The following is a 72,089-nucleotide window of genomic DNA, read 5'->3' on the forward strand; positions in this document are numbered from 1 at the left end:
AATGCAAAAACTGTTCAATTCTTTTTGTATGTACAGAAAGAATCACAACTACTGAGGTTTCAGCAATGTAAACATTGTAGGAATTCCTTTACTACTGGGAAAGCAGTAAAAAATAAATACCCTGCACAAATTTTCGCAAATAGGCATTTCAAGTTACTTAGTAGTCAGGATAATTGATTTATACATCCCTTCTTTCCTTAGTACATTGTTTCAGAGAAATGCTCCCAAATTGCTGCCTTTTCAAGCCTTTTCAAGATTGGTTCTTAGGTCACCTACCTCTACTTAAATGCATATCACTTTTGTAATGCATGTCGTAGCACAATTGGAAGTTTAATTCCTTTTCTACAATATGCTCTCATTCCGTAAGGATGCCCTAGTTTTTTCCTTGGTTTACCTATATGCAGTTTTTACCACTAATCTACGCAAAATTTTATGGCATACTATCTTTTGGTGCCAATTTGTGACCTTGCAAAACATGGACACATGCCAAAACACACAAATGTTCTATTCAACCCGTTGAAGACGAGTCCCAAGAATACTCGGGCAGGTGTCTATGGGAAATGCGTGTTATATAACAAAATCAGTCGTCCTCAACGGGTTAAACTGCCAGAAGAATCTATTCTCATTCTTTATTATTAATAGCTATGATTATGTGAAACTGTGAACATATATTTGCACCTGCTCTTGTACATAACAAGCTCAGAGTGCTGCATTTAATTACTCATTTGTAGTCTTAAGGTTCACACTTGGTGGAATTTCCATACTTCTTTCGACAATTCTGTCATACATGCTCGCCTAATTACCAAATGAAATTGCATTGCACAGGTCGCTGCTTTCAGCTGAGAATGAGTAAAATAAATAATGATACAACTATAAACTGCATGAGATGATGTGCAGTGAAATGAAAGTAGCTAAAAAAAAAGATTGCCAAGAGAATGCAAAAGCATAAGTAAATGTCACGATGGAACAAGCTGGGAGAAACATCCAGGAGAAGTGTAATATTTGAATCACAAAACAGTTCATTCTTGTACTTGAAGAGACTGTTGTCATCCTTTCCAAGCAGTACATTTCTGATCCCTAACTGCTTTGCTGTGGATAGACGTACACTGGTTTCAAGCTCTGGCAGAAAGAGGCAGACAAGAGCATCACACCTGCACATAGCAAGTTTTTTGCCTAAACAACTGCACTCATCATGTTTAAGCTCCCACATACACCTAATGCCGATATTTTATTTCTTTGAGGGGAAGAGCTAGTTTTGTACATGATTGCTTTATCCTATAACACTTACAATATAACTGAGTTTACATTACACACAAGGAGTACATCATTCTTGTTCAATAATATTATAGGACGTTAATATTCATACAATATTTATCTATTTACAAATTACTGACAGCATTCTTTTGCTTGCAAATGCAGTGCCTGCAGACAGATTCTTATCAATTTGAACACTCGGCTACACACTTCCCATGTGGAGGTGCATTTCCATTCTTCATTTTAGTTTTTTTTTAAATGAAGCAAATTCTTATTCATTTGCTTTAGCTTACAGGACGCAAATGCAGAGTGGTTGATTACAGTTTCTTCTCATACATGTAATCTTGTAAAGAGGTCTGGTAACTGCAAGTCTGTAACTGTCTGTTTACATGAGCAATTACAGTATCATGGATATTGTGATCAACATCACGCAAAGGCTGTGTTGCCTGTCTGCTTAGCTTATTCTGTATTAAAATGCAAACAAAAGAACACTTTCTTGCAACAGTTCAGTCCAAACTCTTGTTAGAGGAATATGTTAACCATGGTTCAAAATTATTGAGCTCTAGTAGTCTACTGGTTGACTCCGAACAGAGCACGGTAAAACAAGACATTGCTACAGGCATTAAATAAAAGTGGATGCACTGTACTTTGTGTCTTCTGCCAAATCATTGTAGACAACACTAACATGGAAGTAAGGCTGCAAAATGGTATATGTCCGGAACATGCATTTTCTGTTTAATATAGTCTAAAAGTGGAACACCAAAATTTTAAACCATGGTTAGGATTAACCTTTCTCAAGAAGTTGGGCCCCTGAGCAATTGGGATGTCACACTGGTCTCGTTAGGATGCAGAATTACTGTTCCACAGTGCATCACCATCCTGCTAGGAATGCAAAAGCTTTACAAAGTCTGGCCGGGAAATGGACTTTACACAGCTGCCACCACTCCAGTACGCACAACCGCTTTGTGTTTATACACTACTGACACTATCAATACAGCATAAAGAAGACATGCTTGCATCTGTTACATTTCTTATAATGTAATGAAGGCAAGTTCTTAAAGATCTGCAATAGGCACACTTTTTTCTTTGAGTCTCTATTTCACTTAAGTAAATGATACAAGTCTTAAATGCTTACCTCAAGACAAAAAAAGAAAGAAAAAAGCTTCAGAATGCATGAATCCGAGCTGAATTTTTACGAATGATGCTTATAGATGAAGTACACGTACAATGTTTAGTACTGGATAGTTCTTCACCATGGAGGGACTCTCAGTCATCAAATGATATAATGTGATGACATACAAGTCCACTGCAACTTTCAAGACTTTACTTCAGTCTTAACAAACTTTTCACAGTTTTACGCAGTTGAACATGTTAGCTACAACCACACTGAGTAATGCGCACACTACCAAAGGCTATAATTTCTCCTCCCCCCCCCCCCCCAAATCAACTAACAAATAGAGGTACACTGAAGACTCTGAATAGTTGGTGGAACCTTTGAGGAGTTCTTTGTAGCCAGCATCGATTATCTTGATGATTTGATGTTGGCCCAAATGGTGACTAGGGTAAACTATGACACTGTCTCCAAGGCATGGGACTAAGGAATGCATGCACAATGCTAGGACATGATCTGCACCAATGTCTGTGGGTTGGCCAATGCTGCTGTATACCTCTGAAGGTAGTAGGGCATCCCAAATGCTCAAGAGACTTGAACACACTGCTATCTACTTCTTGACGGCCTTCAGTCGGCTGTCTAGAGATTCACAGTTGGCTTGAATGGCGGCGAGATTGGCGGCAAAGGAGTCTTTCAGCTGCAGAAGACAAAGACAACAAAGACACTTTGAATATATAATATGGTTTGTTGTTCAAATGGGAAATAACAATCCAGCAGCTCGAAGGCTGATACCAATGCTTTAGATCACAGCATTCACAAATAGATATATGATAGTAACACTGAATACACATATATGACAATAAAATACAACACAAAATCAAAATAAATACACGTCAGACCTAAGCTTCAATAACACGATAGGTATAAACTGCAAAACAGGAAATGAGATTTACGGGGGTACAAGGCAATGTGGAGAAAGATGAGCATAGCAGTAAAAACAATATACTGTAAAACGAGAAATGTTCACATGCATTTTAATTTCGCGAATTTCGCGAGCGCCAAGATTCGCGAAATTAAAATGCACACAAAATTTCTTATCTACACTATATGCACTGAACGCAAGAGGCAATTCGCGAAAATTTCTTGCCACGAAAAAGGCCTTCGGCTCCAATTCGCAAAAATTTCGTGCCGCGAATATATCATGTTTTACAGTATATTCTTTTAAGGTTTCCTAGTGGCAGAACGTTCAGTGGTAGGTGGTTTCATGGTACACTACATATTTTTTCTTGGATGTAAATGTGGTCCTGAAAAGGACCTACGTTGTACATGGTACTTGATATTGACATTTCTCCCGAGGATGGTGTAACATGCTTTCGGGACCGAAATGTAAGAGTAAGAGTAAGTCCTTTTCAGGACCACATTCACATCCAGGAAAAAAATAGAATTAGAATGCAGATGATGGCAAATCCTCACCGTGCAAATCTAACATGATCACAACTGCTAGCAAGAAAAGAAGTTATGAGTTTTCACCATACTGCATGGTAATACTCACATATCACAGAATTCAACTATTAAACACAGGAGACTTTGCAATAAGGGGGGGGGGGGGATGCTCTCTAAAATCAAACTGAATGGCCCCAGATAGGGGGTGCTCTCTAAAATCAAACTGAATGGCCCCAGATATTTAAAATGAAACACTGGTAATTCGTAAGCTGCAAAAATTCAGTCAAACAAAGCTGACCTGACCCACAAATTCATACACAAACATAAATGCCTGGTACTCGCAGGTCACACAGTTCAGTCAAATAAAACTGACCCAACCCAGATATTCAAAATGCAAACATATATGCCAAATTATTTGTGGACCACAAAGTTCAGTCATTTTTCTTTTGTTTGTAGCCAGTCCCAGAATAGTAGATGACTTCACAACCAGTGCTAATAGAAAGATGGAGAGGGGCTTCCTTCGTGAGATTGACACGACCCAGATATCATAATTTCAAAACAAAGGAAGATGCAGGGTTTATCTCCTTCTCTCTAGTCCTGTTTTAACCGTAAGTAGGCCAGGGGGACATTCTGCGCGATGTATCGCCATCGCAAAAAGCTATTGCTGCGATGTTTCACGACTTTTTTCTTTCGAGTCTCCCGCAACTTTTGACACCAAATTTGCGATGCCCGGGCACGCCGTTCCAAAGTTATGCATGAATATGTACATGCATGTCAGACCAAAAATTGCTCAAAAACGTGAATTTTTGTACAATTTCAATGCAAACTGTGCTTATTGTGAAATTTTATAAAAGCATGATTATTTGGGGGTTTTATTGATTAAAACCAATCAACAGCATGTTTTCATGTTCGGAACAATGACGCGGACAAATTGCAGCGACAAAACAATGAAAAAAAAAGTCGAAAAAAAAATGAAATACATAACAAATTCAAAAAACAATGAAATACTTAAAAAAATTTTCTGATGGCACAATCTTTTTCATATACATTTGCTGAGGGCACTAAAAAGAATATTTGTACAGAAAATGTGTCTGTTTTGAGCTTCATTTAGTGATTTATAGCAAAAAGTCTGATATTAATGCATTACGCATAAATTAGCATAACTAAGCTATCATCTATCGAAATAGCCCGGCCTAGTTAGGATTAACAGACCTTTCCCCGAAAACATCGTGACAACATCCAGAGAACAAAATTCCTCGCCTTGGGCAATAAGACCGCAGGAGAGTGAGGGAGGGGTACCATTTTTCACACACACACTGAAAACCTATGGGTAGGTTTCCACGAAGGCGGTGTGTCCACTGGTTTTTCACGACAACGTCCAAACAACATTATGTGGGGGACCGTTTTTACAGGCTGAGCAAAAAAGGAAAACAAAATTACCCGGACACTACCCTGACACTGTCAAGCTTGAAGTAATACTCTAGTTTGAAAGGCTCTGTTAAAAAGGGGCTTCTGTCGTCACTAACCTCTTTGAGTAAGGTATCCTGTCCCTGCATGTTGGCTGTCAGCTGCTGCTGTGTTGTGTCCAGCTGACTCAGGGCTTGGCTGAATTGTAATGCTGTAAACACGCACCACAAAGACACACACAGAAACGGTGAAAGGGTTAAGATTCACATCTTACATCTGTAGTACACATGGGGAATATATAGGTGGGTAAAATGTCTTGCCAATTAATTTGCCTATACATGTTATTAAATGATGGAAAATGACCTGTGTGTGGCTTGGAAGAACTGCAACACAGTAACCTTGTGCAAACATGCCCATTTGCACACACCAACGTCCCCCTTCCCACACACAAACACACACACGTCTACACATGTTCACCCCAAAAGAAAGTTTTGTTCTGTGTGCCTCAGACTGTTCCAACATTTACCATTGGGTGGATACTTTTTACCAAATGCCCTACGTAACGTGACATGCATTAATTGTATGCTACTGTAAGAACTTTTGGAGGCATTTATGGATTTGTGCTATATTTCATTTGATTTTTTTTCTCACTTTTTCTTTCATTGCATCTACTTAGAAGTTGATTTCATCCAAAAATTGCAGGTTTCTCCAAAGATAGATATGTATATATACTGTAGACAAAATTTACTACCCCGGGTTATACAAATACATGTATAAATGAAATGGATAATTAGATGCAACATCCAAGTAACAGAATGTTTCTGTAATCACTACCTGTTAAACTTAAAGGTACATAAAAAAGACTTTAATTAAAAAAAAAAAATTAAACTAAAGTTAAACTAATGTTAAAGGGAATGGCTAGTAACTGATCAGTGGGAATCAGTGTGAATGCTGGGGGATGATTGTTCCAATTCTTGTGGGATTCATTTAAGAGTACATTATATATCTATTGTTCTGTGAAAATTATTTGCTCCAGAACGGTCTCATATTCAAGTAATGTGCAGTGTAATGCCCCATCACTGTACAGGCATGCTAACCTGGAAACATTCAACTGCACATTACTTGAATATGAGACCATTCTGAAGCAAATAATTTTCACACAACAATAGATATATAAATGCACTCTTAAATGAATCCCACAAGGATTGGAACAATCATCCCCCAGCATTCCAACTGATTCCCACTGATCAGTTACTAGCCATCCCCTTTAAACTAAAATCAGCTTACCTTGTTCATGGAGGTCCTTCAATGCTTGTAGTCTTTCTACAACTTTTGGTAAAGTGTCTGCTACACTATCCCACTTCTCCACCATGTCGTACAGGGCTGAAATCTGACAGTGTGAAAACAAACAAAAAAGCAATGACACACTTGCGTTAGTAGCAGCTGGCTCACTGCAGAAGAAAACCTGGCACTCTCTAGAAAACAAAATCTGAGAGTAGGGAGATTCACATAATTTGTCCGTGGTGAATCGTAAGTGATAGATCCACGAAAGTCTAGAGCTGCAAAATCAATTATGAATCCCTTTGGAGGATGGTGCTGATTGGCACCAAATTTACAGCTGTCTTGGTTTACTACGATGTTGCTGCTTCATACACCTCATGAATAGCTTTGTACGTAGTATAGGACTCATCCAATGTTTTCACTTATTCATTACTATATAACAGATTTATACAAGATATTGTTCCACTAACACATCCCTCAGGGCCACTGAATGACCATAACTATGAGTAAGATGCCTCTCCTAAGGCCTTCATAAGGCCTGATAGGTCTTCATTACAATAACTAGACAGAAGATAAAAACTGCATATTTCCATTTCTTTCTTCTTCTTTTTTAAATCTATACAGAAACACTGAGTCACTGACTAATCACTCACTTTGCTTTCCTTGCCTGCGTCCTCCACAGCCGACTTCTTCTCCGAGACCTGGTCTAGTCGCTGGATCAGGCCCTGGATCCTGGCCTCCATGTGGTCCAGCTGGCCAGGGTCCAGGAGGGACATTCTGGCCTGGAGCTGACTTACACATTCCTGCAGGGAAAATGATGTGGAACAGAAATGTGACACTATTTAGACACGGTTCCAGTTTTAAGCCACATGTATTTATGAGGTCGCAGTGACTTTTCTTGACAACACACCATAAACCTTTTAAGAAAAAAGAACGGCCTACCAGCATGAAAAGTGATAAAATTTGGAAGATCTTGCTGAGCAGAGAGCTGATCAGAGCAGAGCAGATCAGAGAGCGATCTTTCCAACTCTTTAGAAGCAAGGTTAAGCAAAGACTGTACACTGTGTATCAAAATATCAAGTTCTTTTAGCATAAACCAGAAATGCTGAAAGATTCCTATCAAACAAAACCTATCATTCATTGCAATGATATATCCTGTTTAATAAATAGTTGTATAACTGTTATGTTCATTTGATTCATACTTACTTGAGCACAAATGCCTGGATAAGAATTGGATTGAAATTCACTGCTGCTTTAGCTGACCAGTTATTGTATGAAAACAAGACAACTACAGGAAAAACAGACATACATACAGACAGACAGAAGACACAATGGATGGAAAATATAATGACACACCAAAGGAGGGAATGCATTTAACTTTTCACTCACCAGTAGACTTCTGGAACTAGTGTCCGCAGTAAGAGATGCCTGAACAGAATACAAAAATGGGAACAATTAATATCTATTTGCACTACACATGCTTTTATCCTGAAAGTCATTCACATTTCTACTTAAATTTGCAAAAAAAAAAAGTTACTGTAATGCCACAAAATGCATATTTTATGTGATCCCAACTCATCACCACCATTCATCATTTTCCTCCTCAATGACACAAGGACACAGGTGAAGGTCAAATTATGTGTACATCAAACCAGTATAAAAGTTTGTTAGTTGGGAGAAGTGTGACATAAAATTGATAGTTAGGATTGTGATACATGAGAAATATTCCTCAGTAAGAAGTGTTTTCAAAACGACAGCACAGCCACAAGAACTGACTTTAATGTGGCAGACGCGAAAATCCAATCAGGACATATTTGGCAAACTGCAAACTTTAGCACACGAGCAAATCTGTACAAACAAGTCAGGTTTGCAAACAAACCAAATCTGGAGCTATACATATTATATGACTCAATGACTGATACTTCTTTGTACTTTCAAACTTTCATTTGAAAGAGGTTTACTCACCAGCTTTTGAGGGTCTTGGCCCAGCACTGCTTCTATCCTGTTTAGCCTCTGCTCCAACTCTGCAGCCTGGCAAAGGATAAGAGCATGGCAGGATTCTTGAACAAAGACTAATTTGGTGAAATTTAGCAATCAGTATCTGTCTTATCACCGTCATAATAAGAACATTTCAAGTAATGTAAAGTTGATGCCTAGAAAGCAAAATGGGGGAAAATTAATCAATAACTATTGCACATCGTAAAACAAGAAATTTTAGCAAATTTTGCAGCAAAGATCCATGAAATTAAGATGCATGCAAAAGTTCTTGTCTACACTATGCTTTGAATGCCAGTGGCAATTTGCAAAAAAAAAATTCATGTACTGAAAAATACTGCTTCCTGATTGGCTGTTGCTAAATGAAGCTGCCATAATAGCAAGAATCACTGTCATACTGAAACATCTTTAATGACATGAGACCCCGGTCTTCACACTGAACTGAATTTCAAGCAAGAAAAATGTGACTGTCATTTCATGGTTAAAGGAAACAAGGTACAAGAGTCATAGCGATTGATCCTTGGGATACCTTTGAAACTTGAGTGAATTTGTTCTGCTCCGGTCTGTAGTAGAGTTCATAGGTCACATGGCCATCCTTGGCGTCTTTGGCTGGCTCCTTCTTGGAAGGCGTGTCCTTTTGGGAAGCCTGCTTCTTGTAAGCATCTAAGTGACTGAAGAGTTTCCTGTGTCAAAATGATAACAGTTAAAGGGACATACCAGACAATACAGATAATTTCACATCATGTAGTACATAAATCATAAATGCCATGTACAGATTTGCAAAATTCCTTGTGATCCTTGAGCAGATGTAGACAAACCAATTACTCTGAAAAAAACCCCGAAATCCTAATAAACTGAATGAACAAGGATAATGACATAGGAGGCTCACATATTCCAGAAATGTGGGAATGTAATTACATTACAATACCACTTGCTTACAAACAAGTTCATTTGTGTTGAATTCATGCATGCTTTCATCTTTTGTTCTGCTTCATTGAGCATCCAACCATTCTTATGTGAAGCTGTTATGTAATCATCCTTGTTCATTGTCATCAATTTTGAAAACATTCTTATTCCTCATCCCACTCACTATCAATTCTGAATCTCTGCACCCAGCATCACCAATTTATAGTTGTTTAAATGCAAATGTCTGAAGATCATCCAGATCACAGTCTCCTATAAGATGGTTGTGGTAGAATGTTTCAGAAAATCGAGGATAGCTGCATACATCACTTGGGGACAATCAGTAGTTCCTAATTATGGCATGAGTTTGAACAGAAAAGGTTTGAAAAGTTTCGAGTGTAACATGACACTAATGATAGTAAGCATATAGGGAACTGAATGGAAATATCTCCTTATAGTAAACAACACATGACTAGAGCTTACTTGGGGAGGGAGCCTTGTGGATCAGCAGCTTCGATGACAGCCTCTGTGCCCAGGATTTTCTCGAGGTGGAGCCCATAGAGCTGCTGCTGAAGGACACCGACGTCCTGCAACAAAGAGACTGGGGAGACCCCTGTGCTGGCATCCTCCTTGGCTGTTTTCTGTGATACACATTCAGTAATGAAAGCTACATAATGATGCAGTCTTGGAAGCTACATATTAGAAGGTGTGAGGTTCAATTCAATTCAATTCGTTTATTCATCTCAATCATTGATCATAAAAACAAATACATTGTGAGATCAACATAGCAAAAAAGAAATATTGATGAGGAGAACAGGGACTACAAAAAGCGATAGCTTGAAAAGGTCATAAATACAAGTTCAGATTGAAACAATGCATTCAGACATACTTTATCACTACATACATGCATATGAGAAAAAGTATTCCATGGACAAATGCCTAACTCGCTGGAATGGTGTGAAAGTGCTGCAACATTTTTCACCATTTGATATGTTGATAACCCATCCTCAGTATGATTATAGCCTTGATGAAAGCCACTGACGTACAGTGCCAATGTGGTACGAGTGAAATTACAGAAACCATGGTCCCTGTTATATAGAGAGAAATGTATCACTGTCATCACTGGCATAAGATGCATCTGCTGTTGATTTAAAATGATTCATGTGTTTCTAAGGAGCAATTCTGACCAATCAGACAATCTATGTACTGATAGCTCGGGTTTTAGGATGATACCATAATATGTACTTCATGTGATGACCACATCTACAAAATTAATCTACTACCATGGTGTAACCTTTTGGTGATAAATTGCATTGATCTTCCATGCACCAAATACAATGTATGAGATGCCCCAATCATCAAAACATAAAGAAATCAAATGAAACAATGAAATCCCTCATAAACGATCTCAAAAGACTACATGTACTGTAAAACTGGAAATTTTTGCATGTATTTCAATTTCATAAATTTCTCAAGAGCCAAGATTCATGAAATTGTATAATGTACGTGAAAGTTCTTGTCAGCACTTTATGCACTGAATGCCAGTGGCAATTCACAAAGAGATCTTGCTTTACAGGAAGTTGTTTGAAAGCTTGCATGGTGATGTAAATGAGGAAGAGAGCTTTGCAATAACACTATGTGTTACAACTGTCCCTGTCTCCTATCCTCCCATCTCCCTAAGTGCAACCTCAACTTCCAGCTCACCCCCGCCCTCCTACTGTTATTACGTATTTGCCTTCCTTACCCTCTCCCTATGTCGTTTCCCTCCTCCACTCTCCTCTTTCTAGGTTCTTCTTTTGCCAAAGAGCAATCCTCTCAATGACTACACACATGGTGTTACCGCAAAACCTCTCTTTCTCAATCTTGTAAACAGTAAAACATGAACTTCAATGATAGTATACAAATATACCAGGCCTGAGAGGCTCTGGTTGAAACTATGCGCATGAGGTGACTTCAGTAGCACTTTTTTCTGAGGGGTGCAGCCCCGAAGAAAATAGTGCTACTGAAGTCACCGAAGGCACATAGTTTCAACCGGTGCCTCGAAAAAATGGCCTGGTATATTTGTTTTATATCCCTCCCAATGAATTTAAGAGTATTCGACTGCAGGTATTCTGTAATTTACCCCGTTTTTTAGGGCATCTTGCTGGGGCATCTTGCTATTAACCCGTTGAAGATGGACTGATTTTGCTACAACACGCATTTCCCGTAGACCCCTGCCCGAGTATACTCGGGACTCGTCCTCAACGGGTTAAAGAAGATTGACAAGTCATTCACTCTCGGGAAAGCAGTTCAGCAGGAGGGCAGCGCGTACGCGTACTATGAAGAGACAACTGCACGCTCAGCCGCTAAACTGTACTCGGTGCATTGCTGTACAACGTACTAGTACTGGTAAACATGCGCAAACTGCAAACTCACTACGCACTTCATACATGCAATACGCCTACTAGTATCCGATCTGTCAACAAGTACGTTGGTGAGGTGATGTGCGTGCTCGAGCTGATCAACGATGTGACTGTGAGCTGCAGTTGATTGTGTTTTCTGTCGTCTTTCTAGCTGTCTGTACATGAATATGGACTATCATTTCCTGTTAAAAATGCAAGTATACATTGTAAATTTGGGTAGCATTCAGTAACAGCGAGTCTAAGGTTAGATTAGGCACTGGAAAATTCTAGGAGTCAAAGCATCGAGTGCCAATGTAAATTCGTGTGATTTGTGTTCTAACGTAAACAGTTAACATTAGACTCTAACTCGTTAGGATGAGATTACGGGAACTATAGGGTCTACTGTTAAACAGGTAGAACTAACGTTTATAAGCTTAACTAGGTCTAACTTGCGCTAACGTTAGAAATAATGGCATAAGCAGGCCTACTATCTACTGCAGTTTGTCAACATCTTTTGGGTGGGTCGCTCGAGTTAGTGAACTGCGAGACCAACTTTCAAACGGCGAAGCATGAACTCCCCAAAATTAGACAGTCCTACACTGGGATATAGGCATAGACACTACCTCAAATCTAGCATACCGTAGTTAGGGGATCATACTTTCTCATACATTGCACCAAATCCTTTGAACGATCTTCTATTGGCATATACTAGTATCTCTACGAGTCACGACATGCATCTTCAAAACCAGGGCCAAATGAGGCCTAACCAACGTTAGATATTAGAAGAGATCTAGGCCTACGGTACGTCGAAGAGCCCTAGCTTGCTTATTGTCGTTGTCTAATTATAGATCTACGATATCGCCTACTCTGTTGTAACGTAATACCATTCCATGATCACCTTTTTAGGTAGAATGAGGGCTTTATAAGAGTCTCTCTGAGTCTCTCTAACGATACACGTATTGAGTGTATGCGTGCCTTGAAGTGGTTCTCGCAAAGTGAAGGCGCCGCGATCAATACCCATTCATTTGTACATGAAATCTCTCGCGAAGCGAAGGTGCTGCGATACCCATTCATTTACACGTGAAATATTTCGCGTCGCGACGCGAAGCAAAAAAGGCGTGAAAATCACAAGCATGGTATAGTTTTTACCATTTTCCCTAGGGAGAATAGTCATACGCGTATTTGTATGGTAGATTTGTGAGGGATATAATTATTATTGTCACATGTCATCTCACTGATGAATGAAAAAAAAAAATGTGCAGGCTTGCAAGAAGGCTACTGCCCTTGGAACTTGTACTTGATTTTATGGAATACTGTATAACCAGAAACATCTGCACCAAGAAACTTCTGTAAATTGGAGCCGATGGCCTTTCTCCCAGCATGAAACTTTTCATGTATCACCACTGCCATTTAATGTATTGTGTACACAAAAAAACTTAACACGCAGTTTACTTTTGGAATCTTGGCTCCCCGCGGAATTCGTCAAAGTTTCATGCACGTGAAAATTTCTGGTTTTACGGTATACCTGGCCTTCTATAGTTCACTGACCTGCAGTTTCTCCACCTCCTCGCCCAGTTCCCTGATCTCATGCTGGAGGCGCTGGAACCGCTGCACTGGGGTCTCCTTATCACGGGAGTCATCCTCCAGCTGGGGAGAGGATAGGAGGGGAAAGATGATGAAAGGAGGAACTCAAGATGAATTCAACCTGAACCCTGACTAGCTGATGGTATACTAGCTCTTGCAGCACAACAGAATATACAGACATAGTTTCTGCACTTATCAAATGAATTATTATCATGATTATTACATTTATCATTACTATTACTGTCTAGCTTAGAATGCACTAATAAGTTTGTAAATTGAACAGGTGGGAGTGTTTCATCTTCCAGATGGTCCTAAATCATGTGAAAAGTGAATTGACATTCATGACCATCCATCAGGGCCTACAAAAATCAGCTTCCCCAAATGATGAAAAAGGGAGAGCAAGAGAGGGAGAGAGTGAAAGAAGGGGGACTCTTCCCCCCCCCCCACAAAAAAAAAAATACACACACATAGCATAAAAAATAAGGAAAATATAGGTGACTATGGACTCACCATTTCATACTCCCTCTTTGGTGCTACATATCCTGTTCTTCTGGCTTGACTGATCCTGTCAGAAAAATCTTGACACAAAGAAAGACAGGACAACGCAATGAAGTGCCATACGATTCTTCCATTCATCTACTGTACAAGTCAGGCATTTCGCAAATTTTGAAAGGAGTTGAATTCTCAGTCAAGAACCACTTGGATGCAATGGGGAATACAAATAATTCCATTCCAGAATAAAATGAAGTGATTCGCAAGCCTTGGAAATGATACAGTACATTTTTGTAATGCTTAGGGGGGCATTTCATGAAGCATGTTTGTCCGACAACTTGTCGGACAAATTTGCTCTCAGCCAATCAGATGCAATGATTTCAGTAGCTTTTAACATTTTGTCAGACGAAATATCTGACAAAACGCTTCATGAAATGCCCCCTAGATCTCTTTCTCAACTTGCCCAGAGAAATGGGTCTTTCCCCTTTCACACATGGCATACATAACTAAGTTACAAATTTCAACACTGAAGTCCCTACATTCTCTTTGTGACATTTATAACACACACAGGAATACGCAAACATGCACATATTACCTTACTGCCGTATAGGAACTGATTATATTCTCTTACCAACTTTCCCAGAAATGACCGTCTTGTCCTTGAATTTATTGAAGGCATCTGCAGTGTTGATTGCTAGCTGCTCCACTACCTCACTGTTCAGCTCTTCCTAATATATCAAACAAGAAACAACATTGTCATTTATATAATGAAATAAGATATAAATATAACAGGGTGGTCCACGAGGGGTTTTAGCATGTCGCTGCAACATGCTAAAATTCTTGTGCAACATCCTAAAAAGTCAGCAACATGCTATGCAACATCCTCAAGAATTTGCAACAAGCTCAAAGTAAAAGTATTCAAAAATGTGCAAAACATATGCATAACATAAGAAACATCAAACTACCAGGTACTTTAGATATTTGTGTGCAAAACATGAGAGAGAACATTGAATGTAAGCAGCACAAAGAGAGATAAGCAGCAAAATATTGCGTACTAAAATTGTATGTACTCATCGTGTGCGCTCCGCACATATTCAATTTCTGCAATATTTCTAAGATTCTGAGCTTGCAACATGCTAAAATTTCAAGTTGTGGACCACCCTGTATAATCTTTTTAATGTTGTTGTTGATTTAATGACAAAGCAATGATCCCAATGGCATTTTTTTTCTTTTTTCTTTTTGCAAATGGCAAGTACTAAAACTATACAGCTGTAAGTTTGTGCCTTGCTGTGCACTTGTAAAAATTCTGTGACATTGGCACACTGCTGACTGAGTAGGGCAGGTAATTGTGGAACACACAGAGTTGAAATCAAACAAACAAACAAACAAACAAACAAACACACAACTACAGTGTGGTTTAAAAAAATCTCTGCCAACTCACCACAACATGCTGCTGATCTTCTTCTGGCAAGTCACTCGTCTCGTAAAGATCTGGCTGGTTATCCTGCAAGATTGAAAAAAAAAATTCCAAAAGAGAAATAAACAATGTTGATTTTATAAACCTTTGGTACACCTGAGAAGGGCCCTGACCAGGAGGTATACAATATTACTGACATTGTGTAAACCAAAAAAACCTTTTCAAACATACAATAACAAGCAAACCTAGATCTTTTTAATTGTAACTTTCAGAACCTGAACAGCAAACTTTAAAATAGCGCAACCAGAACCTGAATTAGGTCTATCTATGACATGCAGGTACAAACACACTCTTGTTTTTGAATTTTGCTTGTAATCATCAGCATTTTTTTTCTTTTAGGTATAACTCACTTGGATTTGTGGAAAAAACAAACAAACACACTGACAGGTATTTTCTTTTGTTCTTTGAAAATAGAGATAACTAAAAGAGAAAAAAAAAAACTGCACAAATGCAAATGATAATGCAAGATAAGAATAATCTACTGAAAGCAGTAATGTGGTAAAAACTCTACCAGTCTAGATAGTCTTAAAACTCTTGCAATGCATCTTCATGATCATACTATTAAATCTACAAATTTGTGAAAAATCTGTGAAGGTTACTAGAATCTCATGGTCTATTTGCAAATATTCAGTGTTCAATTCAGAACAGAAAACAACATGTCCAGTGTGAAAATGGAACCAACACATGAACAACATTTGACAAAATGCCAACAACACTCTTGCCTTCCTCCGACGCAACCTGCGCATTACTCCCCAGAACCGAAAACAACAGCCTACAAGACTCTCGTCCGCCCTCTTGTGGAATATGGAGCTACAGTGTGGGACCCTTTCACAAGCAAGAGCAACCACCAACTACAATTGGTTCAACAAACGAGCAGCCAGATTCACACTGAACAGATACCACAACACGTCTAGTGTGCAATCCATGCTGGAAGAGCTTCAATGGCCTTCCCTTCAACACATACTATGTAGAGAAGAGTCCAGACTCACAATGATACATGTACAAACTCCACCACCACTGCATAAACTTCCCAACCCAGTCCTACATCACTCCAGTTGCCGCATCTACAAGAGCTCTCCATGCACAAGGCTATGTCATTCCCCGCTCCAGAACAGAACATCACAAAATATCCTTCTTCCCCAGAACACTAAGAACATGGGACATCCTCCCACTGAGCACTGTAACCGCACCATCCCTGGAAGCCTTCCACCATTGACTGACGGAAGACAGTGGATAAGTCCCTGGCCTGGACTGTTTTAACTTGCACTGTGTAAATATATAGGTTCTATATGGTTGGACCTACTACTCATCGACCACCTAATTTTGATTTGCTTGATAAGAATATTTAACACTGAAATTCATGTAAAAACTTGACCTACATGATTGAGAAAAAACCCAGCACTATCAAATGCTGTTGTTTCCTTTTCAATTCGAAGTTTCACAGTGCAGGAATATTGCTGTCGAACTTGTGTGGCCTCTTTTCAGCTCCCGCGTCGCCGCTCCTTTTTTACATTGACTGCTGTTTTTGCATTGACAATGTACACAAACCGAGTTGTACAAAGCTTTTCAGAAAATGCATTGACATTACATTACAATTCGGTTAAAATATTCATTCGAAATTTTGTCCTTGATTAAAACCATCAGTGAACAGTGAATTTTCGCATTTTCCCACACGTCCTCATCAACGGTAAAAGCCAAATACCCGGTACCGGTACATTTTTATGTGCTCTGCGCGCAGTGCAGTGGCAGTGCATACTTTACTAAAAGTAAAGGCAGTGTATACAACCACACGCGTGTGTCTTTACCATCCAGCCACACGAGTGTGGTTGTAGCCATGGCCTGAGTCACTGGATACAGCCACACTCATGTGTAATGTACATGTACATATAGGGATACACACACGGTAGGGAGATGATCGCTGTGCGTGCCTGTCAAAACATAAACGCTACACAATCAGCTTGCTCACAAAGTGATGAAAGTAACCTCATTTTCACACCTTTTAACATTGTTATTTTACAAATATATTTTTCGCTCCATTCTCATCGTGTTTACTTGATATGATGGGTTTAAATTAGAATTAATAGCAAAGTTACAACTGCCGCTAAATTGGGGGACTTTGGATTGACATCGCTAACATGCCTAAACTGCTGGTGGTGTGCTAGCGATCGCTCAGCGCAGCTGCAGCCTAGTCAGCGCAGTTGTGCCGCCCGCCCCAGCAGGGACCCGCGCGCCGGCTGCCTGTATACGCTGGATTGTGGAAGCGCAATTTGCGAGTACCCAAACGAACGAAGGCGAAGTCTCAATAATGACACGACGTATGATCAATCGTTGAAATCAAAAGTCCAAAATCAATTGTAACTTTAAATTCACCTCATCAAATCAAGAAAATGAGAATAAAGTTAAAAATGAAAAAAAAAGTAAATTTGTCTAACGTTAGATATGGTACCGGTACGATAATATTAAAGGGGCATAGTCCCGGTAGTGTAGAGGGCGCTGTTGATGATACTGCCGATCACCGCTAGCATTGTCAATACGAAGATTACCGAAGTTGAGCTGTCATCAAGAGTAAAGTGCGTAGGTGTTGCTAAGTAACGTTGCCTTCGTTGTCTTCTCTGCGCATCGCGCAGTCTGTAGTAATGCCAGGGTGCGTGCGTATGTGCTTGTTATTATGACATCACAAAAGAAGTTTGCTAAAGCTGTCATTCCCCTCAGCCGAATCATGAGCCAAACTGTGATCGGACCACTGACTACAGTGGATCGGACTTCTTCCGACTCGGGAAAGTGGGCCAAAGCGTAAGCACTAAAGAGAAGTCGATAGCGTAGGTCTCTATAGGAAACTTGCGCCGTGCACCCGCGTACGCATATTTTGACTAAAACACCGGGACCCTGCACCTTAAATGGGATTAATTTAGGAGGCAGGGTCATGTTCATCGCTTTGCGGTGGTGCATGATCGCGTGTTGATGTGGCCGGCCACGCACACATTGCCGTGTGTTCCCCGCTACGCAAAAAAAAGCTTCTTCTTGTGTATGGATATCACGAGTGTGGCTGTATCCAGCAACTAGGGCCATGTAGATGGCTACAACTACACTTGTGTGGCTGGATGGTAAAGACACATGCGTGTGGTATACACTGCCTTACTAAAAAGTGTTCTGTGCGCCAAAACTACGCGGTCGGTTTCAAAAAGAGTGGTCGATGTGTAATAGAGTAAAACTGCACCGCACCATGACCATGACCATGCACCTAGCACCTCAAGTCCTCAACCACTGCATTTCACACACACAGAGATGCCAATTGCCAAGTTCAAAAAACTTTTATGAGTGAGATCTTTATGACTCGGCGTCTCGGCGCTCGCACGCATGCGCACGCGAACGAGGAGGGTGTCCCCCTCCCATGGTAGGGAGCTTTTTTAAATTATTAGCTCTTAATGATGCGATCTGGTGCATACTTAAGTGACTATTTTATACTAATTTTGAAAGGCAAAAGGAAAATATACCTTCAATTGCAACTATCACTCTAATCCTTTGAGCTATGCTCCTTATTTTTGGCCCAAATTGCAGACTTCACCAGATGCGTGAGAAAAATTGGTGCCCTGCGTGAGATCGTGAGACAGACCCTAAATGCTTGAGTCTCACGCAGAATGCGTGAGACTTGGTAGCTCTGCACACACACTCACTGACTCACACTCAGTCACAGTCACACACACATCCAAAGTTTGCAAGAATCTTCAAGTTTGAAGGAGGCAGACAGACTCGACTGAGCTGAACCAGAAGAAGAAAAGAAATTCAGAATCAGATGCTATAATTTAGATAAAAGAGCACAGCGCTGAAAAAATGTTGATCATTGCACAATATATTTGGAACATATCATATGCACAGCATTTATAGTTGTCATACTGCATGGTTCACAAATCTACAAACATGCAATTCAAAGCGAAGTAGAGGGTCTACCCGGTATACAGTGAGAGATGCATTGACCGAAATTAACTTCCCGAACCGCCCTAATTCCCCCACACACTTCCTATCGCGGGTCCGAAAATCTGGACACTAAAACGTCTTAGATTGCATGTAGAATTAACACGTAAATAGCTGGAAATTATTGAATAAAGCAAAGCAAGTTTAGTTGTGTCAAAAACCTGGGGTGTAGATATCTAGTGTGAACGATAACCAAATGCTTACTTACAATGCCAGGGAGATCGGCGTACTTTGGGTCAGCCATTTTGCCTCGGACTCAGACTTGGTAGTGTACGTCACGTACACGTCATGATTGATGGAAATAAAGCAGACACTGCGCTCTGGCTCCCATGCATGATGCGGTGAAATAGATTTTAGGAAATCGATCTCACTTTTTCTTTCTATTTTCTTTTTCTCTGTAAGCCTCTAGGATCCATTTCAACACAAATCACTAATCAGTTATCCTCTACGAAAACCACTTGCTCTTTCCTCCGAGCTGGAAATCGGATGCTACATATTTCTTGCGAGACATTCATATAAAATATTGTGATTGTGATCAACAAATGTGCCAATAGCAGCCACGCCCACTTTGACATGACTTTCGCTTGGAATTTGCTTTATTCCACATAGCTAGGGCAAAACCTCTGTGAAAGACCACTGAAAAATCGTAAAAATTGACAGATCTTTCAATAATCTTTCAGTAAACTTCAGTGATCTCTGATGTCTTTCATGATTTCTATTCAAAGTGATTTTTCAGTGAATTTCGTGGTCTCCGTCAATGGTTCAAAATTGTCTCTCACAGTCTTCGATGATCAAAAACCATAATTACATGAACATATGAAAAAATATAAATATATATATACATATATATATATATATATATATAATATATATATATATATATATATATATGAAGGGTTTGTTCGCAAAAACCGATAAGTCCATATTTGCCAAATGGAGATATTTGCGATTAAAGGTCAAGAAAAATAAAGAGAATAATAAGAAAATTTTTGCTTCTTTTGACCATAACTTCAAAAATATATAATTTAAAAGGTATTATTTTGTACTTTATAACAGAGACCGTACTTCAAAATCTTCAAAAATGGACTTATCGGTTTTTGCAAACAAACTCTTCATACATATATATATATATATATATATATATATAATGAAAATATATTGTGTGTATGTGTGTGTGTGTGTAGGTTTTAATGCAAACATAATTATAATAATCTATGTATGGTAGGGGCACCACCTATCGGCAGGGTACCTTCCCATCGGCACCCTGTGTATCATGGCTGTTTGTGTATAGAACGAAAAGGTACGCGCTGGATTAAGTGTCATTAGCTATAAAGACAATAAAAACGAAGAAACGAAAATCAAACTAAAAAACAAACTAACAAACCAAGCTAAAAATTACACATCCGCTCAGTAACGACGCATGGCTGTGAAATTCACGTGTATTACCTATGCTGTGAAATTCACGTGTATTACCTATGCTGTGAAATTCACGTGTATACCTATGGAGGGGAGGGGGTGCCGATCGCAAGGTTCCCTTTTTAGCTGCGCGAAGAAAACGGAACGCACGCACTAAAATTGCGCTTTTTTAAAAAGGAGATTCATAATCAACGAGACGGTCACGACATTCAAAACTGCAGTATTCATGGCATATTTGAGGTAAGAATTAGGTGAATTTGTGTTATATTTTTCGAATAAACAAGCTACAGATCCTTAGGGTGACGATAGGTGGTACCCCCAACCCTACACATTCGTTGGACACCACTAACTTTGAGATGGAGGGCAACTACGAGGGACATCCTTAACTTTCTTTTTATAACCCATTTCAAAGAGATGGAAAGAGATCAAGATAGGCCTCTATGTGCAAATGAGTAGATCATGGGTTGGAAATAGTTACATAAAGTGAAAGTAACATACAAAAACAAATGTGACACAATGTATCTCTTGATATAATGAATTTTATTCAACATAATATTATGCCTCCCACATGGAGCATAATATGAAAAGAAGACAAGACAATCTCACAACTTGATCTTCACATCAGTACTCTATTACAGCAACAATACCACATTGTTCCACTTTCTAAATCATCTCAACAAACCAAACAGATAAAAACAAAGAGCTTTTGGAGTAAGTGATTACAAAATGCAAGACTGTATATGTGACACCGTCACAGAGGTGATTTGGAACAATACATAATTACCTTCAAATAAAACCCTCAAAAGGAACTTGTATTCTTTTGTCAAGACAGTAATACATATCTCATTTTGTTTTCTTCTTCTTGTTATTTATACTTGATGTATAACTTCCATCATTACTCTCAAATTAAAAAGAAGAATAGATATCAGAGAGAATGTACCAACCAATTGCGGTCAAAGTTTTATTTATTCATTTTTTGTTTTGTTCTTTGCTTGTTTAGTTTTGCTGTCTTCTTACTACATGCACTCAGTCATACCCAGCATAACCTGTCTGACATATCTATGAGCATGACAGCTTATCCCTCTACCCAGGGAAAGAGTAAAACAAAATAAATGATGAGTTAATACAAGAGTTTAATACTATATAATGATGAGTTAATACAGGAGTTTACTACTATAAAATGATGAGCATACTTAAAGCTACCTACGAAGAAAAAAAACTGATGTTGTATCACTACTGGTTATGCTGATCAATCTTTTCACCATAATTCCTAAACAGATTTTAAACTTTTTGGAACAGAAGTATTTACTTTAAAAAAAAAAAATCCCAAGAAAAAAAAAAACATGTAAATATAATCAATTCAGATGTGACAAGAGTTTTCATTGAGATTCTGTACACAACTTTAGCCCGTCAACACACAGAAAGTTAAAACATCCATTATAATTTTGAGGATTTCATTTCCTTATTACTGTTGGATTTCCTTTTTTACTTTTTGCTCTTTAGGGAAGAAAATCAATCATTCTGGAATGGCCACATGAGTGGGCTGGGGTCAACAAAAAACATAATCTGACTATTCATAGTTCACTTCTTTGAAATGTAATAAAAAACATAAAAGAACTCAGTAGTACTAAAAATTGTAACAATCTTCGCATTCTTTTTTAGTTTCTTTTTCTTAATTTTCTGACAAAGCTAGACTTGCTTCCTGCAGAAAGACCTAAACACAACACATAACAAACAACAATAAATTACAAGCAGTAAAAATAGATAAATTTTCTCTCTGAGCCAATATGTACATACATCAGTTGACTTGCATTGCATGGGCATTTTGTACTGTATTCCAACAAGCACAAAAGGCAGAAGTTTCCAGTTTTGTGGGGTTTTTGTCTTTTTTTGTTTTCATCGAGAGAAGATACACAGTTCACAAATATTATTCAAATCATCTTTGAAAACGATAATACCCATCTGAGAGGCAGAATGAAAAAAAAAATCAAGTAAAAATTAAAGAAATGTTTTAAAATATAACTCCCTTGAACTCATACAGAAAGTAGACTTTATGTCAGAAAGATAATTAAAGATCCTTGGTTGATAATTATCTTTTCAATCTTCATACAATTATGAATGAAAATCCTCTTAATCATCCAAAAAAGAAACAAAATAAAACAAACACACACACACATAAATTATTTTTATGAAAAATCAGTGAAAACAGCACTTGTGCATGGTCATGAATACAAGAAAGTAGTGACTCAACAAATACTTTATATCTGTCACTACTGCATGATTACATGCCTAAGATAACTTTAACTATTTTCATGACTGCACATCTTGAAATGATGGCAAGTTTGACATGTTTTGTCAAAATGCAAAGCAACAAAAAGCAAACCTGACTGACTTCTTCATAAAGATACAAAGGTAATTACAAACTTAAAGGCAGTATTCACATGACATGTGCAAAAATAACTTTCACAGTTACACAAACAACAAACACAAAAGTTGCTAAAAAGGACAAAAAAAACCCCTAACAAACAGAATTGTAATCTGTGAGTTGCAGAAACAAATAGAATAACTATAATGCATTGTGCACTGGATTTGTTTTAGCAATATTTCTAGCCAGTGAGTGTGACACAAAAAATATTCTCAGTTACTACAAACCCTATTTCTGTGTAATTTCACAGAGACAAAGATTCAAATCTAACATCACAAAACAGAAAAATACTGTGTTCAGTCACTCTAAAGCATATCTGAAGACTAAACCATCAAATAGTCTGAGACACGGAAAGAAACCAAAATGATTAGTTTTCCTAGCTGTCTGACATCATGAAAAATCAAACTTGGTCTACTTTGCCTTTTCTCTTCAGTAATACCAATGCATCACCATTACACACTGATGTTCTTGGGTTTTAAAGGAACAGTGCCAGTTTAAACAACTTGCCTTAGGGACATATTTGCTACACATGATTTGAAGCCAGTATCTTATTGTCAGTGGTCAAGGATCTTTTCCACCACAAAAGCAAAGAATTAAAATCCGACATTAATAAATTTGTAACTAAATTTAAAAAGGCAAATAGTTAATCAAAATGAAACAAAAATAAATATTTAAACAAACAAATCATGAAACGATGAGTTTGAGAAACTTTGCATAAGTCAATGAGTAAACATAATACATTCTCATCATAAACCGACACAAAGAGCTGCTTGCTGAAGTAAACATGACATAAAATTGATGATATTCCTTGTACATGTTTGTTCATAAATTTTCGTATACCATGGTGTAAATAACCACCTCAGCCCTATTACCAAAAACATACCTGGCAGTGATACACACATGTACTGTAAAAGTGGACATTTTCGCGGTGTTCAAATTTTCGCGCATTTCGCGCAACCAGAAACTAGCGCGAAAATAAAAGCACGCGAATATTTTTGCTTGCCATATGTGCCTGTGCGTGATGTCTTGATTCCGCGGAATTAAAAACACGCGAAACTTTTCCGACCCGGCCAAGCGCGAAAAATTAGTAACGCGAAAATATCCACTTTTACAGTACATGCTCTTATTCCATGTTCCCACATGCATATGATGTTCATATCCACACACACACACACACACACACACACACACGCACACACACGCACACACATACCCCCACACACAGATTCTTGTGTAATCACAGCAACAGGTGAAAGAAAATTTCTTTATGACAAATAATTGGTGGAAACAGTATGAGGAATACCTTTACACATCTCAATTCAGGCAGTTGAAAAAAAAACCCACCAATTTTCATGTAAAAAACACTCTTTTTTCTTACATAAATAATGGTTTCCATGAAAGGGTATATCTTTTTTGTAAATTGGCATGGGTAAAAGTATATGTGTTTTTTTCTCATCATGAGAGAACAAGTTCTTCCAATCTCTCTAGAAATCTAAATCCTTCTCATTTGAATGCACACACACAAAAAAAAAAAAACATCTTCTTTCCAACTCTCTGGCAAACCAGGTTGTCGTAAATATTTTGCAGATTACTAACAGTACAAAAATTTCTGTACACTTCCAGAGTATATCCCATATAAACTTAAACATACATTACCATGACATGTGTGTAACATAAAGACAAGGCTGGCACGTGGTTCAATCTTCTGCATCCGACAGCAGTGACTTGAACACAACAATTGACATCACAGCATTATAGAACTAATGCATATCAAATAATAAATGTGTAGATTTCAAGATAGCAGTTCTTAGATTTAGCAAAAAAAGTATCTCCACCTTAGGATATCACATCAAAATAAGAACTTACGATCTTGCTCAAGGTCTTGGCAGATTTTTACCACCCCTCCCAACCCCCCCCCCCCAAAAAAAAAGGATAAATGAAAATAACTCAGTTTACAATCAAAATCAAAATAATAGTGACATCAAATGCATAAGATGCTTTTATTTTACCTCCTGAAAGAGCACCACATTTGAATTCAGGTACTGTATATGCCAATATTTTCGCGTACAGATATTTTCGCAAATGACAGTATCAGTGGCATTTTCGCGTGTTGTTAAATTCGCGATTGATAGTAGTGGTAGGGTCTACTGCCAAGCCCGAGAAACACGTTCAAACACTTGCCAACGTACTCGTAATGTTTTTCCATTTGCATTGTGACTTCCCAAACGTGAAAATAGAAACGACATAGTAGAAGATTTATAAAATGAAACAATTACGGCATTCACAAGTACTCAGTACCTACCAAATGTTGCAACAAATAGACGACAAAGTTTCAGAGCTGTGCAAGCGCTAGCGAAAGTTTTACATGCATCCTGTGTGTATCGCTGTACACAAGTGTCGCGCTAGCTACACCTAGCTGCGCATGGCGTCTGCACGGACCTGGCCCTGCGCACACGGCGTCTGGTCGGGCTACATGCATTCCTAGGCCTCACCCATGTACCCAACCACGTCGAGCCGGTGTTCGTTTGCGTAGGATAACGAAGCAAAAAGATTGCACATTTTAATGCACGTTTAGCATACTGCCCTTCCACAATCGGTCGCACCGTAGCGTACGTACTAGTAATATAGTATGTGTACGTACTGGCCGATGTAACAGCCGCGTTCTGGTCCGGTCAGCGTTGGATACATTTTGTCATAAATTTGCACATAAGGTATGACAGGGTAATATTTTCATGTGTCTTTCATTTCGCGATCAGCCCGAAGCTTGCGAAATTCGCGAAAATAAAACCCTCGCGAAAATAACGGCGTAGACAGTACTTTATAGTTTTGGTTTCATAAAACGTAGTTATCTGTTCACGGGGAAATAGTCTCACCACAGGAACATATTACATTACACCTGGCAGGAGGGTATCAAAGAGTTAACATATACTTGTACGCATCTGGCGGGATTTCACAGTATGCCTGGCACCACAAGAAAATTTGCAAAGAAAATGGAACAAATATGCATCACTAAGTCTGGTGGGAGACTACTTCTCTTCCCATATTTTTTCTCTCTTTTTTCTAATATCCCAATCATGCTTTGTAGCAAATTTTACTCTAGATCTCCCTGGTTCACCGAGGAGATCTCTTTAGTATGGAAGGTCTCTCAGGCAAAAGCCCAGGTAAAAAGCTGGGTGACTTCTCAAAACTTTTACCCTCGAACCATCCATGGTAAACTCGCGGTCGTTCCCAGGAGCTTTCGGGTGACAATGTAGTGTGAAAGGCATCGCAGGTGAACTCCGAGGTGAAAAGCAAAGGGCAGTACACCAACAGCATCTTGCGGGCTGTTTTGCACTTGCGCCATAACATGTTCTTCCACTGCAGAAGAGCGAATGAAAGAACACTATTTGCTGGTCTGAAAGAAATTTTTTGTGGGTGTTCCAAATTTGATTCCCGATGAATCTCCCGGGTGACTGGAATGCCAGTGATTAAAAGGAGGCCTTTAAATTGTTTCATTACTTCCATTTAGATTCACTCTCTCAGTGACTTCCTGACAAAAAAGTGCACATTTCTATGCACGTTTAATAGTACAATGGCAGGCATGGTCCCATAAAGTCCAGCGCCCTCACTGGCTGAGACATCATGAGCAGCATCCAAATCTTCTCCGGGCAATTTCCATGTGGGTGACCACTGTCCACTCGTCTTTCTCCTCCTCGTAACGCTCCACTGAGCGCAGACCCTCCTCCCCATCGTAGCCGCCGACGGCGAAGAGCCGATTGTGGACGACGGCCGCGCCCACTCCGCTGCGTGGGTGCACGAGGGGCGTGACCTGGGTCCAGAGGTCAAGAGCTGGGTGGTACACCTCCACAGATGACAAGCTGATGGACAAAGATAAATGAAACAGGAGCACATAATCAAAGACAAGATACTCATGTTTGCACAATTTGCAGTTTGCAGATTGTTTAGATCAGGCTAAGTTTCAACACATCTCTTGGCTATCTCTCATGGTATCGTAAATATATGTGACCGTGCATCACAAAACCAACAAAAAGTCGCATGCACTGATTTTGTGTTAGGACTGAAAATAGGTGAAATGGGTCAACCCAGCCAATCTTGAATTTTTGTATTTTCTGAAAGAGTAAGTCTTCTTCTACATTATACTACAGTTTGGGATCATAAAACAAATAAGAAATTGTGTTTTTAGCAGTTTTTCTTGAACATTTTTTGGTAGAATAGTGTGATTAGGTGTGTCTCATAGAGTCCTCTTTTTATTTCTTAAAAACCCTGTCCATACTCTTACTTTCAACTCTAATAACTTTGGAAAGGATAATGCAACTGCTTGAAAGCTGGCATTATAGTCATCTACAAAATTTGTAAATAGAGCATGCTTAATTTAAGCTTAATCTGATAATCCCTTCCTTGTTGATGCTCAGGTGGTTTACGCCCTTTTTTTTTTGTTCCATTCATAGCACAGCTATAGCACGGTTTAAAAGATTAAGTGCTTGAGTAGACCCTGTACTTCAGAGCCTCTTTTCTCACTTCACACTTTCTAGAGTATATGCTTTCTTTCCAATATTAGGATGGGTTAGGAGAGTCCATTTGAATAGAGTAATACATCATTTTTAAGCTTAAAGTCTGCTCTTTCAGAATCTGCTCTTAATCCATGTCTGGTGACTTTTTGTTGGTTTTGTGATGCAGGGTCACATTATATGCAATAAACTGCACATAATATTGAATAATGTATGCAAGCATATCCTATCGCCATGATTGATTTATATGACTACATCAATGCAAAAGTAAAATTATACAGTGTAGAGAGAATCTGATTTTCAAAAGTGCATAACTGATGCCATTTTGACTGCTCTAATATAGGGAGAACATGTACAACCTATGGTATACTTGCAGATATGAAACAAACATGACCTGATGCAATTTTCAATTCCACACACAGAATATGATTCTTGCAGAGAGAGTGAGAAAAAGTTGATTTTGATCACAAATTACACATCAAAGGACACTGGTCAACTAGACTCCCTCCACACTCTGTTACTATGGGCCTTCCAACATCTCTGCCATACAGTTGCCATTACTATTCTCTCCACTAACCTTCGGCTGTGCTCGCATCCTCCAATGACGTAAATCTTGTCCTTCAGGCACGCTGCGGCAGCCATGGATCGTGCGACGTGCATTGGTGACACAAATGTCCACATCTTCAGCTGCAGATTAGTGGAGTGGACAACACACATGATGCACATCATTTAAAAGAGTAAAACAAATCAAGCTAGGCATAGAAAGCATTAGGCGTAACTCATGAAAGCATTGTCAGGGCCTCAAAATCAGATAGCTTCCATGAACAAATAAATTTTCATTATCCTGATCATCAGCCTCCCTACAATATTACTGGAAGGTATCATATTGACCCCTTGTCTCTGTTATATGGTAATGCAAGGCATATTTATATCCTGTTTCTGAAGGCAAGTGCTCAGAAGCAAGACAATCAAGTTCAGTTTAGGAGGAGCCAACACATTTTCAAATGTCCTAGGTCCTCACCATCAAGCAGCTTCAATGCACAAACGACATTGAATGCAACCCAATGCAATTTCTGGATGTCACCAAGTTTAGTGTCACACTGTGACAAATACCTGACTAGCCTTGAACACTGATTAAAGGACATCATTCTGACAGGAATTTACTCACTCTCATCCTAGGAAGGTCTTAAACAATCAAGACATTGTTCAGCCTCGCATTGTGTTCAGATTTCATGGGTCACTCCTGCTCTGACTACAATTCAGTCAACACTGAACAGTACGTAGTACCTGTTCAACCTCTTTTGAAATACTTCACTGAGAATGAAAGGGAATCAGAGAACTCTTTTATTTCATGGCGCATAGATCATGTGAAACTCCCTTCGTTAACCCGTTGGAGACGGATTGACTTTGCTACAACACGCATTATCCATAGACGCTTGCCCAAGTATACTCAGGACTCGTCCTCAAAAGGGTTAAGGAGGTCATGTGATACACCTACCGCGGGCTGGTAGCGCTCCACTATCTTGAGGTCTGAGGTGCCGTCGTAGCCGCCGATGACATACAGGTCTTCCCCGTGTGACACTGCAGTGGCCATGCTCCGCTGAGTTGCCATGTCTTTATTTCAACACCATAGGGAGAGACAAAGAAGATAAAAAAGAACAGATGAGAGCTGGAACAAATGGTACTTTGATGCAGCAAAAGCTTTCCTGAAAAGGCACCGGTGTTTTTTGGTGACAGGAACACTCTTTTAAAAAGGTATTGGGATTTACACAAATTTCTGTTTTAAAGTTCTTTCAAAAGAAAATGTTTTGACTTAGATGCAAAATTCAATTGGTATATGTCTATTTTCCTCATAGAAATTCATCATGACTGCAACAGGTAAATTTGCATCTAAGCTGCACAAAACCAAATTTTACAAGAAAATGTTAAACCACGAACATTAATGCATTAATTAAAACTCTTCTCTGAAATGGCACAGGTGTTTTTGAAGACAAATACACTCTTTTCTGTCAGATTCCTTTAAAAATGAAATGTTTTCACTTGATACAATATCAGATTGGTATGCATTTCCTCATAGAAATTCATCATGCTCGTATAGGTTAAATTCACATTTAAAACTGCACTCAGTAACTTCAGATGAGGACAAAAAGCCAGTACTGTAGGAATAGTGTGGATAGGTTTCATGCATAATATAAAGATATATTTTGCTGTATATGCTTCACCTTTGATGTACTTCCACTCATTGAGGTTGGGATCATATTGCTCCACCGACTTCACACTCCGCGTCCCGTCGTACCCCCCACAGGCATACACCTGTCCCCCAACCCTCGCCACGGCGACGCTGCTCCTCGCAACTTTCATCTTGGCCACCTGACGCCAGCTGTCCGTCTGGGGGTCGAAGCACTCCACGTCGCGCAGCGGCGATGCATCAGCGCCACCGATGGCGTAGATGATGTTGTCCACCACCACCACGCCCACTCCCCGCCTGGACTGCTTCATCGGTGGGAGGGGCGACCAGTTGTTGATTGCGGGCTGGTAGCACTCGGCACTGCACAGAGTGTTTCTACTAGGAGATATTTCTCCACCTGGAAGATGGTCAAAAACAACAACAAACATGATAAGAATAATAGAATGTTATCCTACTTAACCCTAACTAGGCCGGGGGGGGGGGGCCTCCGAGGCCCCCCCCCCTCGACGTTCCGGGCGATGTATCGCAATCGCAAAAAGCTATTGCCGCGACGTTTCATGACTTTTTTCTTTCGAGTCTCCCGCATCTTTTGACACCAAATTTGCGACGCCCAGGTGCGCGGTTCCGTAGTTACGCAAAAATATGTACATGCATGTCAGACCAAAAATTGCTCAAAAACGTTAATTCGTGTACAATTTCAATGCAAACTGTGCTTACAGGCAAATTTCATAAAAGCATGATTATTTTGGTGTTTTATTGATTAAAATTAATGAATAACGTATTTTCTTGTTCGGAGCGATGTCGCGGACAATTTTCATCGAAAAAACAATGGAAAACATGAAGTCGAAAAAACAAAGAAATACATAAGAAATTTAAAAAAAACAATAAAATACTTAAGAATTTTTTCTGATATCACAATTTTTTTAAATTACATTTGCTCAGGACACTAAAAAGAATATTTACAGAAAAAATGTGCCTGTTTTGAGCTTTATTTTGTGATTTATAACAAATAGTCTGATTTTATGCATCATCATGCATAAATTAGCATAATTTAGCATAAAATGATAATTTTTTGAAAAAATAACTTCATGGTATTTTAGATTACATCATAGGCAATGTGTGTGCCAATTTTCGTCGCGATCGCGCAGTCGACGGCCGAGATCTGGAGGGGGGGCCTGGGAGGCCCCCCCCCCGGCTCTATCAACTACCTAAATAGCCCGGCCTAATTAGGGTTAAAGGAGTACATAGAATATTGCTTTCCCATCCATAAAATACTTGAACATCTCATTTTTTTTTTTAGCTTGAATCATTATTATCATGATTAAGACATTCCCCAAATTTAAATAACATGAAGAATATCATCTTCTTTGTTGTCTAATAGGTGTAATGAGCCTGCAGAGACTTGCCTGAAATCAACATTTTGCTGGAATGTTTTTTTTTTAAGATAATTCAATGATTGGTTAACCTTTCTGTGCCAGGGACATTGGACAGTGGATACAATGCTTTGGCATTTTCTGTGCCATTCAGCACTATCAAGGGCACACAAACATCTAATTAAGTGTCAGACAGCATACTGTGTTTTGAGGTGGTACAATGTACAGCAGGTCTGACAGGCTTTAGACCTGGTAGCATAAGGAGAAAAGGGTGGCGCAATTCAATTGATCTTCATTCGTTGCCCACACACTGGGGTACGATTGAAAACCATAAAGTACACAGGCCTGCTTTACAACTGTAGAATAGAATTGCCCGTCAGCAAATATGAGCATTAAGGCATGCGTTCATTGGTAATGTTCTACTCCTGTCAAGATTTTTCAGCTGAGTGTGTACTTTCAATAAAGAAAGATCAGCGAAAAAGCTGTACACAATTTGTTGCAGGGATTCCCCCAAAATATCCAAGGTGGGCCAGTCTTCCCAAAGCATGGTATTCCTGTACTACCAGGTTTTAACCCATTGAGGATGGACTGAATTTGCTACAACACGCATTTCCCATAGACACTTGCCCGAGTATACTCAGGACTCGTCCTCAATGGGTTAATGTGTTTGAGTCTCATCGATCACCACAGTAAAGTTCACCATGCTCTACTCTCCTTTGATGATAAGAGAAATAGAGGTTTAAAATTTTGAGACTTCCTATTACATAGATGTATATTTTAAGTCAAGCTACAGATGTCACAGAAACTGAATAGCTGTTTAATACTACAGCAGCTTTCACAACCAATGACTATATCTATCAATTATTGAACCAGTCAAGTTAGGCCACACTTTATGACTTCTACATCACATCATAAATGTCAAAGAAGCAGCGCCAGGAGTGTTACTTTTCATTTCATTCTCTGTTTTATTGATATGTGACATTTTCAAAGCAGAGGAATGAGAAGACAGATATTGTTCTCTCAAGGAATGTACTGTATTGTATCTGATGGCTGTGGGCACAGTCTGTAACAAATGAAAATCTGTTCCATTGTTAAGTACATATTGTTTACATTCAAAAGGTCCATTGTTATCGAAACCTTGAATAATTGTCTGATAAGAATGGGGTACAGTTTCCCATTGTGGGGCATCAATGGGGTCTAACACCATCCAAGAATCTGTCAACTAAAGTTTGTTTTTCTGTCCTCCATTTTCTGAGCTGCATTTTTTCTTTTTTACAAACACCATAATGGTTCCGGGTGTCTGTTTTACATCTGTGTGATTTTCTGAAAATGAACCTTTACAGACCTTTTCCTTCCCCAACCCACAGAGATCTTGCTTGCAATTAAACCTACATGCAGAAAATGATGCATTCTTCAAAAAAGAATTACTTGTTTCTTGTGTATATTAATGTGTATCAACCTCCAACACACGCCTGATCAAAAACATTCCAAAAAGATTAGGGTCATTATAGAAAGATCAGGCACACACACACACACACACACACACACACACAAGATGCATTTGTACACCAACACAAAGTATTATTCATCGCTTAATGAATGTGGCAACTTGTTTGGGAACAACACAATGCCCTGAAATGTCTGTACATTCTCAGATTACATGTCAATACCTGCCAAATACTCAAAACAATATTATCTCACTTCTGATGGGAGTCAGACAATAATTTTGCAGCAAAGTCATCTTTAATCTCTAATACAGTTTTGGATGTCTCATCATGGGTGCCTTACAAGCCTCCCCTACATTTGAACTGCGACTGGCTTACTTGGTCTAGAAAAGAAAGTACTTAAAACTGATGAAATCACTTTTATATAATTCAGTGATCAAACAGCTTAGAGTCAGATGCTGGCAGTGGAGAGAAATCCACTCTTTTTTATGTGAAAGTAGAATACAGGTCATTTTCTTGATGTTGCTGTTGTTGTTCTTGTTGTTGCACAAGAACTTGCACAGCTGATGTGAAGAATACTATATGTGGTATACTTTATAAAGTGTTTTTATTTTTAAAAACTCTAAAATGAACAATTTGCAAAAAAGAAAAGAAAAGATGTTCGTATAGTATTTCATCTCCATGGTAGGAAAAACAGGTATTGCATTTTTAATTTCCATACTTTTCTCATAAAAACGAATGTTACTTACTTCACAATTTATTATTTCTCAATTCACAATTTTTCTTTCTTTTTCTTCCGAAATATACAAATTGCCCTACATCGAAGTAAATAAGCACTGAATTGATCAGTGTTTTAGTAGTACTAGCAGCCATGATAAAAAATCATGGGCACACAACACTCGAGCAGGATTCAAACCTACGACCTCCTGATCACCAGACAGGCGTCAGACCACCGAGCTTTCGCCCAATAGCAAGTGTTGGTGTTAATCCTTATAGCATGCAGCGGGTACTGTGTAATTATTCCAATTCATGCAATTTCTCCGTCGAGATGCTTTCACTGTAACTGATTGCGAAATACACAATACAGTATACTGAAGTCACATTCAATGTAAAAGGTATTTTATTCAGGGTGACAAAATCTTGATGTACAAGTACTGTATGTACAGCTGTAAATGCTAAAATAGATCTCAAAGCAAGTGATACAGAAAGTACCATTTCTCATTGATCTCCCTACTAAGGTTTTGAATTCCAGTGATAAAACAATTTATACAGTGGAATTCCTTTTCACCATTATTAAAAGGGTAAATTGGAAAAAATCTATTACAACTTTCCACATTGAAGATACAAGATTCGACGTCATGAAAATCTCCCAAGATACCCCATACCCTGACTGATCAATGTCAATAACCTAGACCACGCAAACTGAATAAATTAGCTACACATGCGTCAAATGAAAGTTAGATAATTTGTCAACACTTCAAAGATGGATGTTCTGCCCAAAGATGCGACAACTTTCCAGGCTGACTGATGGCAATGATCTGCCCACAAACGGTCACTATGGCAACTGAACATATTTTTATTCATCATGGGGGTGGGAGGATATTCCCACGTACCGGTGATCACCTTGCCATCAGCAGTAATAGGGTAATCCATCAGCCAAAGTTGTGCAGCAGATGAGGAAAGCAGTCTTCCTTTTTCAAACCTATTTCTCCCAGCCCCTTCTACCCCCATACTGTGATACTCCTTTTCATCTGGCTTGACGTCCAGTCTAAGAGTTAAGTAATAGCCCACCAAGAAGCACATACCCAACTGTAGTACATACTGGTGTTTTTTTCATGTTGTTGTTGTTTTTGTTTTTGCATTGCCATTATTACATTGAATAGAGTTCTTCACTTTCTTTGCTTTGCACACTTTCTATTCAAATTCAAATTCAAATTCAAATTCAAATTTATTTCACATGCTAAAAAGAAAACATCACGTTCACAATCAAACAGAAGAGAAAAATATACAAACAAACATAGCACGTGAGGGATCAGTAAAGGCCGTATGAAGCCTATCGAGGCCGATTCCCTTACAAACAATAAATAGTAAGCAATTTCCATCAAATATACATCAAGGAACAAAAACAACAAAGAAATATCACAGCAAAAAAAAAAAAAAAAAAAGACAATCAAAAAGACAATCTAGACAATCAATTTGACCATAACTCTACAAAACAGCTATTTAAAGTCAGGATGGCTGTTGCCATCAACATTGTTGATTTGGCTGAAACAATGGATTGAGGTTGTCAGGTGGTTATATGTGTGTGTGTGTGTGTGTGTGTGTGTGTGTGTGTGTGTGTGTGCAGATACAGAAGGAGAAAAGGGACGCCATCCTCAAAGACAAGAGGTCAACCGCCCTGTGTGAGAGTGCCCTCCAATCACAGAGCAAATATTGTATGCAATGTCACTCCCAGCAGAGAGTAACATACACTTGTACACATGTACCAGTATAAATTTGTTTGTCAATGCCTCAGTATAGGTTTGGTGACATCTTTTCTTTTAAAGATTAAATCTTAGGAAACTATGGTTTCGATAATTTCCTGGATGCAAATTTCTACTATATAACCTTAAATGTGAAGGCTACAAACTACAGGTAAAATAATTACTGCAAATAACATTTTTAGGTTAAGTACACTGACCATTAAACAACATCACTTCGGGTACAGTATTAAGTAATTGTCTATTCATTTTCACTCTTTTTTTAAACCAATGAATAATACCACTAAACTAAATTTCCAACTGAAAAATGCCATTTTTAATAACAATTCATTGACCTTTTAATAATGAAGAACTTGTGAAAAACCTGCTCAGAGCATCTCATTTCACATGGTACCTGGGACAAGTATCCACAAAAGTTAAGAAATCTTTTTTTTTTAATATCATGATCATAAGCTCTGGGCTGGATGGCTGTACAAACTTAAAAATATAATGCCCCCGCTCCCTTTTGGGCAGAGGTATAAAAAGGAAACAAGTGTTGCATTTTTTAATATGTACATGTACAGAATGTATTTACCATACAGAGCTACTCCACTGCAAATATGAAATTTGAAGATCTGCTCTCAGGCCCTGTTGAGATTGTAAACATGAATCTTTTAGTATGAGTGAGTATTTCAATCCCCAGAACATAAAGGCTATATTAAAGGTTCCAAGTAATTTGACGAAAATGTGTCCAACAATCTGAAACACATCAGAGAATGCAGCCCCTTGTAACGACCCCTATCTATCATGCCGTCTGCCTTTTACAGTCACTTTCACAGTAGATTTTCTATGAGCTACCCTAGCAGGATTACAAATTCCAATACTGGTATTCATTTTGTATCACATTTAATTGATATTGGAGGAGATTTCTTGCATGGACAAACCGCTTTTAAAGTGAGGCAGTCTTCACGAATTTCAAAAAAATATGTTGCTGTCGGTACCTCCTGTACTTTCACCAAAAACAAACTTTCAAATCATCAAATAAGCTCGTAAATTTTGATTGAAAAAGTGTGAATCTGCATGGTGAATATGCTAATGAGCAAGTCTTGGCGGAGAGTCAGACGTCACCGCGGCACAACTCTTCCCAGCCGTGTTCTGCTCGTCATGCGTACGCTCTCTAGTTATTTATAAATTCATGTTTACTATTTATTTTTATATTAATTATATACAGTCAAACCTGTCTATAGCGGCCACCCAAGGGAAACAACAAAAGTGGCCGCTATAGACAGGTGGTCGCTATAGACAGGTTGGCGGCCATTTTGAACTTCGATACTTGCATTTGATAACAGCAGAAAATGCCGCATGTTATTCTTAAAAAACAACAATCAGCAAATAAGTTTGCATATGCAGAAGTGCTACTATGGGGATTTCCGTTGTACAATTCACTTCAAATCTTTTTTTTTTTTTTTTTTTTTTGGGGGGGGGGGGGGCTGCTTCTGTTCTTTTGATGTTAAAAATAATATTTCGGGCCTGAGTAAGTTCTCTGGTTCATACCGGTTTGCATGAATGGGGTGCACGAGTGCTGAGTTTGATGGGGATTGATAATGTAAGAAGCTTTACATAAACAACAAACAATGCCAAGACAAGTACCGTATTGCCCTTTAATATTCAAAGGGACTTAATAAGTTAAACACTAATTAATCGGCATTTTGGTGAAATTCTAAGATGTTATCAGGAGTTGTCTTTGCCTTTGTTGCACCTATTCAGGGCGGCATTGCTGAAACCTAGATCTAATCTAGTTAAGTTAATGGTAAGACGGGTTTTCGTGACAAAGAGCTGCATCAATTTCGTCAATATTGTCTGTGTGATTTTAACGACTGAGCTAGGACTCGGTAGAAATCACGCAATGAACGTAAAAGATATCATACTCATGGCTGATTTAACGGTCAGCTAAATATTTATGGCCGCTATACGCAAGTAGATATTCACCACGGGATACAAAATGAGTGGCCGCTGGCCGCGTTAGGCAGGTGGTTGCTATATAAAGGGTCCATAATACAGCAATTTCGTTCGGGGGATTTTCCAGTGGCCGCTATAAGCAGGTGGCCGCTATAGAGAGGTGACCGCTAAGACAGGTTTGACTGTATATAAATAAGCTTGAAATATTTTGTTTGAAATAATAAAACCACATATAGTCACATTTTATGACAAAATCAGATATGATCATTTTGAACGCTTAAATTGGTTTTCTGAGGCACGGCTGTCAACTTAGTGAGTTGGGCATCAATGACGTTGCACCTTTTTGCAGGCTCTTACACGATCGCTTGCAGGAATTATTTTTAAAAAATCGCGTACAGAGACAGTGTTTGCTTTCCACGTGTATAAATTGGTGAAAGGTTATATTTTTTACTCTTCTTAATTATCATCAGGAGTGAAAATTCTCAGGATTGCCTCCCTTTCGCTAATAACGAAAAGGAACACCAAGGATGCCAACCCTAGAATTACAGCATCATGAGGGATGGAAAGGCATATTTTTGGTTGGAAAACAGTAGTTTTACCTATCAGTGCAACAAACATATCAATTTTGAAAAAAAAGACAGATTTTTTTTTTATTGAAATATGCAGTATTTTTGGCATACAACAGCACAAAATACTGCACAAAAAGAATCAGTAGTGCTGCAAAAATATAAATAAAGTAACAATAATGCCACAAAAAAAGAGACTAACAATAATGTTACAAGAAAAGTAGCAGTAATACTGAAAAAAAAAAGAGTCTGTAGAATTTGACATAGTATACTGCTGGAAACTTGTAATGAGTACAACATACATGTACACTAATGTTTCCCCATAAATCACACCTAACTGTGGCAACTCATAATTAGTTATAAATAATACAAGAAGACAATAAAGCGCGCAAGGAGACTTCCTCGTCCTGGTGACAAGTCATGCGTAAATAATGCAAAATACACCCAAAGCAGACAATGAGATTTCGGGGCCTAGTGACAGGTGAAGGGGGGGGGGGGGGGGGGGGTTGGGAATCTTCTGTATGAAAATGAAACTAGAATTGCGTGCATTGCAAAATCTGTCTATTCATCATAAACAATAATAGTCTTTGAAGAAGTCCTCTTTTTTTTTTTGTCTGAATTCAAAACAAAATGAGCATGCCACTTTTGGCTAGTTTTCCAATACATTCAATGTCATCAACACTTTGTTCTTTTCTACTAAAGAACCAATGGCAGTGATAAATTGCTGTATTTCTTTACTAGGCATTTTATTGCTTTTGGGAACCGTAAGGTGACTTTGAGTGTGGCAAAATTGTGATACAGAATCACAGAAACAGAACGAGAAACAGGAGGAGTATCCCTTTTCTCAAAGCAAAGTTAAAAATGATTTCCCACTCTGGAAATCATACACATTGCAGTCGTCTGACAGGAGGAAAGAATTTGGTGATTTGTCAATTTTACAATTTACAGTCCATTTGTATTTTGACTTGCCGAGCTTGCACTTGGGTACAAAATAAAGGGAAAGGCAATGCCATATATCCAATCCAGCATAATCAGTACAATCACTTGCATCAAATGTAAAGGAAAAACGAAGAAGTCACTTGAGAGAGTATGCATTTCGGATCGCTCACAAGATAAACGTACTATGTGTATGGCAGCATCCTTTAAAGATAATGACAGTAATACACATCAAACTATCAGACAAGTAAATGCTTAAACAAAAAAACAAACGAATGTACACTGTCCCTCTGCACCACCACTGTTGACACATGTACTTCAGTATTGAACAGTCTTTTCATTGCAAGGTGACTTTAAATAATATCTATTTCAATCATTAGAAGCTGTCTCAAGTGAGCATGTGACTCCGCTTTATCAATCACACAACAGAGAGAATTATATTGCAGTTTTAACGCTTATTTTCCAAGTCAAAAAGAGAAAGGTCTCACCAACAACATAGATGAACTGTGCCCTGCTGCAGGAGTGTCGCGGCACAGTCCGCATGCTGACCTCCCAGTGCAGCCCGGGATAGAACTTGCTGCCATGGTAACGGCGCGCCTCGTCCACAAACTTCCGGAACCTTTCCTCCTCCATCAGCACCTCCTCTTCGATGACGCGGGAGTTGAGGAACTCCCAGGCAAGGAGTGGGAGGCGCACGTGCTCGAAGATGTCGGCGATGTGGGTGTGGCGGGCAGCAAGGTCGTGCCGCAGCCAGCACATGACAGCGAGGTAAACCTCCTCCTCCTTGGCAATGTTGAGGGTGTCCTTCTCAATCAGGGTAATGAGGTCTGCAAGAAACATTGGGCAGAAATTTAAAACTGCACATTTTTGTAACGGAGTATACAGGTTACTGAAAATTAGGGCAAGTGGGGCAGGGTTTTTTTTCTTGGGGGGGGGTGCTTTCAGTTTGTCAACCATAGTACAGTACAATGTACTTACTTTTGCTGGTTACTTTGTCTGCTGTAACAAATTGTATTTCACCAATTATACTTAACTATTGCTGAATTTTTGGAGAAGTGAGTTTTATGTTGAGGTATGAAACTCACTTGTTTCATTAATGTTACTGGTCCTATGGCAAAGCGCATTTGAACGTGTACGTTATGGAAAAAGGGCTATACAAATGTGTTATTATCATTATGATGACGATTATTATTATTATACATACAGCTACCAGGTAGTTTTAACTCCCTGCACTAGCACATAGCATAGCTACAGTAGCTAGCTGGATAGGGCATGCCTTTGCTATGCATCATGGGTTTTATTGAGCAAGATATGCTGCAATACATGCATGGACTGTCTTACAATTTAATAGTAAAGTTGCATTGGGCATCCTCCCAAACCACCAGGTGTTATCAAAACCCCTTTTAAGCAGTGTCAGCATCATTTCTGGATTTTCTCATCAGCAAATTCGATCATGAAGGCAGCATGATCATGCATGATATCAATAGCAATGAAAAAAATAACAACATAGCGTCTAGAATATTTTTAGGGTAGAGCAGGTTGCACCAATACAACAAATGTCTTTGGGTGTGAGGGTGGGGATTTGAGGGAAACATGCAGATTGAACTCATGAAATTGTCCCGTATTCTATCAGGTACAGCATTTTCAGGGATGCAATGATACTTAGAGATACAACGTGCAATAAACAGGAAGTCCCTGGGACCATGATACCCTGTTTTATCATTGTATTAGTGATTTTATGCCATTTGTCAAACAACAAGTAAACAGAATAATTTTGCTCCACTGAGAAGTTTGTAATATGACCTCAAGCATTCACATCTTGTACCTTTAATTACACCTTTTCAATATAGAATAACCAAGGGGGATTAAACTTAACAAAAAGAAATATTTTAGGCTGCTGGATTTAAAATTCAGTATGTCAGTCGACAAGATTTTTTATGAAAACTAACAGCTAGACTACAGGTATCTTATCACACAAGTTGCATAGTGGAGAACTATAGATGCCACTGTAGATTCTACATTTTAATTTGTGTACTTTGATAGTTTTACTACGGCTTTAAACCACAGCTTGCTGGCAACAAATTTTGTAACTTTGACCATTGACTGCCCCCCCCCCCCCCCCCCCCACACACACACACCAAGAATGTTCTGTGGCCCTGTTTTGCACCCAGGCACTTTAATAGCTGATCTTGCTATTTTTCCATCAGTATCCAGTAATGAATCCACATTTGACCCGGGTCCCGTTTCATAAAACTTGTTATCAGTAACAAGTTACGATAGTTGTTATAAGCTGCTGATATCCCTGCATGCAATTGGCCTAGAGCAAATTTGTCATAGAAATGTGGCAGTTGTTACTGATAACCAAGATATGAAACAGGGCCCTGGTTGTAGATAAGATTAACAATCCTACAAAGTACACGTTATAGCAATGTGCCTCAGTCAAAGAGGTATACTTGTAGGCTATGGTGACACAAGAGGGTTCAGGAGATTAGGTAATCTCTATCAATTGACAGGCGTTTACAGGTATTGGTAACTGCAGGTGTTGATGGGCATACAAAGCACGGTAAAGATTAAGCTCAAACTAAAAATGGCACCTAACATCTTTCTTCAGTGACATGATCCCTCAACCACAAGAGGCTTTCGAGGACTTTATCTCATCAAATGAAACACACTTCAGGTAGCGCATGTGATGATATACACGAACAGAGTAAGATTTTGTGCAGATAAGCAAGAACCAGCATATATCACACAAATTTACAACTCTGCCAGAAGCACATAATAATAAAACCTGAAAAAAAACTATTACAATACATATCCAGTTGCAGCATATTGTCATTCACAAAGCATAGAAGTGATGGACAATGTCTTGAGATGTTTGTGTCTTATTCATACACCAACTTTGAATTTGATGCATTATTTCAATAATTTCTTTTTATAGTGGAATTGTCTGAGATATTATATTTACATATTTACATTTAGATACAAATCATGTACAAATCATGTACATTACCTTTTTTTCATACACGTGATTGTGAAACAAACATTGAATATTTCTAAAGCTGCATTGTCATTTTCTTCCTCTGAAAGCAGATTACTGAATATCAGAAGGAAAGAATAATTAAACTCATAGCAACCTATTGCCATGAAAATGAGTGAGGTCATGTTAATTTTCAGAAGATCCTGACATGGTGTACGTCAGCAACTCATTTTTCAACTAGTATAATGTCGCAACTGATTGACAAATTGCCTTGCATTGACGGAAGAATTTCATGAATTTGAATAGCATAATGTCAATTAGGAATTTGAAAGACAAATGTACTATCAAGTATTCACCTTTCTGACTGGTGATGTTCGCATGGGGCATGCAATGCATTCTACTCGTGTATTGTATAAAGTGAAGTATGCAATTTTCTTTTCACTTTATGTACAAATAAAGAAAACTCTTTTTATTGTTCGGCACTTTTGGAAAAACAAGTTGTGGGAATGTTCTTAGCTGTGGTCTTCTAGCAATGGAAATACAAATGTTGTACCTTCTGAAAAATATGAAAGAAGAGACATTGAAAACCATCATATGATCAACCCCACTTTATTGCATACTATAAGTGACTTGAGCCAAGTTATTACTACTGTATAGTAAAACTTGAGTATGAATTTTACATGAGTTTTGCTTTAAATAATTTTCTTGTTTTGTCTAACTTCTACTGACATAGTTTTCACTATAAAAGTTTGACTTTTGTGCTTCTCAGAGCCCCCTTTCATAGAGAACAATATACTGCAGACTACTTTGGAAAACTGTGTGATTCATAGAGACTGTTTTACCTTTACTACTGAGCTGCAAAAATTCCTCATGGGCAACAACTTTTGTGAAATTCTGCTGCACAAATACATCAGCTGCTTCCTTTAGATCAAAGCATCCATGGAGGACAGCAAAGTTTCTAATCCCAAGACAGTTTGTCGGATGCAGCTGGGTCTTCAGGAACTCACAACAGAGATTGATGACAGCTTCAATCTGCAAGACGCTGGCATTGCTCAAGACGCTCTGAACATTGTCCTCGTCGATGTCGATGGTGGCGCGGTAGGCAAAGTTCACGATCGCCTCCACGGCGTCGCCGTTCATGCCCCGCAGCGTGACGACTTCCGCGGTGGACTCGCGCAGCTTGCTGGTGAACATGGCGTGAAAGTACGGGCTGAAGGCGGACAGTACCAAGCGGTGGGCCGGGATCAGTTTGTCCTCCACGGACAGGGTGACATCGCAGAGCTGCTGCTGCTCATGCATGCTGCGCATGAGCGCGAGAACGGCCACGGCGTGGCGCTGCTGCATAAGGACGGTTTCGTCATCCTCACTGCTGCTGACCGCCTGGTCCTGGATGCGTGGCCTCTTGGTGGACGTCGTCCCAGGACCTGGGTCCAGCCTTGCACTTCCTGGGGTCTCACCTAAATCCATGTCTACGCCTTCTGCTCTTCGTTGGTCTTGTACAAATGGGATGCCTCATCTAATCTGGTTAGAAATCAGGCAAGTGTAAAACCTTTTTCAGTAAAGCTCAAAGCATTATTGTATGCATAAATGTACAATGTACATGTACACGGTATTAAAAAACAAGAGACCCGCGGGTCTAGCGCTCACCTGAGTATCGCAAGTTCACCTTTCACGCAGTCACTAATCTAAATTATTCACAGCTCTACCAAAATTTGACCAGGCATTCTCAAGTAGAAGATGAAAATGTACAATATCAAGGGCCCATTTTTTTAAGATTCCTTAATTTGGGGGGATTGGGGCCCCCTGGGGCCCTCTGGGTGGGGCATGGTGCCCATTTTGATAAATTGAGATATTGACCCCTAGGGATGCTACCTGCCAAGTTTGACAAAAATCCATCATGAGGTTTTCAGGAAGAAGATGAGAATGTACAATTCAGGCCCCCATTTGGACCCTTCCAACCACCCCCCCCCCCCCCCTACCCAAGAGGGGCACCCCTGGATCTCCTATGAACAAACTTGTAGTATTATCTCAGCTCTATAACTTTTGATTATAGAGAAGATTTATAAAGATTCCTTCATTTGGGGGGTTTGGGACCCCTGGGGGCCCCCTGGGTGTGGCATGGTGCCCATTTTAACAAATTGAGATCCTAACCCCCTAGGGATGCTACCTGCCAAGTTTGGTGAAAATGGGTCATGGGGTTCTCAAGAAGAAGATAAAAATGTACAATTTAGGCCCCATTAGGACCCCTCCTCACCCCCTCCCCTGGGTCCCAAGGGGGCACCCCTGATTCTGCCATGAACAAACTTGAAACTACAGTCATCAATGTACTAACTCATAGTATTAACTTAGCTCTATCACTTCTGGTTCTAGAGAAGAAGATTTTTGCGGATTCCTTCATTTTGGGGGGTTTGGGCCCCCCTGGGGCCCCCTGGGTGGGGCATGGTGCCCATTTTAACAAATTGAGTTCTTAACCCCCTAGGGATGCTACCTGCCAAGTTTGGTGAAAATGGGTCATGGGGTTCTCAAGAAGAAGATGAAAATGTACAATTTAGGCCCCATTAGAACCCTTCCCCACCCCCCTCCCCTGGGTCCCAAAGGGAGGCACCCCTGATTCTGCCATGAACAAACTTGAAACTACAGTCATCAATGTACTAACTCACAGTATTAACTTAGCTCTATCACTTCTGGTTCTAGAGAAGAAGATTTTTACAGATTCCTTAATTTTGGGGGGTTTGGGCCCCCCTGGGGGCCCCCTGGGTGGGGCATGATGCCCATTTTAACAAATTGAGTTCCTAACCCCCTAGGGATGCTACCTACCAAGTTTGATGAAAATCGGTCCTGGGGTTTTCAAGAAGAAGATGAAAATGTAAAAAGTTTAGGCACGACGCACGACGGACGACGGACGACGGACGACGGACGACGGACGCCGGACGAAGGGCGATCGCAATAGCTCACTTGAGCCTTTGGCTCAGGTGAGCTAAAAATCAAGAGGCAGATTGTAACAAATGGTAACAGTGGTGACAGTCACATGTTACTCTTTAAAAAACTACAACAGTATTCTACATCAGTACAATTATCTGATCTAACCAGTGACTGTTGCTTCCTTCCTTGTAGTTGTCAGTTGATAAAGCATGTTATATAATGGGCTTTAGAATCTCTGCAATCTCAGACATTGGTCAATCATTATGCATTGATTTTTACTGATCCACACTGAGCCATGCATCCAGTGAAATCCAAATGCATGTGAAATCCAAATGCATGACAAATGCATGAAATCCAAATGCATGCTTTGTAGTCTACGTATAAAAATACCGGACGCATGATGGGGAAAATGGTTGAATTTCATGAATTTACGGGCCCCATTGTTATAAAGCGAATGATGCACAGGCCTATTTTGTGGATCAGTAAATTGAATGCTCTCGTTTAACTTCAGAAACTGTATAAATTCTACTCCCTGCGCTCGTGGGTTTATACAGTTCCAAAGTTAAACTCACATATAGCCCATTCTCACTGATGCAATCTGTCCTGTACATCATTTGTGTAGGAATTTCTTTAATCCAGGCCACTGCACAGTGACCCAAGGTCACTATAGAGTCCATGCAACAAAACTATAGTATGCTGGTAGGCCTACAAATTATGTATTGTATGTCCAGATATCTTGACCTGGCCTAGAGCCTCTTATTATCACAAGCATCACTTCTGCCTGTTGTGTAACCTTTCCAGATTTTAAACCCAGGGTACTCAGCCAGAGTGTTTTTTATCTTTGTGCAATAATTAACAGCTCAGGAAGGAAAGCTGGACATCCACTGGATATGGATCAGAACAGACACTAGCTTTGACTACCTGTGGATCTATTTCATAAGAAATCAGCCTGGGTCTTGCCCACATCAAATGATTGACTGGTTGGCTTCATGCCTAACTAACAGTCAGGCAGCGGCGCAGCACAGCTTGCTGGGTCGAAATTATTCTCAAAAAGCTGTATGGTGTCTTCAAGGGGACATATATTGAAAAAAAAAAGGAGTCCAGGCACAGGATGAAAACCGATCGAAATGATACAAAGAGGAATGAACCTAGAGGATAACATGTAATACAATAATTGGAAGAGAAGATGATAGCGTATTAAAGAAAAACAATGAATAACAGAGAGGATATGCCCACTAGTCCTATCAAATCAAAATCAGAATTGACAACAGATAAGAATATTTGCTGAAGAAATAATGGAAGGGTAAGAATCAAAGAATCACCTGAGAGTAAAAATATTGCATCTCAGTAACAGATTTTGTATAATTCATGTCATTTATGAACTCTATGGGACTTGCATAGATCTGCATTTTCTATTAAAGTGACACCACACATCTTTGCCGCATAGCCAAAACAAGGATTCCCAAATTATTTGGGAACTTTTATAGTCTTATTGTTAATGACATTCATTACTGGTATTCCTGAATTCAGTACTCATTCTTTTCTTTTTTTAATATGATTCATTTGGAATTTCTGTTCTTTTTTCTTTTCCTGCTGTTTGATACCAAACCACTTTTCTTTGAAAGGATAGGCCCTAAATTATTGTTCACCAAAAGCATACTGCCCAACAATGTTATGATAAACTGTGCACAACTACAACTGTATAGAAGCTACAGAAGACCACTGCTTGACCTTATCAGTAATGGTGTATAGGTATGCTTTTTTGATAAGTCTTCTCAAAAGCTCAAAGACACCATGCAACTTTTGGGGGCTAATTTTGACCCAGCTAGCCATGCTGTGCCTAACTCTTTATGTGCCATGTTCGCACGCCCCACTCAATCGACGGTGTGCCAACTTTGCATTGATATACTCTGCTGAAACGCACAAACCCGCCCAAACCGATTGATAAATCGCCAAAGGCCACAGTACAATGAAAGCGTTTCATATTGCACTTTCATTCCTCTCACATGTAGTTTTCATCTTTAATTTGGGGATCGACTAGAAAGTGGGGTTATGGTTCCCTACGGAATTTGTGTGTAAATTCTAAGTTTCTGTCACTATTTTGTGTGCAAAAGTGATGTGCCTTTTTACAATAATATACACTGGACAGCAAAAGAAAGTACCCACTTCTGTCAAAGGCCCACACAAAAATTCACCCCCTAGAAATAAACAATTTTTACAGGTGTGCTACAATTCCCCTTACTAATCACATGTGCATAAGCAAGTGAATGTCTTCATAACAAAGAAGAACTTGACATGCACAGCATCTTGGTCACTGAATCAAAAGTCCCACACAAAAGCAAAAATGGCCACTGAATGGACAACGTTTTTTAAACAACCAACATTGATCCCAGCTCTGCAGGAGGAATGGACAGAACTTCCCCAGGACTACGCCAGACAGCTTGTCCAGAGCATGCGTCAGAGATGCCTGGAATGTGTCCAGGCACGAGGAGGATCTACATTATTGAAAATTGATGTTTGTGACTGCTTTTTTTCGTCCTGTGACATTGATTTTTGCGTAAAACTTGTAAGGCTCATTCTGTTACATTTTGTGACTTTTGATTCAGTGACCAAGATGCTGTGCATCAGAGTGCATGTCATTTTTTTTTCTTTGTAAGAAAGATAAACACTTGCTATTGTGTATGTGATTTATAATGGATATTGCAGCTTACCTGTGTACAAAAATTGTTTATTTCTAGGGGGTGAATTTTTTTGTGTGGCCTTTGACAGAAGTGGGTACTTTCTTTTGCTGTCCAGTGTAGTTCCTGGTCATTTGAAAGAAAAGCAATTAACAGATTTGTCATGCAATTTACAAAGCTTGGCATTTTCTCTACTAGTACAACTTCGCACACTACAGGTCCAGCTACACAGAAATCTATCAAGTTACACGGGTTTGACAAAACAGAATGTTTTTCCAAAGCATGACAACGTTGGTGTCTCAGAATAATGTGGCACACAGGGGGTTTATACCATGGCACATAAAGAGCTAATTAATGATAACTGTAATAGCATTAGCATATAAGCTGACTGGCTACACAGACACATTCTGCCTCTTGTAGTACAATTGTAGTACTAGTAGTAGTAGTACCGGGCTTTGGCTTCTTAAACCAGAGTCGAGACAAGCAGCATGCAAAACTACAGCAAGTTGCCCATAATTTGACAATAACATTTTTTTGACACCATCCTAAATTCAACCTCTGCCGACATGTAAAAACCGATGCTTTTTGTGTGCGGTCAAATTTTGGCATGTACGGTACATAAGGCTAAGCGGGTAACCCTTGACCGACAAGTATGTCTAATTCCGCGAAAAACGTCTCATTTATAATAATGACATTTGCTGGGTCAGTTTTTCGCTTCTTAGACAGACACTATTGATACATACGCCACTGCGACAGTTTCCACCGTTCTGGCGGAAACGCAACTTCGACCCAGTTCCCCCCGCATAAAAATGGTTATTATTATTTTTTCCAGCTTGGTTTTCAAACCAATCTGGAAAAAATATATACAGGATTAATCAGTAAACATTTTGACTCACCTCTTCCACTGTTTCCTCCTGTTTTCTGATTGTTTCCTCCACTTCTTTGCAGCACTCCCAAATTCATCGCCACCTTCGTTTGAAACATGACCGCACGAATGTCTATGGCATGCCAAATGCTCATTCACAATATTACGAAGTTAAATTTAGCGCTCGAACAACTTACTAGTACTTAAGTCAATAAATGTAAGTGTACCAATATACCAGGTAGTGATTGTATGGAGCATTTGGCTTGCCATCAGACCTTTGTGCGGTCATTTTTCAAACGAAGGCGGCGATGAATTGGGGAGCGCTGCAAAGAAGTGGAGGAAACAGTGGAAGAGGTGAGTCAAAATGTTTACTGATTAATCCTGGGCATATATTTTTTATGCGGGGGGAACTGGGTCGAAGTTTCGTTTCCGCCAGAAAGGTGGAAACCGTCGCAATGGCATATGTATCAATGGTGTCTAAGAAGTGAAAAACTGACCCTGCAAACAAATGTCATTATTATAAATGAGAAGTTTTTCGCGGAATTAGACATACTTGTCGGTCAAGGGTAACCCCTTTGTACACAGTTATACTGTGGATCATCAGAGCTACCAAGTCTCACACATTCTGTGTGAGACTCAAGCATTTTGGGGCCGTCTCACGATCTCACGCATGGCACCCATTTTTCTCACGCATTGGGCGAAGCCTGCAATTTGGGCCTATAATAAGGAGCATAGCTCAAAGGATTAGAGTGATAGTTGCAACTGAAGGTATATTTTCCTTTTGTCTTTCAAAATAAGTAAAAGATATTCACCTAAGTATGCACCTGATCACACCATTAAGAGCTAAGAATTGAAAAAGCTCCCTACCGTGGGAGGCATTATGTGAGGTTGAAGCTTGGTGCAGGTTTTTTAAAATCAAAAGTAAATTAAACTTTTTCCATGTCTAAAAGACAAAAAGTCAAATGTTACAAATTCTAGTGACCTCATAATCATGTGCTTTAACAATTGTAGGGTGGCACATCCTATTACCGGACGCTTTTCTCTGTGGCTTTGAATTCCGTACTCATAGAATGAAATTTTGGCTAAAAATAACACCACTTATGCACAGACTCATGGAAATTACGAATTCAGCCAACTTATGTCAATTCTTCGTTCCAGTTTTTAGAAAATATGCTTCAAACATACCCCTCTAAAAATAGTGGTTTTTCGCGCGGTGCAAAATCGCATTGTATTACCGGACGCGATTTTCGTAATCGAATAATCGAGGTCTTTCACACATAATCCTTGCACCAGAATCACAATTCATCCCACAAATCACCGTACACATTCTCACCGAGCGGATGACAAACAAAAAATCTGCAAATGAGGCTCAAATTTCATATTTTACGGTAAAATTTCTGTCTTGACCATTTCGAACAGTTCACGCAAAATAAAACCTTGTGAGAAATCGACAACTGGTTAGACTACAGTGTACGTGCTTTGTCTATATATGGGAGCTGCACGTGCGGGTGATGAGTTGCGGGCCCCTTAGCGCACAAACTATTTCCGCATCGTTCACGTTTAGAGGACGATAGCTACAAATTTCCGATATTTATCAGTGAACTTTTGGTTCCATTGGAATCTTAAGCATTTTCCTGAATATTAGTGGGATTTCATAGAATTTCAGTCGTGAAATGTGATTCAAACATGCATAAATATTAACTATGAAGAGGTGCAGGTCACTCGATCAACTATAAATTGGAGGTAAAATATAATTTTTTTTCGTGTTTTTACATTTTTATGTGGCGTTTTTTGCGATTTCGGCCCACACAAAGTTCTGTGAGGCTAATCTACGAAGTCTCGCGCGTACAGAATGTCATTCGTACGCAAAAATGTGCGTGTCCGGTAATACCATGCGTCCGGTAATACCATGCTTGCCCTTGACCGAAAGATCGGTCTGTATCTGTCCGTCGGGGAATGTTCCGCGGAGACTGCGTCTGGCTTCACAGATCCCCTCCGTATACAGACCGAAGTCAATGATTGCGGCTCCTGTGTGGAGCAGTCACGCACAGATCAAACGTTACGATAAACCAAATTTCAGACAGCTTTTTTACATTCAAACAAGTTTGACATGACATGACTCATTATGCAGCAATATTTGGGATAAATTTCTCAATTGTGCAATCGAAATACTCACATAAACTCGATAATAACGCAGAAATGTTATCGATATCGCAACATCGCCGTTCGCAAGCTGTAAGTCGCCATTTTGAATCTGTAAGCCAATCACTAGACAGAAAGATCCGTCTGTCCGGAGGACTCTTTTGTATTTTGCCATTAACGCTGTCCTCCGTAGACAGACGGAAGGTTGTAGTACCCATTGCTGTGTGGATGTTCTTAACCACTGTCTATATGGAAAATTGGGTGAGGTACCTCACCCTTCTCGATTGCGTCTAATTCACGGCCCTAGGTCGGCAAATTTAAGCTTGAATAGTTAAGGGCAAGTCCAAGATAAGGTCCCCTCAGAAGGCAAAATTTCATCTTTGCTCAATATTGACATATTTGGTATCATTTTGAAGCTTATAAGTTGAAGTTTTGATTTCCGTGGAGGAAAAAATGATATTATGTAAATTTATGCAAATTTCAAGGGCTTCATTTGCATAAATGTGAAACACAGCGTTACGTATGGGACATTTATAAAAATTCATATTAATTCAAAGGAAAGCAAATAATATTTGATTAATATGTGGACATAAGAAGTTCATCACATAGTTTAACTTGGTATGAAAATTTAGGGATTATGCAAATGATTATGCAAATTAGCTCGTGTCCTATCAAGAGAGGTCCCATACGTAACAAAATGAGGTCATTTTTTTAGGTTTTTTCTGAAATTGCTAAGGTTATTTTAATGTCCTTTTGGAAAGTTCTAATTTATTGTTTAGAGAAATTAAATACCAGAGAAAAAAGAAAAAGAAGTAAAAGAAATATTTTTTATCAGGCATTGAAATAATGTTACGTATGGGACAAATGCGTTACGTATGGGACATCCTCATACATATTGCATGTGAGTGCATGTAGCTAGCTGGGAAGGTCTCTCAGTACACAAATGGTCAATCATCCTGAAGAAAGCATCCCAACATTGTAGCTACTTTTTGAGTTATAGACACTTGAAACAATACATGAACTTGACTGAACAATTTTCAGAAAGGGGGAGGGGAAAATGGCAAAATACACAATGAAAAATCAGCATTAAAGGGATGGTATAGTTTTTTGTAGAAATGGGGATTCAGTTTTCAACATTTAAAGAGATGATTGGAAACCAATTATATGAATTACTTAAGAGCATAAAATCCTACGACCAGAGGAATTCAAAGTTTATGTGATGGAGATTCAATTTGAAATGGTTGTGATATATATAGAAAAAAAAAAGTAAAATGATTTTTTTTTTATTGCAAGTGATACACAAATTGTCCTCATTCAGTTTTCAGTAGTAGCCACAACAAAATTCATGGGTATACATACTGAGTTGTGACTCGAATCAATGACCTGACTGCTAGACAGACATCATATATCTACTCGATCACTGGGGTTCCATGCAGCAGGTATTGCTTATTTATTAAACTTCATATTTTTTGTGTCAAGTTGTTTTTTATTGAAACTAAATGGCAAACTGCCCTTCATCAATGCAAGTAAACACTTTAAACTATTCAATTTTTCAGTAGTAACTATCCTGATAAAAATAGGCATACATACTCAGGTTGGTCATAAAAAATATAGAATATGATTGAATGTGATTATGATGGTAAATATCGGGGGAATATTGTTCCCTTGTCAATCAGGATCAGTATTTGAGTAATTTCAACTGATTCCACCTCAATAATTATGCAAAAATTTGTTTAAATGGGTGTTTTGCAAAATTATTTTGCAAAATACCCATAAACATAGTTCTCCACACACTAAACGAATGGGGGACAAACGGCATGCATACCCAGGTTGGTCATAAAAATATAAAAATATGATTGAATATGATTATGATGGTGAATATTTGGGGAATATTGTTTCCTTGACAATCTGGATCAGTATTTGAGTAGTTTCAACTGATTTTACTTCAATAATTATGCAAAATACCCATAATCATGGTTCTTCACACACTAAATGAATGGGGGACAAACTGTCCCATACGTAACTGTCCCATACGTAACACGTCATGTCTGTCTTTAATTAGAACCTGTAATTAGAGCTTTTGGCCTAATGACATGAAACTTACCTGTGATAATCTTGAGTGTTGTGACTTTCATCACAGTGAGTTACAAGTTGTAGAATGATATACTTTCAGAGAGTTTTGAGGTTGAAAAAAATGTTCAAAAAAACAAAATTTTTCTGATCCCATACGTAACGGCACATATTTTCTCTTCTAGAATGTAATTGTCAAGGTCATTTTTCTCAATTTTTTACATGATTATACTTCTTCTAGATATCAATCACCATGGTGAAGTTCAATATGATCAAAGGCCATTAACACTATTTTTCAGGTCATAAAAGTCTCTGAATGTCCCATACGTAACGTGCGCGTTATCTTGGACTTGCCCTTAAATCAACTATTCAAGGATAGACTACACTCACCAGATTAATGAATAATCCAATATTTCGGTAGAATTTTCAACGCAAAACAGACATCAACCAGCCCGTCGCGTCGTCACGTTCAAACTGCAGAAACATACAGTATGAATCTATCACATGCGAGGTAGTTTCTACGTGTTTTTTTTACTAAAACACGTACCTCGCATGTGATTGGTTTACAGATTCAAAATGGCGACCTACAGCTAGCGAACGGCGATGTTGCGATATGGATAAAATTTCTGCATTATAACCGCGTTACTGTATTTCGATTGTAAAATGTGAGAAATTAACCCCAAATATTGCTGCATAATGTGTCATGTCATGTCAAACTTGTTTGAATGTAAAAAAGCTGTCTGAAATTTGGTTATCGTAACGTTTGATCTGTGCGCGTTGCTCCACACAGGAGCTGGGATCATTGACTTCGGTCTGTATACGGAGGGGATCCGTGAAGCCAGACGCAGTCTCCGCGGAACATTCCCCGACGGACAGATACAGACCGATCTTTCGGTCAAGCCAATCACATGCGAGGTACGTGTTTTAGTAAAACAAACGCGTAGAAACTACCTCGCATGTGATTGGCTAATAGATTCATAGTGTATGTTTCTGCAGTTTGAACGTGACGACGCGACAGGCTGTGTTTTACGTTGGAAATTATACTAAAATGTTGGATTATTCATTAATCTGGTGAGTGTAATGTATTCTTAAAAAGCTAATTTCACTATACAAGCTTAAATTTGCCGACCTAGGGCTGTGAATTAGACGCAATCGAGAAGGGTGAGGTACCTCACCCAATTTTCCATAGAGACAGTGGTTAAGAACATCCACACAGCAATGGGTACTGCAACCTTCCGTCTGTCTACGGAGGACAGCGTTAATGGCAAAATATAAAAAGAGTCCTCCGGACAGACGGATCTTTCTGTCTATGCTTGCCCCTACATTTTCTCATTTAAAACTTACTTGACTTTTCTGTGAAACTACAGAAATCTAACTTTTAGCTGTTCTCTGACCACTTTATGGGATGCACTGGATGGTTCAGTCCACTGACGCTGCTTCCATTTTAATATTCTCTCATCAACATTAAAAGTTGTTCTTAAACCCAAGCTCTCAGCAAGAAGTTAGAAGAGAGCCAAGTTTGATAGCCAAGAGATCAAGAAGGATGTTTCATAGAATACACATCAAATATTCTCTATCCAATTAATCAACCACTTGACCATCAAAATAGAACATGAACAATTGATGAAATACAGTATTATTCTATTAAGCGAGCTCCAGCTAACGTGTTAGCACTAACAGTAACACTACAGCACGTCGGCAGTAGCAGCTCCACTCCAAGCGTTGGCGTTGCGGAGCGGAGGCCGCGCCCGCCCCGCCCCGCTCGCGCTCCAACAGTACTGCGCTAAATAGTATTATCACGTTTCGGGAATGGTTCAAAACTAGACTAGAATCTAGACCCTCTAGTGCCGCTAGCCGAGTGGAAATGCATCACGATTAAAACTTCGGAAAAAAGATGACAATTTCTACTTACCAGCTAAGTTAAGGTGATCGTAACAGTCAGCACCCCAGTGCGGTGGTCATCCTTGGGTCCGAGGAACCAACATACATTGTACGACCTAGTACTCCATCGAGCTCGCGAATACCGTATAACACTGCATGCATAAAATGCAAGGGATCGGACGTACCTACCTTTGATCAGTTGTGAGGCTAGATCATGCCTATGGAACGCCAGTTGCACAACACAAATGCATGTCGACTTGCATTGATTTATGATACTCGACGTCTCGTGCATGATCAAGGATATCAAAATATGTGCTATTATTTTACGACCATTTTTCTACCTTTCCTTAGATTACGTGAGCATGTCCCCCAAAACCTCCCTAACCAAGATTTTGCCAGTGACATTATCTGTCAATCATTAATTTATAACTCTAACTATCTAAGTACATGTACACATGTCTGGTATGAAAATATGCTCAGCTTGGTACTTGAAAGATATACTCTTGGTTTCTATTTTTTTTCTTTGCACATATCCAAGTAATCTGAAGAAATATAGTAGAAAAATTATTTTGAAATATATGGCACATATTTAGATGTTCACTCTTTTGTCACGTGTTCAGAAACTCCAACCCAAAGCACCTTCTGATCTGGAGATTCTCCCGCCTGAAACCCCTCACAAACGGGAGACTCCAAGTTGATGAGTGCGAAGCGCGAAGTTCCTAGGGTTCTAAAATAGATGCTCTCTGGTGCTATAAGTCTTATTTTTCTTCAGCATACAATAGCAATATAAGTAAGAAATCCTTTCAAACGGGAGACACAGAACCAGGGCGGGAGAAATTAAATCTCAAGCAGGAGAACGGGAGATTTTGCAAAAATGGGTTTTCGGCGGGAGATCTCCCGTCGAAAACGGGAGAGTTGGGAGTTTATTTGATGAAAATTGGTTTTGAAATGACTGAGATATCCAAAAAAGGTGATAATAATAAAGGGCGACAGGCCACGCCTTTTATTAGGATCTCTTTGTTTCACCTTGTTTTTTATATCTCAGCCATTTCAAAACCGATTTTCATCAAATAAACTTTTGATACCCTTTAGAATTGCATGCTCTTTGACATCTCATAGAGTGGTCTGTGAATATCTCGCAAAACGTCAAAAGCTAAATCCTCACCTCGACCAGAACTGTACACACCCTTTAATATGACAGAAACATGCAAGTTATGCTGAGTTGAGAGGAAGGTACAATCCAAAGTCTTTTGTCAAACATTTCAGTACTTTAGCAATGATTGACAGATGATGTCACCTCAAGAATATTAATAATGATTGGTTTGGAAGGATTTTTTGTGGGCATTCCCAAGTAATCTGAAGAAAAAATAGAAGAAACTAGAAATGTCGCTATGGCGACTGGTATGCCTCCGCCATAATGTATGATTCTCCTAATAGGTACAGATAGTACATGTGGACAATGTGTGATTACATTTTCACAAAAGTGGCAAAATATTAAAACGACAAGTTTGTCACAAATGTGTTAAATGTTCACCTTCCTTGACCTAGGTTTAATTGGATGAATACAACTGTAGGAGAGCATGTATTTGGGAGTTAAGGACTTTGACTTGACTTTGACCCATTCATATGTTTATGCATCTGAGTTATTTTCAAGGTACGGAGAAAAAGTGCAATTTCTGTATTGAATAGTAAATTGTTACCATTTTCATCTGGCCTTTGACCCTAAAATTCATAAAATAATCACTGTCAGGCAGAACATGCATAAATATGTAGTATGTTTCAAGATAACTTGAGCCACTTCGGAGATATGGAGGAAAAGCTTAGTTCAGCACTTTCACTTGATCTTTGACCTTGAGGCAAAAACAAAAGAAAAAAAAAAACTTTCCAAAGAATCTCTATTAGGTTATGCATGCATACACCAAGTGTAAAAAATATAATAATCCTGCCAGCATTGCATAAACATGACGGAAATAGTAAAATTTTGAAGTGTTTCCCTTGACCTTTGACCCCTGACCTTTGACCCCATGAACCCTAAGGCCCGTATTCTACTGTAGACCAAGGTTTAAACCCATTTTAGACTCACCTATGATTTAGCTAGACCCGAGGTTTAAATTTTGTATTCTGCTAGCGAGGTTTAGTTAAACCCAAGTCTATTTCGGGTGCCCTCTATGGAAGAAGAAATTCTCCCTCTCTGAGTACTTTTCTCTCCGCAAATTCACTTAAATTTATTATTGGCAGTGTATCAGCCACATGAGCGTGAATTTCTTGGATTTTGAATAGTTTTTACGGGTATTTATGTCGAATAAGGGCATGCTGTACTTTTGCTTGCGACGACTCGTGAAGCACTGTACATTACTGTACAGTTTGTGTATGTGTGCGACGCACATCACAGGATACACGGTAAGCGTATATAGCGTAGCGCTATTATATTCCTGGCCTGGCTAGCTAGCTTTGAATGCTCAGTACCAGCAGAGCCGCCGCGCCGGCCGGCGGCGCGGTTGCTGTGTGCGCTGGATGGGACATGGCTTTTTATGTCGATTGAATCGTGAGTTCGGAATGGATTGGCGATTGATCAAACCAGGACTTTGAGGTAGGAAATTGAATAAAAGCTTTTTCTCTTAAGATTGTCAGTTTATAAAAATGGAAACCATCCTAAAATATAGAAATAGATAGCATATCTAGGCCTATATCAACCCTGTCTCGATATACATACCGTACCACACTAACCTTAAACTTTTAATAGATCTAACGTTAATCCTAACGTTATAATAATGTACTCTAGCTGTTCGAATAGGTTCTACTAACGTTAGTAGGACCCTACTCCAAGTCCTAACGTTAGTCCTACGATCTAGGTTCTCACTGTTAGTCTATCTATGCCAAATCGACCTCAGCCATCAGGCTCCTTACACTCTAGTCCTACATTGAGTTCTTGGTCTAATCTTCAGGTTATTTTCATCGTAAAGTCTAGACTAACTACAGGTAGTAGTATTTCTAACATATACATTGTAGATCTCGAGTCTCTTCTACGGTGTAAGTGTACAAGTACTAGATTTAGTACGTAGTAGGCGTATCTCGCGTGTGGCCGGCAAGCTAGCTGCTGTACTGGTACGTATCCAGCCAGCCACTCGTTTTGTGCCATTGGCATTGATCTGTGTGCTGGTACCCTTACCAGTCATCGTTAGACTCGATTTAAACTCGAAATAAACCTCCTCCTGGGTAGGTTTAATTTAAACCCAATTTAGACCACAGCTGGACTTAGTAGAATACAAATTAAACCTGGGTTTAAACCTGGGTCTAAACTGGTGGTTTAAACTCAGGTTTAAACCCCAAAAACCCACTTTAGACTCAGGCGTGGGTTTAAACTCGGGTCTCAGTTTTTAGCAGAATACGGGCCTAAATGTTCTAGATAATCACTGCCAGTCAGTAGGCCTACATGTATATATACTATGTTCCATGAAGATACCTTGAACAATTTCCAAGGTACAGAGAAAAAAGGTGAAATTTTAATATTTTTACTTGACCTTTTGACCTTTGACCTTTGACCTCATGACCCAAACTTTCACCAGAGAATCTTAATTGGGTAATACATGTATACACTAAGTTTCAAGAAAATATCTTCAGGCATTGCATAGATATGGTGGAAATAGTGAAATTTTATGTATTTGACCTTGACCTTTTGACCTTTGACCTTGAGCATGTGCACCAAAAAGTTGATAGGCACAACTTCACCCCCTAATACACATACATGCCAAGTTTCATTAGGATACCTCAAAAGGTTTTTATAGTTACCCTGTCCACAAAATTCATTACGGACGGACGGAAGGACGGACGGACGGACAGACGGACGGACGGACGGACGGACGGACGGACGGACGGACGGAAGGACGGACGGACGGACGGACGGACAACCCGAAAACATAATGCCTCCGGCACCACTTCGTGGCGGAGGCATAAAAATCATTAAAAATATATGGAATGTTTCTAGATATTTGTTTTACCGCAAAAGTGATGTTCAAGGGTATCATAAATAACACTAATCAACATGCATTTGGATTTCAGGTCTCTCGGCAAGTCTGCGGCATTGTATTGCAAATGTATTGAAAACCATTTCATTCGTCAGAAATACTTTAATAGCACAAAGTGAAATGCACAATGCTGCACTGTCACACATGTTTGCAATGTTTGTGATTCCAAACAAACTGAACCATCAATAAAAATACACAAGAAAACAAGAATTGAACCCGGTAAACAATTCTTCTCACAAACGTGCTGTATCCGTTTTGTATTTATTGCCAATTTCTGTGGGTCTACATCAATCATCCTTTTCAAATCCCTTCAAAACATTCAGCATGGTTCATTCCCATAATCTTTTGATAGTCGGAATACACTTCACCAGTGCTCTTCTATGACTGCTGCATAACCAACCATACATATAAGTTGACTGCAATAGCACAAACTAATGTACTGCTTATAATACTCAATCTACAACATGACTACACAAGAATCTGAATTGTCTGTATCTACACTGACTTTAGGAGCTTACAGGTATACACAAACATGCAGATTTGTGGCAGTAAATGCATTCTAAATGTTAAGACCTAACAAATCATGTCACAAGCACTATGTTTATCTAACCTGGTAGAATATTAATGCATAGCAAATGATAAATCTAGTTAAAGTATGATGGTTAGCATATATACAAGTAGGCCTACATTTAACCGTTCACCCAAACACAATGTCTGAGGGGGAACAACAATTTTCGCAAGCATTGCACATACAACCTGAACAAACATATGGTACCAAACACAAATATTCTTACAATACAGTTATACACACAAAAATGTTGACTTTACAAGTACATTACACAAGGTTAAAAACATTGTATATGCTTTTATATCTTACTTAAACACTCTTGCAGGATGAAAAATAAAACTTGGCATAGTGCATTCACGAGAAACCAATAGTCATCTCCGCATTTCAAAATATCTGAAATTCGTAATCAGAACGCAGCAAATTTATTATCACAAAGTGCAGATTACGACACATTGTACAATCTGTTTATAGATGCGCATGTCAAACGATGAAAAATAATATTTACGATAAATTTCTGAAAACAGGACAATCTCTTTCGCAAAAGCAATCACATCTTTCTCATACAAGTGTGACTGTATTATATAAACTTTTACATTCTGTACACATCTGTATTGTGGTCCTAAATGTGCGACCTTGCCTGACAAGCAGTGGAAGGCATAGTAACTTGTCATCAATTGCCAAACATGAAAACATTTTGAACACTTTTCTTACCTTGGCAAAGCTTACTGCAATGACACAAGCATGACACCATATCCCAAATTCCCAACAACGAATAAAGTGTGTGAAAGTCTGTCTACAGCAGAGTTGAAAATGACCACTGCTCTTTCAAAAACTAAATTGAAACGAACTCAATTTTATCACCCCCTTCAATTAAAAAGTTCAAGAATGGCTTGAAGTCTGCTGATTAAGCAGATAATCATTGAATTCTTCTATGTAGTGCATGAACACTTTGTACATGGATATTTAAACTGTAGACATTATAATCATTACACACTAAACTATCTTGGTTCAGGCGTGTGATTTCACTAAGGTTTCCTCCCAAGCCAAAAGCAGGATGTTTCAGCGACCTTCAACAGCCCTACAGTAGTAACATTCATTCATTTACTTAACGTCTTCATACAACGGGTATTAATTTTCAGGCACCGCTCCTGATCGCACACGCCAGGAAAATATACCATGTGGCATTTTCTTTTAGAAACATAGAAACTGACAGTGTGAAAAGTCTTCAGCCATTTATTCTGCACCACTGAGGAATTTCTGTCCTCATTTACAAAATGAAGTCAAGGTGATAAAAAGTATTTGCCTTCATTTTCTTTCGCACTGAAAAAAAAAGAGAAAGGCTATTGCTGGCAAACCATTTTGGGTCTTTGCACATTTTTTTGCAGTTTATGTTCATGTTATGAAATATGCAGTATTGTACATCACTTTGTGCAGCACTAACTACAGGTACACGGCAGCAGTGCCTGCAAATATTAGACATACATGTGTGCAAAGCAAGCCTATCCTCACAATATGTCACTTCACTATTACTTGGAACAAGCCCCTTTCATGAAAATGAATTAAAAGAATAAAAAACAACAAATAAATTCACAATTTTTTTTTTTTTTTTTTTTTTTTGGTACCAGTGGCTTGCACTGTCACAGCCTCTTAAACTTATCCCTTACAAGATTATATTTCCATAGACTTTGTGCAGAAACCACTACATTCCTTAAGCAGTGGGTAAGATTCCTTTGGACAGCCATAGAAAATTTGTTCTCCAATATAAAGCAAATAAATAAAACAAGTAAAAAACAACGAATAAATTCACAACTTTTTTTTTCTACCAGTGGCTTGCACAGTCACAGCCTCTTAAACTTATCCCTTACAAGATTATATTGCCATAGACTTTGTGCAGAAACCACTACATTCCATAAGCAGTGGGTAAGATTCCTTTGGACAGCCATAGAAAATTTGTTCTCCCATATGAAGCAAATATGAAACCATCTTCAAAAACTTTACCAGACCCTGTGTAGCACCAGCTATTAGCATTGCCTATCATAGCATCATAAATATTCTGCCTTTCTTGGTTATCTAGCTTTGTTTCATACTGACCTTCACTGAGGCTTGAATGAGTGATATTTATAATGACAATGAACTTTTAGCAACTTTCTAGGAGAAACAAAAAGATATGAGAGGAAACATAGCACATCTATATCATAAAAGTACTGTGGAAGGGAAATATAAAGGGAGGGGAACACACATAAAGTCTTGGAATCACACAGTATAAAAGAAGTTCTTCTTTTGGCAATCCTCTCTTTAGTCTTCTTTTGGTTCACAGCATGCATGTACTATCACAAAGCCCATAAACAATACGAGACTACATCTACATACAGACAAAAAAACAACAGCAACAAAACAAATCAAAACAAAAACAGACAAGTAAAATGACACTTGTAACAATTACGTAAGCCCGACCTTACATAACACCTTTACACCAATGCATCCAATGTGTGGGAAAAATGCCAGCATTAGTAAATTTGCATATATCAGCATGCCAATTGTTTCATCGCACTTTTCCATGCTCTTTCAGCTGACTTTACCAATACTGAACTTGTCACAGAATTTTTAATGTTTGTGCCATCATGCACAAATCTAAACTTCTCTACTTTTTCATTTTTGCTTTGGTTAGTGTTGTTGTGCTCCTCTATGAAGCAATGGTCTCACAATGAAAATTCCTCCCGAGAGAATTTTCTGTGTCAAAACATTTGCAACCTTTCAGGCACCCCAATATTTATAAGGACATATTCGGTCAAGTAGCATAAGATTAAACAATGGAAAACATACAAAATCAGCATAATTGATCGTCTTGGCTATTACTCTATCACCAATGCTGCCAAGCTTGCTCATTGGTAGAGCTGAACTTCTGTAACTGTGGGAGAAATCAGCACCAACATTTCAACCATTAGAATTTGTCAACATGAACAATATATGGATCTTCTCATGAAGAACATTTGCCCATCAATCTCAGTTGTGCAGGTGGTCCATCTCCCACAGATGAATAGATAATCCTAATTATTGTAATATTCCAAACAAAGAGCACCAACTCTGGTAACATATGGTGCCAGATCAATTCTTGATTCAAAACTGAAATTAACTATAGCAATGCTGCAAACTGGCATTGGTCCGACGGTCCCTGACCAGTAAAAATCACTGTCAGACCAGTAACCTTTTAAGGAATGGACCAGTAAAAAATGGAGAAACTGGGTATCTACTGGTCCAACAGACAGGCTGGACCAGTACAAAAAATGAGTTAGTGTGCAGCGTATGCAGCCCTGACTATAGTATTAATAGAAATTCAGAACATGAATGTACAAACATTTTTGAACAGCCAAAGATAGAAATAAAGCACTCATGATACTTAAAAAAAAAAAACGTAAGACAGATGTTTCAAGTAAGGTCTTCGTTTCCATGCAAATCAAGAATGTGAAACTGCATAATAAGAAACATAGCTTTATGACAAAGTTGGAAAGGCATACCTTGTGAAAAGAATTGATACTGTGTATGTTTGAAGGCAAAACATGGCACTATTGGGGGGCATGGAGGACAGAAAAACTTTCAAGGAAGACCTCATCAGCAAGAGCATAGAGAGTGATTGACAAAAGGCCTCACTTTGACCAATCCTTGTTACATCAGAAGACCTCCATAATGATGTAATTAATCTCCTAAAACTTCTCATGTCAACTGAAAACAGGAATGATTGAAGTTGGACTGAAGATTTCTGTTTTCATGAAGTCGACTTTCATTAAAAAAAAACCCAAAACAAAAACAAACTCACTTCCCTTTCACATCAGTTCCACATCAGTAAAATTGTATACGAGAACGTCACTTCTCTCTGCTAACAACTTTTACTAGAATTAATCCTTTCGTCCACCTCTGGCCAACCATAATGCATGTGATGTCAATGGCCCTGTGAAGTCGTGGTCCTGTGAGAGGTAGTATTGAAACTTTCTAGTGGTAGACTCTCACAGCAGATCAAGATTTTGTTTGTTTATGTTGTTAGCATTTCGACATATTCAGAATGGGTAATGTTAAAGACCATAGAATGCTGAACTTGAACTGCTTGAATATATCACCATCACCTGGTCTACACTGTACCATGATTGCTCATTTTTTTTTTTTTTTTTTTTTTTTTTGAAGATGGTTCTCTTTTTGACCAAGACCACCCCAGGAGGTAGAGGCAACGTCACACCTTGAGGACGGTGTAAACTCCATTGTTGAAGAGCGGAGTGAAGTACGGGGAGTGACTCTCCTGAAGGCGGATGCATAGAGGCATCTTGTTGGCATTCTCTGGGTCCTCAATGTCCCAAATCTCTGGCATGCTGCAGCCAAGTCTGTGACAGCAGTTAGGAGAGTAAGCATCACAAGTAATTTTATAACAAAGCAGATACCACATCTAATAAGATGATAGTTTGGATGATTTCTATCCATTCACATCATACTCATATCTTAAAAATCACTGCAATCTTGTCAATGAGACATTTCTTTTTAATTAACATTTTCAATGTTTAATTTCACTTTTTTTTTTACATGGATTTATCCTGGCATGGCTGACTACCATCAGGCAGGAGTGGTCCTTCTCATCTTGTCAGCCATGGAAGTGACAGTCTTTGCACTGCATCATGAGACCTGACACTACCGAGAAAGTCATACCTGGGGGATGGGGTTCAGAATGTTATCAATTTAGATTTGATTATCTTGAAAATTCAATATACACTGCTTTGAATTTAGAGCAATCTAACTGTCACATAGTTACAGTTCTGTTTTCTTTTGTTTGTTTGTTTGTTTTTTCTCTCCCTAGTTTGGAGTTCTTGAGGTTTTACACATTTAGGTGGTCATAACAGTCTCATACCAAGTCTGTCATGATATCAAGCATACATCATTGTACCATCTTCCCTTTTGCACCACTTCCACTTGGGTGTCTGTAATATTGAAACTAATCTCTACATGCATGTTAACAATATGAATAATTTTTATCAACCATCAATTCAGTTGCCAGTTCCTAAAATATAAACACTAAAAACAAACAAACAAACAAAAAACAGATCATAACTCTACATCTCAGGGATATCACAAAGCCTAATCGAGTCCAGCGACTGGCAAAAGTCAACAATATGTGTATAAACCTGGCACATTTGTGCCATATGAAGAAGAAGAAGACAAAGACAATGACAACGACAGCGGCCATGATGGCAAAGAAGAAGAAGGAGGAAATCATGACTCACTTTGACCTGCGCACACACCAGGAGTGTTCCATGATGGCATACTGCACACCCAGGCTCTTGTACCCCAAATGAACCTCTTTGGCTGATTTGCGGCTGAACATGGCATACACTAGTTTAGTCCTGGCTCTGCAGATATAGTAAGCACAGCAAAAATCCATATACATTTAGATAATTGACAACAAGGCTGGAAATGTTTGAGCATTCATCTCAATCATGTGATCACAATGTAACTTATTTATACATGTCATATTATCAACATCTGAGTTACTTCACTCTCATTCTCAGTGTGCTGTGTCCCATGGTTTATTACTACGTAGAAGGAGGGACGTGGCAGCTATTCTGTTCAAATATCAAACTATGCCACAGTCCTATGCACTGACTGTGAAAAAAAAAAATGGAAACTTGGTACAGCCTGTAGCTGTCTAACGCGTTGAAGACTAGTCACAAGTATACTCGTGCAGATATGTATGAGAAATGTGTGTTAAAGCAAAATCAACTCATCCTAAATGGGTTAAAGATGAGTAAATCCACCAGGGCATCCACAACATAAATCAAACATTCACATCTATTTTTCCATATCTTGCAATAACCATGCACCAAAACTTTTTTAGGGCTCAACTCTTTACAAATCATGCTCCCAGAGTGAACTTATTCAGCAAGTTTGCATCATAGTCAATTAAACCACATGTCTATCAAAAATGCTAGAGGTACTTCGCAAAGATTCACACACTTGGTATAAAGTTTTATAAGTGCTGTACAGTGGCTAATCCCTACACTCAGTGTTGCACTGTGAGCCTCTATAACGCAACATAGACATTATTAGTTTGCCAAACTGTCTGCTGTCTTTGATCATTGCCAATAAAAGTTAAAAGTTATCATGACTGGACGTTGCACATGTGAGATGATATGCAAAGGATGAAAATGGACAAGCAATATAGAGGTTCAAAGAATCTCACCTCAGCCCAGCGTCCTCGTAATGAGGGTGGTTCACAATTCTTCTTTCTGTGGACAGCTTCACAGATGCCATGGTGGGCATTGGACCAGCAAACACTGCATCTGGAATATCGCATTTGGGAAGAGTAAAATGGCACAGCAACATGACAGTGGGCACTGGGACACATGTCAAATGTCAGAGGCAAATGCAAATTTTGATATGCAGAAATTACACCAAGCTGTTGTTCACATAATACATTTGTCATTCATTTTTGTCTTTATATACTGTCTATACTTCGAATAACATCTCTTTATTTTCTATTCACTCTTGACTTTCCTTGAGCACTGAACAAAATGACACAAAGAGACAGAATTTCTCTCTCATTTATCTAATTTTTGTTCTTTCCACATGACTGTAGTTGACTGTCTGCTTACTACAAGAATTGGATGTAGTATATATCAGGTCTGTGCAAAATCCCCCCCCCCCCCCCACCCCATTCATTGACTCTTTGGTTTTGGAAGTCTGTGCATATCAGCAGAAAACAAACTGCAAAACCTTAACCCATTGAGGACGGACTGATTTTGCTGCAACATGCATTTCCCACAGACACCTGCCCTAGTATACTGGGACTCATCCTCAAAGGGTTAATGCATGATGACAATAAGAATATTTGGGTTTAATACCTTGAGGAGTATTGGCCATGATCCACTCAAGAAGCTCCTCCTGCGGAGCGTTGGAGAAGTCTCCACTGATGTTCCACTGATGCCTGAGGTTGGCCACGCCCTGGATGGACATCAAGGCCAGAAGAAGGACCACACCCGCCTGATGGTAGTCATCTCTCTTCAGGAACCTGAAGACCTAACAAAAAAATAATTTTGAAAAAAAGTCAACTTTTCCTCTTTACGCGAAAAATGCATTTTTATATGGTGTCTTTTTGTATGAAGACAAAAGTCAGAAAAATAAATCAGTAATAATTTGGGGAAAAATCAGACACACAAACAATCATGAATTGTACAATTTTAGGGAGTAGGACAAACTCTGTGTGATGTAGAAGTTGAGCAGCTCTCTATTTGTTTTGTACACAAAATGTCACTGATGTTAATTTGTTATAAAATATTTGGGTACAGACAAACTTATCTACTGAGAAGCACATGCCAAATGTAATATTTTCATCATGTACCAAAAACAAGATCTGAAAAATAATTTTCGAAGGAGAAAACTAAAAATTGGTGACTTTTTTTGAATACTTCATATATTAGTACTTGTTGGTATTAGTAATTTTTCTATTGATTTTCACCATAACTGAACCCTTAAAATACCAATTTATCACTAAGTCTTAGAGGCACATGCACATTGATACGTGCAAGACTTTCCCACAAAAACACTTGCTGACATGGTTGCTAATGAACATCCTACTTAATTGAGCTCTCAGTACAGCAATTCATGATTTAAAAGTATATGCTAATTTAATGCTTCGAATAAGCCCTCAGAACAATGGCCCCTGGCATGTTCTGTTGGCAATTTTCCCTTTGACATTGATCTCCTTTCTCTATGTAGTCATCTATTCCAAATATGCTTGAATTCTTGCTATAAAACATACTTTCCAAAATGCAAAGCAATACAGTGTGTCACACTGCTCACTATTCTATTCAATCTCTCCCTGTCTTTCCTACTTACATTATTCTTCCATTCTGCCCACCTTTTCTCCTTTCACTGATTTTCCTCCTCCATCCACACTTCCTCAATTCGTATCCTCTATTATAGATACGCAAATATAACGTCATCACATATTTACTACCAACATGAGACACAATAGAGGATGCTAGGAATTTGAAAAATGTAAGAGTGAATAGAATCTACTCACTTGCTTGGAAGCCAGTAAACTGGAAATTATACACAGATGAGGTGAGAAGAAGACCTTTAATCTCATGATGAGGACTGCCATAACCAGAAAGGCCAGGAGCTGGAACAGGTGATATACCAACTGGAACGTGTGCAGAAGAAGACAGAGAAAAAGAGAGAGAGGGGGTCTGGTATCAGTACATGTACAATGCTAGCAGCCATTTTACCCCGATCCTTTTCAGATACTGCATGCCAAATAAATGACCAATGTAGTACTAGTACACAAGTCCATGCCATGTTAATGATATGACAGAACAACGTCCATGGTTATTTGTTTTTGTACAACTCAACAAAAAATTAGACTGTGAGGTTTAGCCTACATGACAGCATGCAGGTAACTTTAAAGGGGTAAATGAAGTGGATTACAAGGTTACAAATTAATACTCAAATAACTCTGTCTGTGATGTGACCATTACAATCTTGACAAATGCTTTTCCAGATCAAGGGATTCATAGTCAATAAAGACTGTAACACCTGCGAGAGTTGGTTTTTCGGTGGGCAATGCTAACAAATGGAAAACAGACATATTGCTGAGGTCCAATCTGAAACACATGTGCCATTCTTGACAGCATGTTTATATGAATTGAATATCATACTGATTTTAATAATGAACAGTGAAATATTTTTCTTACCTCTGCATGTGGCTTGCATCTTATTTCTCTGCAAAACAGACATAATTCGAGATAAATCATTCCTTTTTGACTCAGAATCAAATTACGTCTTGCCCATTACAGTATTCCTCCCTCAAAGAGTATCACAAGTTCAGACAGAGAGGTAGATTTTGTTGTATCCACAAAGCTTAACACTTCCCTCCTTCAAGCACTTTCTAAGAAGGCTACTATACATACTGCAGTTTTCTCTGTTCAGGTTAGGACCTTATGTCTCATTTGACCAACAGAGTACAGACTATAACACCTATACTGAAAACCCGTGATTTGATTTGAGCAAATACTGGTTCTAATGAGACTTCTGGGAACTAATTGAACATTTCCTCCTTTTGCTTTGTGCATCTGCCTATGAATACGAGATGCAGATGGCTCTACAGTGTATTTCTGTGTGGCTTAGAAGGAATGGGATTTTAGTTTGCAATGTAAACAAGCACAATTACCACAAGCTATTTCCGAAAAAAAAAAAAAATCAAATTCCGTGATACTTGCTTCCTCAACAACATTACAAGAGACTATTTGTTCTATCTTCCACCTAAACAGCATACTTTGCCTTCATGGCAATCCACATGAGGCAAACCATTTCAAAAATCTTGAGATTCAGGGATTGCTGCAGACATGCCCCTTGGGAAACACCTTCCTATTTTGAATAGTTGGGCCTCGCCCTAAAGGTTTCCAATGGGGACACTACTACCATTTGTACAAACTTTGATCACCTCCTCCATTAACAATTTCTGCAAAGTTTGGTCAAATCAAGCCACCAGTTTTCGAGAAGATGCAATGTGATGGGGGAGGGGGGGAGGGGATCCAAAAATGCTCACGAAGACCCAGGTGCTTGCCAAAATGCCTCATCTTGTTCAAAGTGGAAACAAGTAAAGTATTGAATACAAATTTGAATCAATTACACAAAGTTAACACAAATTTTTAATGTGACTGACTAGTGGTGAGAAAGTAGGTAATTACTGAAGTTGTCACTGCAAGATTTTCTGACTTGACTACATCATAGAACTTTTGACTGGAGAAATCATGCAAACAAGCTGAATCTTACTCTTGATGTGGTGGATCTCTTATTGCTGAAATGTTCTGGCCATTCGTCAAGTTCTCTGATCTGACCTGCCCTTCCTGAATACTTGGTTGCAGAAATTCCCTGAATAACTACAGGATGTAGCAAGAACAAGAGTGAAAACACTCTGGAAATAGTAAGAAGTTTCAGAGACAATTTCTTGCATGATTGACTATAATGGGTGTTACAAAAATGTTGAATCAAGGACTTACAAGAATGATGAATATCAATGAGTTGAATATTCATGAGTGTATGTATGACTTTAGGTATAAAATTGGACCTTGGCTGAACACAGAATCCACTTATTCACAGTTTTATCCACCTGATTTTCATGTCATAAGTATATTTCGCCAAAATATTGGGACTGTGGTAGGTAAAACCCAACATTTATGTCAAAGGAAAGTAAAGTATATCTGGCAAATCTTATATCATGGTCTCATCTAAAATACAGCTTAAAAACTGGTCTTATCAACATATCTAATACTCTAAATGGATGCTAACCTTGTCAGCATACATTTTACAAGTCTTCCGCAAGCCATGAAATAAGTTCCCTGCAAGATTCTGAAATTCCCATAGACCTCATTCAGAACCCTCCAAGTGATATGTATGAATCTTTCAACAGTGCTACTGCTAGAGAAATGATGATGGTAAATACTCACATGGTAAGCTAATACCAAGACGGCCACCACAGCACTGGGAAGCAATAATGTTTGGGAAAACTTCACAAGGGTCTGTAAATTAAGCACACAGTGTCACTTCATAATAATCATGTTCTTTGGATATTGATACTTGGTATGATACTTGGTATTACATATAAATAGCAGTTGCCAACAGAGAAATTTACAACAGACAGAGTCTAATTGGAGCATTCACTCTCAATTTATTCTCAATTCAACATGACTGCTTGGCTTTTTTTAAAGTGATTTTTTTTTTTTTGGGGGGGGGGGGTTTGTATTCACTTGCAGATGGTTGTGTCTATAACATATACAAAGCAGGGTTTTTATTCACTGCAAAAATCAGTCTATGACAGCAAACTTTGACAATTTCTCTTGAAATGTATTTAACAAAACTATAGTTGAGCTTTTCAAAAAATGAATACATATTTCAATGGGTCCAATTATTTATATTTTCTTCTATAACAGCAAAGAACTAAAACAGCGAGGCTGGAAGTATGTCCTGATATTGTACTGAAGCACAATTTCACAGACGATGTTATGTATAAAGGGGGCACTGTATGACAGGCTTACCGCAGTTTGCATATAATCAAATTCAGCAGCACAGGTGTATAGCATGGTGTGGAAGTCCTTGTAGTCAGAAAACTTGGACCTAAACAGATTGGCAATGTGAGCCTGGAAACCAAAAGAGAAGAGGACTTTAGGGAAAACTGGCACTAAAAGCTTGAAAATGTAAAGGTTTATTCCTAATTTGCTTAGCTTTATTAGAGGCTATGAAATGGAATGAACTCATTTTATAAACTATTACATTGTAAGTTATTTTCCCTTTGAATATGGCAGATACAGCAGAACAATCAAAACATGGCCTCGATTTAACACATACTTATATGCATTACACACATCTTCACTATCATACCACAAGAGCATGATGTCCTATGCAGTAGCTGATTTTGAAAAGGGCAAACAAATATATTGTTAGGAATATTTATTTCTTATTGGTCAGTCCTGGATGTGGCCTGGACATACATGTACAATAGCTTAATCAACATTTCCTAACTAAATTGTACACAGTATGCAAAATTTCGCACCCCTTGTGCTAGAAATGCTTTTCATTACACATCAAGATTTTAGTTTGAGAATGAGAAAGGCACTAGTCCTGAAAACCTCTTTGATTTGAATAAACATGTAACATAAATCTGTAGTGTCCTTTCAGATCACTTTGTATCTCTTTCCTGTACAGTACACAAAGCATACAGCAGGTGCTGTATCTGTTTAACCCGTTGAGGACGAGTCCCAAGAATACTCAGGCAGGGGTCTATGGGAAATGCGTGTTGTAGCAAACTCAGCCCATCCTCAACGGGTCAAAGTGAATCAAATCTGCATCAGCATCTCTTTTCCTTAAAACAAGAGTGGATGACACAGTCAATGCAATTTCATACTTACTCAAAATATTTTGACACAGGGGAAAATGAAAACAGCACAGATTTTTACATTACAGCATACTCTAAACGTGGATATTTTTGCAAGAGTAATATTCTGCGCTCGGCCAGGTAGGATGAGTTTTGTGTGTTTTTAATTCCGCAGAATCAAGACATGAACTACTGGAACATACATCGTGTATGCAAGCAAAAACAATCATGTGCTTTTATTTTCGTGCTGGTTTCTGGTTGCGCAAAATTTCCACTTTTACAGTAGTCAAGAAACAGCTGTGTGGAGGAACATCACTTTAATTAAGACTTCCTCAACGCACACACATACACACATTCACACAATAATTCACATACTCATCTGGCTCTACTTAACCTGTTGAGGATGAGCTGATTTTGCTATAACATTTTCTATTTCCCATACATACAAGTCCGAATAAACTTGAAACTAGTCTTCAACAGGTTAATAAAAACAAACACACAAACAAATTAGGGAGAATATTCTTACATCATCCTCTGTCCGAAGGAGTGTAGACAAGACCAGCTTGATGGTGAAGACTCCTCCAAGTAATAGGCACAACTGACACAACTGTGAGAAAACATGAAGCAATCCTATAAAGTTATGACACAGTACAGTGTAGTACAACAAAAAATGTGCATTTACAATACAGACAGCGTAATATATACATGTAAAATGTTGTCTTTCAAACAGCGCTACGGTCACAATTAGAAGATAAACTTACTACAGACTTGATTTATCTTTTGTTGGGCTGTTTCTGTTGTTGCTGTTGTTGTTTTGTTTTGTTATTTGCTTTTTTGGGGGGATTCTTTGAGAAAGTTTTTTCAGGGTAGGAAGACTGAACATTGGGACTGTTGGGATTACAACAAAACATCTACTATTTCAGAAAAAAAAAAAAACCCTCAAGCAATGTGTCTAAGGGTGCGTTTATCAACTCCTTTTCTCGGCAGAAACAGGTTATCCAAACAGCTTTCAAGGAATTTTTACGAGTTGATAAACGCAAAGCTGTTTTGATAGCCCTTTATGGAAGCCTTTTACGAAAGGGTGCGTTTATCAACTCTCCTTTCTCGGCTGAAACAGGTTATCCAAACAGCTTTCAAGGAATTTTCACGAGTTGATAAACGCAAAGCTGTTTTGAAAGCCCTTTAGGAAAGCCTTTTCGAAAGCCCGAAATTTGTGACGATCCAAACAGGTTTCCTAAACAGGTTATCAGAAACCTGTTTGTAAAAGCCTTTCGAAGTTGATAAACGCAAAGCTGTTTTGAAAGCCCTTTAGGTCGCCCTATACTGCGGTTGCGCAACCATGCGTTTCCAGTTTCTGAAAAGACGCGCGCCACGTAAAGTGCACACGAGTACGTGTACACAGGTGTATACATACAGCTGTGTGTAATGCACGCATATGCTTGGAACAAGGAGATGTTTCTCTCACCAACAAGGTTTGA

General features: G+C 38.8%; 3 protein-coding genes across 3 annotated transcripts in view; all 3 read right to left on the minus strand.

Moving 5' to 3' along the window:
• Positions 1 to 2,975: 2,975 nt before the first annotated feature.
• Positions 2,976 to 19,556, minus strand: LOC139720814 (dynactin subunit 2-like). The gene is made up of 13 exons (XM_071632151.1): positions 19,509 to 19,556; positions 15,293 to 15,355; positions 14,483 to 14,579; positions 13,870 to 13,937; positions 13,324 to 13,422; positions 9,878 to 10,035; positions 9,021 to 9,174; positions 8,462 to 8,527; positions 7,886 to 7,924; positions 7,150 to 7,299; positions 6,503 to 6,605; positions 5,335 to 5,426; positions 2,976 to 3,062 (listed from the first exon to the last, which is right to left on the minus strand). Exons 1-13 carry the CDS (start codon positions 19,542 to 19,544, stop codon positions 2,976 to 2,978), a joined length of 1,212 nt encoding a protein of 403 aa, XP_071488252.1. The 5' UTR covers positions 19,545 to 19,556.
• Positions 19,557 to 26,760: 7,204 nt separating this feature from the next.
• On the minus strand, positions 26,761 to 43,019 carry LOC139720866 (kelch-like protein 18). Its single transcript, XM_071632200.1, has 6 exons — positions 42,395 to 43,019; positions 39,064 to 39,402; positions 29,872 to 30,234; positions 29,148 to 29,263; positions 28,227 to 28,336; positions 26,761 to 26,998 (listed from the first exon to the last, which is right to left on the minus strand). Exons 1-6 carry the CDS (start codon positions 43,017 to 43,019, stop codon positions 26,761 to 26,763), a joined length of 1,791 nt encoding a protein of 596 aa, XP_071488301.1.
• A 19,897-nt stretch (positions 43,020 to 62,916) lies between these two features.
• LOC139720867 (protein C-mannosyl-transferase DPY19L1-like) overlaps positions 62,917 to 72,089 on the minus strand; it is a 21,800-nt gene continuing 12,627 nt past the window's right edge. Inside the window, exons 12-21 of the mRNA XM_071632201.1 lie at positions 71,138 to 71,218; positions 69,776 to 69,877; positions 69,188 to 69,259; positions 68,514 to 68,620; positions 67,433 to 67,460; positions 66,763 to 66,882; positions 65,582 to 65,756; positions 64,921 to 65,020; positions 63,965 to 64,090; positions 62,917 to 63,073 (exon numbers count right to left, since the gene is read on the minus strand). Of these exons, the coding sequence (XP_071488302.1) occupies positions 62,926 to 63,073; positions 63,965 to 64,090; positions 64,921 to 65,020; positions 65,582 to 65,756; positions 66,763 to 66,882; positions 67,433 to 67,460; positions 68,514 to 68,620; positions 69,188 to 69,259; positions 69,776 to 69,877; positions 71,138 to 71,218 (1,059 nt within the window). The 3' untranslated portion in view covers positions 62,917 to 62,925. The remainder of the gene's footprint in view (positions 63,074 to 63,964; positions 64,091 to 64,920; positions 65,021 to 65,581; positions 65,757 to 66,762; positions 66,883 to 67,432; positions 67,461 to 68,513; positions 68,621 to 69,187; positions 69,260 to 69,775; positions 69,878 to 71,137; positions 71,219 to 72,089) is intronic.

Source organism: Diadema antillarum, unplaced genomic scaffold, assembly GCF_040938485.1.
Source record: "Diadema antillarum isolate AM-2024a unplaced genomic scaffold, OU_Dant_1.0 scf00000134, whole genome shotgun sequence".
NCBI classification, from domain to species: Eukaryota; Metazoa; Echinodermata; class Echinoidea; order Diadematoida; family Diadematidae; genus Diadema; species Diadema antillarum.

Coding starts and splice junctions, on each gene's coding strand:
- LOC139720866 (XM_071632200.1), bottom strand. CDS start 43,019: ATGGATTTAGGTGAGACCCCAGGAAGTGCAAGGCTGGACCCAGGTCCT. Junction 30,235..39,063: donor ACAGTTCATCTATGTTGTTG/GTGAGACCTTTC, acceptor ACCATCTTCCAG/GTGGAGAAATATCTCCTAGT. Junction 26,999..28,226: donor GGATGCGAGCACAGCCGAAG/GTTAGTGGAGAG, acceptor TTTGTCCATCAG/CTTGTCATCTGTGGAGGTGT.
- LOC139720814 (XM_071632151.1), bottom strand. CDS start 19,544: ATGGCTGACCCAAAGTACGCCGATCTCCCTGGCATT. Junction 13,423..13,869: donor CAAAGAGGGAGTATGAAATG/GTGAGTCCATAG, acceptor TCCTCTCCCCAG/CTGGAGGATGACTCCCGTGA. Junction 10,036..13,323: donor AGGAGGTGGAGAAACTGCAG/GTCAGTGAACTA, acceptor TGTGTATCACAG/AAAACAGCCAAGGAGGATGC.